The sequence below is a fragment of the Crocodylus siamensis genome, chromosome 1 (genome assembly GCF_052110815.1).
Source record: "Crocodylus siamensis isolate JL-2025a chromosome 1, ASM5211081v1, whole genome shotgun sequence".
NCBI classification, from domain to species: Eukaryota; Metazoa; Chordata; order Crocodylia; family Crocodylidae; genus Crocodylus; species Crocodylus siamensis.
Genome location: NC_143395.1, coordinates 301,782,118 through 301,843,065, shown reverse-complemented (window position 1 = coordinate 301,843,065; position 60,948 = coordinate 301,782,118). Strand labels below are relative to the sequence as shown.

The 60,948-nt window shown below is 43.6% G+C and overlaps 1 protein-coding gene across 3 annotated transcripts; it reads right to left on the bottom strand.

The window, feature by feature from the left end:
- Positions 1-4,537: 4,537 nt before the first annotated feature.
- On the bottom strand, positions 4,538-44,906 carry ECRG4 (ECRG4 augurin precursor). Of its 3 annotated transcripts, none has more exons than XM_090021156.1 (5): positions 44,698-44,906; positions 13,037-13,155; positions 9,968-10,015; positions 6,680-6,837; positions 4,538-4,931 (listed from the first exon to the last, which is right to left on the bottom strand). In XM_090021156.1, the coding sequence occupies exons 2-5, from the start codon at positions 13,125-13,127 to the stop codon at positions 4,770-4,772; spliced, it is 459 nt and encodes a 152-aa protein (XP_089877282.1). In that variant the 5' UTR covers positions 13,128-13,155; positions 44,698-44,906; the 3' UTR covers positions 4,538-4,769. The 3 variants fall into 3 exon arrangements, with proteins under 3 accessions (XP_089877282.1, XP_089877277.1, XP_089877292.1); XM_090021151.1 differs by lacking the exon at positions 44,698-44,906 and adding an exon at positions 13,285-13,411; XM_090021166.1 differs by lacking the exon at positions 44,698-44,906 and adding an exon at positions 13,281-13,305.
- Between the last annotated feature and the right edge of the window lie 16,042 nt (positions 44,907-60,948).

Sequence of the window (60,948 nt, the reverse complement as noted above, 5' to 3'; positions counted from 1 at the left end):
CATGAGCACTGTTTACCTGGAGTTCTGATAAGGACATGCTCCCTGTAGGTCTTTCTTCAGTCCTGAAGCTACACACTCATTGCACTGCACTTTCTGGTAGTCTACCTTATCTACATATGCAAAGAGAAATGTGGCCTCTGCTTAGGTAAGGTTTTGTTTTTGTTTTTTCTTCTTTCTTGATTTTTTCTTTTTCTTTTGGAGTTTGTGGGGGGGAGGGGTTATGGAGAGGGGCAGCCTGGAAATGTCTGTGAAAGCTTAAATATTGTATGAAAATCAGCAATGTTATCTATTTAACTTTATATAGAAACCTAAGAGCTTTTGTTTTTAAAACAGCTAAAAGGGGTAAATGTAAATTTCTATTTTACTTTTCTGTTGGATTGACTGTACAATGAGATGTAGAGAGAGGACATAAGGGTTTTTTAAGTATTAATGGTGACTTCATAGGATGTTGTAAATTGTTTTAGAAATCACTACCATTTGAATGGTGCAAAACCCTGGGTTCCTTATTTTTTCCCCTTTTCATATGGTACACAAGGAAAAAAACCTTCAAAAAACCAATATATTTTGGAGGCAGAAGACAAGGCAAGGCAGCATCTTAGAAACTAACTGATTCAGGGAAGCATAATATATCATAGGCAACAGCCCACTTCATTAGATGCTAAGAAAGGACCCGTGAACTATGCAAGAGAATGTATGATTGAAATAGCATAAACAGTTGTTGCCTACATTAGAAGGTTGCACCAAATGGACTAAATTTAACTTAGTAGGATTTTCTATGAATAGTTTATGTAAAATAGAAGGAAACTGGTTTTATGTAAGATGTCAGTTTTCTTCTGCATAAAAATGGTTGACAGACAGCCAGATAGAAAGGAAAACTGGCCAGCATCTTTTAATCTCCTTTCTTTTGGAAGCTGTTTCTTCATCTCAGTATTTGGATAGGACTGAGGGTATCAACAAATGTGGCAAGAGTCATATGTAAGAATTAGGAGAAATAACAAGCAGGGAGCTATCATCCATCCTTATGTGATGCTTTGTAGGTACTCTAAGCTACAGCAAGCCAGAGGTTCCTGACTCTTATTCCTTTGCAACTGCCACAGACCTTGTTTTAATGCTTTTCATTCTGACCTTTCCCCTCTGTACTCATAATGTCAGTCTCTTGACTTCATCCAGCACTTCCTTCCGTTCCTTGTCCTCCCTCAAACTTTGTATTGTCACTGAATCTTCTGATATCTTAGGCTTCCTTTTAATGCAACCAGACTTAAAGATTTTCTACAGTGTCAAGCTGAATGGAAAAAAAGTATGCAGCCTATTTGCTGTACCGGATTCAAATTATCTTTTTAAACACACACATGTGAATAGAAGGATGCCTTTCCTGTGAAGAAAGTGTCAAGAGCTTTATAAATAGTAAGCTAATTAATGTGAGACTATTATCGATATTAAGTGCATTGAACAATGTATATTTATATTTAATTATATAGCAAGGCTAAGAGCCTTTAAACCTGGATAAGTTGACACTCACATAATTTAAAAATAGTTCCTTCAGTAATTACATGCTAAGTTTTAGGCCAGATCAAATTTTTATAGGTAAATTGCAGAGGGCACCACATAGATTATAAAAGTGTTATCATATTTAACTTATGTCATGCACCAGAGGATTTTGTACCGTATGGAAATGGAAAGGGGACTATACAACTATGTTTAAATCTTCAGGAAACCTTTTACCTGTACCATATGGAGATACATGTACAGTCCCAACACAAAGTTAAATATCTTGGCCCATCTGAAAACCATTGGATTATATGCCCAAATTGGGTGATATCATGCCATTGATGGGAACCTTCAATTTCCAGACATCTACTGGAAAAATAATACAGCCAAATATAAAATATCAGGAAAGCTCCTAACTTGTTTGGAGGGCAGCTTTCTGTTCCAAAAGCTTAAGTATACAACTAGGGGATCATCTATCTTAGATCTCGTCCTGACTAATAGGAAAGAACCGGTGGAGGATGCAAAAGTGATAGAAAACTTGGGAGGAAGAGATCATGATATGACAGAAGTCAAAATCCTGAAAACTGGGAAAGCATGATGTCAGCAGAACTAAGATATTAAATTTCAAAAAGTTTGATTTGGAGTGACTCAAGGAGATGGTAGGCATGGTGCCATGAGAGGACAGACTAAAGGATAAAGGTACCCAGGAAGGCTGGAAGCTTGTAAAGGGCACAGTATCAGAAGCCCAACAAAAATCCATTCTGACACAACGGAAGCACAAGAATAGCAAGACAAATATGGCTATGTGAAGAGCTTCTAGGAATCGAGTGCAAAAGGAGAGCAGTGGAAAAATGAGCAAGGTCACCAAGGAAGCATACCAGAAAATAACAAGAGCTTGCAGGAACAACATCAGGAAAACAACAGGGAAAAAATGAACTTCACCTTACGAATGAAGTTAAAGATAACAAGGTTTTTTAAATATGTTGGCCAGAAAAGAAAAACCAAAGAAGTTGTGGATATGCTGTTAAATAGCCATAAGAATGCAAAGAAGGTGGAGTTGCTCAATAGGTACTTGCCTTAGTCTTCACAAAAAAAAGGCTGCAATTAGGCAGCTAATGAAGATTATTTGGATAAGGAAAGGAACAAGATGAGGGATGAGAAAATAAAAGAAACAATCAGAGAGCTTTTGATGGATCTAAATGAATTCAAGTCAACAGGGCCCAGTGAACTTCTGCGAAGAAACTGGCAGAAGAAATCTCAGAGTGCTTGACAACGTTTACAAATTTGTAAGAGGAAGATGAGGTACCAAAGGACTGGGAAAAGGGACAATATATAGTGTCCCTCTTTAAAAAAGACAAAAAGGAGGACCCAAGGAACCAGATAACCTCACCTTGATACCTGGAAGGTTACTGAAGCATAGTCTAAAGAAGTCTAGTTGCAAGCAGCCAGCATGGATTTACTATCAATAAAGCATGTTAGATAAACTTGATGTCTTTAGAAACAAGACAATTAGCTGGGTGGATGAAAGCAATGCAGTGGATATTGTGCATCTGGACTTCAGCAAGACTTCTGACAAACTTTCACATGACCTTCTGAAACAAACTGCAGAAGTGTAGGCTAGACCAAACTACTGTAAAGTGGACAAACTGGCTCAATAGCTGCAAGCAAGGGGTTATAGGCTCCATGCTGGAATGGCAGGAGGATTTGAATGGAGGACCCAGGATCTGTCCAGCTGTTCAACATGTTTATTAATGATCTGGATGCTTGAACAGAAAGCTCCTTGAGAAAATGCATATAAGATATAGAACTAGAAAAGGTTGTGAACACACCGTACGGCAGGAGCACAATTCAGAAGGATCTTTAGACTGGAAAGCTGGCCTGGAGCTAACAGAATGAAGTTCAGTACAGACAAATGCAAGGTGCTACACTTCAGGAAAAGTATTCAAAAATGGGAGATGCTTAGTTAGGTGGCAGCACTACAGAGAAGGATCTGGGAATCTTAGACACAATATGAGTCTGCAATGTGACAAAGCTGCACAAAAGATGAAAGCAGTTTTGGGCTGTATCAATAGAAGCATTATATACAAGACATAGGAGGTAATAGTGCCTCTTGCCTTTTGGCAGCAGTTATGCCTCATCTACAGGACTGTGTGCAGTTTTGCTTTCCACAGTTTAAAAAAGAAATGGAGAAGTTAGATATTGTCCAGAAGTGGGCAACAAAAATGATAAAAGTTTGGGAGGAAAGCCAAGTGAGGAGAGACTGAAGGAAAAAGCCCATGTTCAGTTTGCAGAAAAGGCACCTAATATGGAATATGATAGCAGTCTTCAAATATCTTAAAGGCTGGCACAAAGAAGGAAAGGACCTTTTCCCTCTTGCTGCGGAGAGGAGGACTGAAGTTGCAGCAAAGTAGGTTCTAGTTGGATATCCAGAAAAAATTCCTCACTGTGAGGCAGGCAATTCACTGCCTAGGGACTCTCCATCACTGGAGGTCATTAAGAAGTTGGACAAGCATTGCTCAGGGATGATCCAGGAATAGCTATACCTATACTATGCATTTTCCATGCTTCTGGGCTTTGCTGATTGTCACATGGGGATGGGAAGGAATTATTTTCCCCTTCTCCATATCAAGTTTTTCTATTTTTTTTTCCCCATCTTCCTCAGTGGTATTGCAGCCTAGGCTAGGAATTTCAACTGGAGTGTGCCAGTGCTCCTGCTGGGACTAAAACCCAGAAGTCTCGAGCTAGAGGGCTGTCCTCCTGCTTTACCTATGGGATGTAGGGTGTTGTTTGTGTCAGGGTTGACTGTGTAGTTTTACTAATTAGTAAGACAAGGATTTGCAGGGTATGGTTTGGATAGAAATAATCCTGTCACAGGCAGGGGGTTGAACTAGATGACCATCAGAGATCACGTCCAGCCCTACTTTTGTATAATTTTATGACTGGGAAATTTATTTTAGGAATGTAAATGAGAAAAAACCTTGTAAAATATCATGTCTAACATAGTGCTTTGAAATGAAGGCTATTATTACAAACACATTTTACCAAAGAAATGGGAAAAATGCTTATTTTAATAAAAGGTTTTAATTCTAACATGACTACATAATGTATTACTAACTGTAAAAAAAAAAAATGCTAAATTACTTTTTCCTGTGCATGACAGTTCTTCTCTTTGTTCATATAAATGACTAGAGAAAAAAAAAAAGGAGAGGGAATGTGAGTGAGGGAACTTATCTCAATCCAATACCCCCTTAGAATGATTAGTTATAGTAGAATAAATGAGGTTAATAGTCATCATAATTAACACTTGCTCCATGCCTGAAGGTATGTGGATTTCGTGGACCAATAGGTGCATCTTCATCATAATGGTGCTGGTAATGTCCACCATAGTATTCATTGCCACCCCGTCCCAGGCTTGTCCAGTAGGAGACATCATCTTCAAATTTCTGCAAACCAAAAAGGAATTTATCTGCTTGTATTCTAGACTTTCCAGCCTTTATATACAAAGGAGAAAGGAACAGTGGTGTTGGTTTTGGGAGTCTCTGATTTGGAAAATGCACATTTTTTAAATATTTTTGGATTTACAGATATGTTATACACACTATTAACCACTCATCAAATAAAGAGAATATTACACCAAAAATATAAAAAAGTACTTTGGAGAAGCTAATTTTTAGCATAGTGCTGATGATCAGAAACACTTGGATGATTTTAAATTAGTAAACAGTAGGTCTGGTTTTCCCTTGCCTTGCACCATGTGTAGACGCATGCACTCTGGAATATAAAGTTTGAGTTAGTGTGACATATTTTTCATTCACATATGTGTGTGTGTGTGGTTACAATGTGTCAAAGAAGAAAAGCTCATGTTCTGCAAAAATATACTGAGCAGGACTGTTTCCTATTCAGAAAGAAAACACATGCAAGTTAGAGGGATGGTATTATGTGCAAGAATATCAAGCATCTCCCAGACCAAATTCTCACCTCTGAAATAAGGATTAAATTGGAGATTTTAACCGCAGTTTGAAAAAAGTTTTTTTGTGAATTTATTTCTGAATATTCTTTTTAAAGCATTGCTAAACTACTTAATTGCTAAAACTGTTTTTATTATACAGATTAAGAGCTTTAAAACTTTTGAAATGTATGTCCTAGTATTTGTTAACCAAGAAATCCTAAAATCCTGATTTATTATAATCCAACCACATGCTTGATTTCAAGCAGTTTTTTTTTTAAATATGCATATGCAATTCCAAAAGGAACACTTAACATTATGGGGAGGATGCTCAATCTTTTGTTACCTCTTTAGTATATGCCTATAGTCTTGAATCTCTGAGGCACTGAATGACTTGACTTATTCCTTTTATATTCTGATTAAGTGCATGTCTCCACACAAAATAATTTAATAGTTTTTATTTACAGGACATATAAAACCATTAAGAATTTTATTCTCCATTATCCCACTGCTGGTACCAGTTTGATCTCATCAAAAGTATTCATGCAGTTAATAGAAGCCAAAAATTGAGTATCTATTACTAATTTAAATTCTCCTTTTTGTATAAACTGTACCAAAACTGGAAGATGCAACTAAAACATGCACTTTCCCCAGTGTTAGTGTTCTATGAGAGATGGCTTTGTGCAATATGCGTATGAACCAGTACTTTGGTTTACCCAACTTTTCAACATATTCACTATTTTTCCAGGAAGTATCATTTATAAGAAGTCTTGCCAAATACCTTCAACTAGTTGCCATGTTTTCTACATGTTTGTGTTGACTTAAAACTTCTATCACTCATGAGAGTGAGAAGCTGAGAACAGGACATGTTCCAAATATGTGGGTTACATGAAGTGAAAACATCTCTCACAATTGTCAATTGTGGGCATGGCTAGAAAAATGCCAAACATGCCAAACTGAGTGAATTTGTGGCGTGGAGAAACACACAAAAGGACTAGGCTGACACTACCAGACTCGCATGTCATGTGAAAAATGTAAAAGATATCTTTGTAGAAATAGCCGTTTTTTATAACCTTCTTATAAACTGAATGGTAGAGAATTCCTACTGGTAAATAAAATTCTCTAACAAACATGGGCTCTGCAGTTGCACGTAACATTTATTACTCAAGCTATAACAATGTCACCTTGTGGAAAAAAGAACTAAAGCATGTTTTGCACTTTGTTGCTTGAAACACTGGTACTCACTGCTTCATCAAATCCCAGGTAGAGGAATTGTTGGTACCATTGCTGCACATCTGGTTGAGTCCTGTCCCACAGCTGGCGCTTCTGGCGTTTCAAACTGCTTAAAAACTCCTTGGCCTTGTTTTCTTTTACTGACACCTCTGTTTTAGCTGGAGCAGGAGCTGAAATTTAGTTCCCCAAAAGACAGGCCAGTAAATTTTGGATCAGCCCAAAATCTACTGTAATGAGATCTTCATGTTTTGTTGTTCTATACTTGCGGGAATAATAAGAGTAATAAAAAGTAACATAAATCACTATGATAAAATTCACAGCCCATTGATTTACTTCATTGTGTTAATTTTTTGCTCTGGCTGTACTTGTCTAAAAGAGATACTGTAAGAAAGGAGTGAAAAGGCCTCTATATTGTGAATTGCGTGCTTTCGTGAGCGATGTTAATATCCCATCTCTATGTTGCTAAGAGGAGGATAGGAAAAGAAAACGGATACAAACTAAGAGTTACTCTGGAAACAAGCCTACAGAAGCTATGACAAATATTAACAACTAAGGATTCTGAGAAAATGCACATAAATTGACCTTAAATCAGTTCTGAGGTCATGTGGAAATAATTTTTACATATTTTACATGTTAAATTTTACATATTAAGTTCTTTTTGCTGATTGAGCCAACGTTGGAAACTTTTAAATTGTTACGTCTGACTACATACTGGGAAAGGAGGAAGGACAAATAATGAAGATGGTATTGTGCATTTCACCCAAAGAACCTTGTCTGCCTGTATCCTTAGACCAACATGGCTACAACCTATACCCCTGTACCATTGGAGGATACAGACAGAAGAATAATGATATCAATGTAAAGAGGTTATCACTCACATTGGATCAGCTTGTAACTGTTTCATGGGTTTGCTCCTACTCCACAGTAAGCAAAGTCAAAGTACAGTGATACACCCCTTAAATGAAACAATGGGCAATTTAACTTCTACTTACCATGGGGTAGAATGGACAGGTTGAAATTGTTACAGCAGATGCAGACGAACTATTGTCAGCACTCCCCCTCTTTTCAGTCCATATAATCTTTGGTCTCTCCATTCCCCCTGCGCTGATTTTATCTGGGTGCCTTTGGACAATGTATGCATATACTGGAACCTGTGAGCATTACTATATTTGCTACCTGAGGCTCAGTAGTATGTAGGATCATTTGCTTTCAGGTTGGTTATTTGTCTGTCACATAGGTTATCCCCAGTCATTTCTGTTGCTGTTTTCTGCATCAGCTGTAACACATGCACAGTATTTCCAAGAACATGCGTAATAAGCCTCTATAATTGCTAATGTATGTGTCAGTGCAGAGGTCGGCAATGTTTTTGCCAAAAAAACCAACAACCAGGACCTAGAAGATGTTGGTATGCCAGGGATGAATGGTGGGGGAGCCACAAGGGACCAGATCCTTGTTGTGGCAGCGCAGCCCTGGCCCCTTCCCTGTCAGGGCTCAGGACCCCAGTGTAGTCACTGGCAGCCTTGTGGCCACCTGCATGCAGCCCAGGCTCTGAGCAGACCCCCGGGGCTAAGTACAGATAGTCAAAAAGCCCACGGCTGAATTGATTCAGTCTTTGCAGGTTAGTCTAAGCTGCATATATTGAACTGATAAGCAAATGCACAGACATTCGCTTCCGATTCAGTAAATGCAGCCACATGCATGCAGTGGCTCAAGCCAGGAGCTGGGGGGTGCTACAGCATGCCTGCCAGATGCTGCCAAAGGGAAAGGAAAAGAGAAGCCCTCCAAGGCTTCCCCCCACTCCCTGCTGGAGTGGAGGGGGGCATAGCCAGGTGCCAGCCCCTGCTCTGCTGGGGCGGGGGGGGGTGGAGTGCTGCCAGGCTGAGGAGGGGTTGGGTGGGGAAAAGGTAGTGGCATTGAATTCATAAAAGCTTGAACAAGAATAGTCCTTTCTCTGAAGTCAGCATTAAACACAACTCGGTTGTGTGTTCCCTTCCTCTTCCTGCTGTCGCCAAGGACTCTCGGATTTGCAGTCCACAATCATAACAGCAGAACTCCGCAGAGTTGCTCCCTGCTTCCAGGTTCCTCTGGGACCTGTAGTCCATGGTCACAGCCAGCACACACACAGTCACAGCCAGGGCAGGCAGCTTGGTACTCAGGGGAAGGGGAGCTTAACTCCCCTCCCTGGCCCCAGACCCCAGCCGGGGTTTGCCTGAGGGGCCCAGTGGGCCAGCCCTGCTCTCTGGAGCAGCCAGCACAGGATAGCCCAAGGCTGCAAAGCATGCTGGGGGGATTCTGATTTAACCTGAACCAGGAAGGGGCCTAGGACAGAAGTTTCATAAACCAGTTTGACCTAAATCAGCTAAGTCTGATGCTACATTCAGCTAGGTTGGTTTCAAAATAGCTGAAACTGGTTTAAAATAAGTTTATGTGCACTGAACTTCTGTACTGTTACAGATTTAAACCAACTTCTGATCACTTAAACCAGTTTATGTGTAACTTCTGCCCCTAGCCTTTCTGCCTTCCACAGAGCCGGGGCTGCTTGCAGTAGGCAGCTGCAAGCCTGCAAGCGGTTGCACCGGGGTCTGAAGCCGCAGCCCAACTTGTTGACAAGAGCAGCTGCACACGAGCCTCAGGGAGCACTGCAGAGAAGGGTCTGGGGCTGCGCTGCTCCCAGCCCCTTGCCTGCTGTGCATCGCCAGGCATGTGTGAAGCCTTCACTGCCACAGAGCCTGGGCTACTTGCAGCAAGCAGTGGGCAGGCTGCAAACAGCTGCACCAGGGTCTGAAGCCCCAACCCAGCTCCACTGCAGTGGTGGCTACAAACACATCCCGAGGCACATGTGCAGCCACAGGGCCAGGGCTCTGCTGGCTCTGTGGTGCACTGGATGCACCATTTGCAGCCTCCCAGCTGCATGCTACAGAGCCCAGGATACTCCCAGCAGGGTTTGCAGTCTCTTTGCGACGTGTCATGAGCAACCCAGGCCCCATGGCTGGTGGCAGCTGCCTAAAACCCAGGCTGGCTGTGGTGTTCCAAGCAAAATAGCCTCACATGCCATGCTCTGGCACATGTGCTGGAGGTTGCCAACCCCCAAGTTAGTGGTATTTTTGGCATGCTATATATTTAGTAGTGGCTGTACCCAGTTGCCTCTGGTAAGTATTTCTTCCCGTACTCCTGAAACTACCTTACCTTTTCATTGGAAAGACATTTAAAAACTATTTCTAATAAAAATACTCACATTAGAGTTTTGGCATCTGGCAATTGTATTTATATTTGCTTATCACTATGAGAGCTATTTTTTACCTTCTCGTTTTTGAAGCATCAGCTTAAGCTTATTTCCGCTTGAGCCATCTAGATGAATAAAAATAAAGACACTCTTTATCTATGTACTTTTTACAGCAGGAAGAAAAAATATGAAAAGCACATGAAAAGAAAAAAACAGAAATGACACCTGAATATTAGGATAGCACTGAAGCAATGCTCATTAGTATCTGTCATCCTTCCAGTTCTGACACTCAAGTTCAATGTATACTATCAAAAAGCTTTTTTCTTTTAACATGCTTTCTTTCAGCAGGCTGCTTGGCACAGAAACGTGATACTGTCCTTGTTAACCTACTGCAATTGTTATATTTGTCAGCAGTTCAAGACTTCTGCTGGTGAAAGTGCTGTGATGTAATGTCCAGATTGGTGTGAAAATCCTCAGAGACTTTCGCTGACTAAAAAAGCATATTAGCAAATAGACCTGCTCTCTCAAGCCTTAAATTTGTCAAAACTGTCATTTTGCTAAAGTAATTTCCTGGTAGGAATTGAATATTAGGTGCCCATTGCATGGCATGTGTGAAATGCTTGAATCGTTCTGAAACCATATTCCCTGGTTTAAAAAGAGCAAGAAATGAAAAAGAAATTCACGGGGACCATAGCACTTGATTTCTTGCCAATTTCTTTATTACTATTGAAAATGCTAATCCACCACAATTGTTGGCTCATTTTAAGCAAGCATTTTGTGCCACATTTATACTAGAAGGGCTTGATCCTGCACTTAGTTCAAATTTCCACTGATTGTAACAAAAGTTATGACAGAGTATAAGCTCTCCTTTAACTTCCCCAAGAGGCTGGGCAGCATATAATTAATTCAAAGTGCAGCTATTAATTCGATCTTCTATGTCATTCTTCCAGTTCTGATACTGAAATGCAACACAGGCTATCCGTAATCCAGCTGCACTTCAGCACAGCCAAGCTCATTTGAACTGCTTATACATAAGGTGGTGGTACAAAGAGAATATAATGGGGTTCTGGGGAATTTTACACCTTTCCTTTTACCCACCTCCTTCTGATGGTCCCTGGCAGGGACATGTGGTTCCCAAACGTGGACTTACTAAGGACAGAATCTCAAGGAACAGAGCTAGCCTTGCTCCTTGAGCCCTTCTATTACCACTGTTAAGCTGCAACTTTGCACAAAGTAACAATGAGCTTGTCCTGTAACCTTTATGAGGGCATCTAGTGAGAGTGATAACAGAATGAGCCAGGTTTGGAGCAAATGTGGGTGCCAATGGAAACTGTGTGGAACCAGATTTTGTTCTTTTCAAAAGTGAAAGGAAAAAACAATCTGTGGTGGGTTCCCCGTGCCCTGATCCTGGTTTTTTAAAGTTTAACAGGGAAAGCAAAAGGCTGCACGACTGCTTGCTTTATATGTATGTGCACATATATATGAGTGAGTGTGTATGCATGTATCTAGAGTGAGTGTGTGTACATACATATATGTGTCTATACAGTATGTGTGTACACAATGTCTGCGTATCTAAATAGCGTGCATGTATATACACAGTGGGTGCATCTACACATGCAATGAATGTGACTGAATAAACTATGGCACAATATAAACTGGAGTTTATATTGAATCCTGACATCACTGTCTATATGTGCAGTTAGACACATTAGTTTAAAGTGCTGTTTTCTAGTACAGGCAACCCCCACTTATAGCACTCTTAATTGGTTCCTGAAAAAATGAGCATTAAGTAAAACGACCGTTGAACAAAACCAAAAGTAGTTGATGACCCAAAATGGTGGCTGCAATTGTTTTTAATGACCCAAGATGGTGCCTGCAAGTGTAACAAAACTCGCTGAGCACTAGGTGAAATCAGGTATCAATTTTTAATGAGAGTTATAGCGAAATAGCACTAAGTGAAACAGCATTAAGCAGGGGGTTGCCTGTACCTGTATCTGTTGGTACTAGCAAACAGCCCTCTAAATTAATCTACTGCACAGTAATTGCTGCGCACATGCAGATAGTGAAGCTTTACTGCATATTAGATGTCTAATGCACAGTAAAGTGCAGTTAGGCACACCCAATGTGTGCATATCTGTATAGTGTGTACACGTGTGTCTATACAGTGTATCTATATAGTTTGAGTGTATATGCCTATATCTACACTGTGTACACAGTGCGTGTGTGTGTATACACACATGCACTGTATACACGCGTAGATATAGGCATATACAGTCGAACTGTATAGATATATATATATACACACACACACACAATGTCTATATGTATCTATAGTGGATGTATGTGTATGTGTGTAGATATATGGAACCCGTGGCAGGTTAGGGGGTTAGGTGTATGTTGCATCAGAGTTGACTGTCATCTTCTATAGAATTTAGAATAAATGATGGACACTTTGTATAGGATGGCTGGGCTAGGGCTGATCCTGCCTCAGGCAGGGGTGGGACTAGATGACCCTTCCAGCCCTACTTCTCAAGGTTTCTATGACACAGAGATACAGAAACATGTATAGGGTGTGTGTGCGTGCATCTATCTATAGATGTACCCATTTTATCTCTCTACATAGAAAATGTGTATATCTATATATAAATGTGTGGGTGTGCATCCATCCTGTATATATACACACGTATTATTTGTAGAGAAAGATAAAAAGGATGCATCCATATAGAATGCATGTGTGCATCTATCTAGTGTGTATGTGTGCATCTATTGTGTGCATCTCCCTGGTGTATGCATCTCTACTGTATCTAGTGTGTGTGTGTGTGTGTGTGCATGTGTGCATCTCCCTAGTGTATGCATCTCTCTACTGTGTGTATCTAGTGTGTGAGTGTGTGCACACCCACATCTATCTAGTGTGTGTGTCCATGTGCATCTATCTAGTTTGTGTGTCTCTCGTGTGTGCGTGTGCATCTGTCGTGTGTGTGTGTCCGCATCTCTCGTGTGTGCATCTACCGCGTGTGCGCGTGTTTCTCTTGTGCTTCCCGCGGCCGCGCTGGTCGGGGCGAAGCGACCTCCTGCAGGCCAGAGGAGGGGGGCAGCCCGGGGCCCTGCGCGCCCCCGCCCCGGCGCCCGCCGCGCCCCGCACTCACCGGGCCCCGGGCACACGAGCAGCAGCAGCAGCAGCAGCAGCAGCGGGGCGGCCAGCGGCAGCGCCCCCCGGCCGGGCGGCGGCGGCGACATCGCGACGGGCCGGGCGCGGCTCCGGCACCTGGCGAGAGACAGCGCGGGCGGCTCAGCGGGGCTCCTCGGCCCCCCTCCCCTCCCCCCGCCCGGCCCGGCCCGGCCCGGCCCGGCCCGGCCGCCGAGACGCGGGGCTGGAGCCCGCTGCATCACCTGCCTCAGGCAGGGTCCGCCTGAAACAGCGCAGCCCACCGCCCTCCCCCGCCACAGCCGCGAGAGATTTGGTTTGGGTTTTTCTTTTGCAAAAATATGTATTTCTAGATAGCTACATTGCATATATAGAGAGATACTCCATGCGTGTGTAAAGGCAGTAACCGCCCCCCCACCCCACTTCCATCCAAGCTCCTCCTGTGAGCCAAGCAAGTTGTGTGTGTGTATTTACCCACACTGTGTGTACCTCTGGTGTGTGGGTGTATGTACACAGTGTGTGTGGTGTGTTTATACACACAATGTGTGTAGTGATATAGTGTGTGTGTGCATGCGCGCACATCTACACATACAAGTAATGCACCTGAATGTACTGCACGGTGACTTAAGGTGCATTAAACTGCTCCCTGGCACATGTCTACACGTACACACCAGTTAGGAACCTAGTGCTGGGCTACTCCTGCCTTGCTCTGCCCCCCTGCAGCAGCCCCAGGTGCCAGCTCCCAGGTGTCAGGGGGCTCTGGGGGCAGCCCTGGGCTGGCAAGAGGTGCAGGGGGTCAGGCTTTGGAGCCAGGGGGCAGGAGGGAAGCTGTCCCCAGTGCCAGGGGCAGCTCCCACCTGCACGGAGTTCAGGGTTCGGGATTAGCCCCGGGAACAGCCAGAGCTTGGAGCCAGTGTTAGCCTGGAGACAGCCAAACTGGAGCTCGGGGTTAGCTCGGGACAGCCAGAGCCAGGGACAGCTCCCTCTTGCTCCCCAGCGCTCAGGACTAAGTCAAGCAGCAGTTGTCCCACTGTTTCCTGGGCTGACTGGAAGCAATTTGCTCCCTGGTCAGCATCTACATATGCATTTAGGTGCATTAAAGTGCTATTTTTTAGTACCTGTATCTGTTGGTACTAACAAGTGATGCTTTAAGTTAATCTAATGCGCAGTAATTGCTGCGCACGTATGGACAGTGACACATTAGTATAATGCCCAGAAAAGCACACCCAATATATGTATATATAGTGTGCATGTATGTGTACACAATGTATGCATCTGTGGAGTGTGTGTATATGTAGACTATATGTGCGTATAGTGTGTGCATGTGTATACATATGTATCTATAGTGTATGTGTTATGTGTGTATATATATATATATATGCGTGTGTGTGTGTGTGTGTCCATATAAATACTCTGTCTTGTTTCAGGGTTGACAGTCATCTTATGTAGAGTTTAAATGATGGTTTGTTTGTTATGGTTTGGATAGGGCTAATCATGCCTCAAGCAGGGGGTTGGACTAGATCAGTGTTTCTCAGTCTGTGGGTTGTGACCCAAAAGCGGGTTGCAAGAATATATGAAAGAGTCGTGAACAGACTTTAAAAATGGATTCTCTTTTAAAGGAGAAGACTGTGGGAAACTGTGGCTTTTCCCTTGCAGGCTGGCAGAGCTCCAGCCTGCAGGGGGCTGCTTGGGGCCCCATGCACCCCCCCACCCACACACAGACTGCCCCACACACCCATCCCCTGCTCCACACACTGAGGGGCTGGGGCCTGGGCACAGGGGGCAGCAGGTCAGGAGTGAGGGTCACTCTGTCAAGACTGGCCATCAATGTTTAAAGGTGAGACCTGGTACAAAAAAGGTTGAGAACCACCGGACTAGACCTCTGCAGGTCCCTTCCAGCCCTACTTCTCTATAACTTCCACAATTCCAGCATTTAAGGTGTAGGAATTTCTAATTCAGAAGCTGTGCCCCTAACTCCTATGCACCATAACTACTGATGCCCCTCTCCTCTAAGAAATTCTCCAACCCCTTTTTGAATTTGGTTAACTGTGAGCTTCCACCACATCTGGTGGCAATGAGGTCCACATTTTAATTACACACTTAAATTTAGTTCCGCACTTTAATTTTATGGAAGGCTTTCAAAAGAAAAAAAAACAGGAAAAAAGCTATTAGACTGGATCTTTCAATAGAGTTACTCCCTGAGTGAAGTCACTCAGTCAGGAGGCCCACTAAAGGCTATTTTCTTCAGTTACAAATAGGGAGGTGGTGATTTTTTCCAATCCACACATCATAAGCACTATAGAACATATTCCAAGGCAAATCAGCTCCAACAGTAGTGGGATAAAAGCAATTCAAAGTATGCAGATCCAAATTTCCACCACAGATATTTCCTTGATCTTATTATATCTAAACCAGACATGTCACTCTGGCAAATAATGCTACAATTGCTACAATTGACTAGATGAAGATGTCTGGATAAAAATTCTGAAATCTGGGAAATAAAGGACAGGAGATAACACAGTAGCCACCTCCAGAATCTGAAATGAGGAGATGCAATATCATTTCCAGAAAACATATAACAAATGCACTGTAATGATATAAAGATCACTTTTAAAATAAAACTGAATTTAGCTTGCTCTCTAAACAAATTTTGGGTTCATCAGTATGCTGAGGATCACTTTTTTAAAAAAGTGAGCTCAATCAGAGTTACTCTGAATGTAAACCATTTTAAAATGTATTGCCTTGCCAAGTTTCGTTTCACAGTTCCAATCAAACTCCATCTAATTATCCAGTAAGGGAATTATTTCAGTATGCAGTGGCCTGTCTACTGCACTTTGCTCAACAGCTGTTATGTATGATTTTGGTCCTTTGTGATTTTTGTATCAACTTTTCCATTTGCACATACATTTAAATATAGTTTCCTAGCACTGGGTTTACAGTTTTGCCATCAGTATTTCATACATTCTGGATTTTGTCTAATAATTTTTTCCCTTCATAAATAGGCCAGGCAAACTCATAAATGTATTTAGATGGCTCATACAAAGTTAGAAACATTATTCTATGAAATATATATTTTAAAAGGCCCTGATATTTTTTTTTTTACATTATTCTACAGGTTAAGGCAGGTCCTGAGCCATTGTAAATACAGTGGAATTAAGGCCTTGTCTACATGCAGATACTCAGACAAGTTAATTTGAATTAGCAAAAGATGTATTTAAAGTGGTTGATATAATATGAGCCCTTGGCAGATGTTATATTTATGGCATGATTAAAGTGTTAATCATGCCATAAATTATAACATGGCTCATGTTCAGCCAATTTATGGTACCATAAAATGGCAAACCAGGCACAAAGATGTAATGTAGAACATCTTTGCAGTTTACTTGTATGGCACCTTCAATTGAAGATGTGATATGAGTTATTTTCCAGGTCTGGGCTGCCTCACCAGTGCCGACAATCAGCTCATTGTCATCATCAGCCCCAGACTGTCCCAGATCCCAGGGATACCCCCAGCCCAATCCCCAGGGATAAGGCTGAGGGCAGCTGCAGGTCCCAAACCTGAGTCTTCTGGATTGGGCATGGGGCAATCATAAGGTGCATGACAGAGCTGTCTCTTTTCTGAATCACAGGATTGTTGGGCAGCCCTGTAGCAGTGCAGTTGGGATCTGAGCAATTTTATGCCCCATCCCAAATATTGTTTGTCTTGCCATGCATGTCCAGCATGGCAGGATGCATAATTTTTGTAGGATCAGATCCCAATTGTGCCATTATTTTAACAGGAGTTATAGTGTCCACATACAGATTTAATGCAGTTTAATTAATATGCTTTAAATGTTACTTCAGATAAATTCTCTGAAGAGTCCCAGTGTAGAAAAAAATCTAAGCTGGTTTACAGCAACTGAGATCTGGTCCTTGAGGGTAGATCGAATTAAGTGTATAGATGCAGAATAACTGAAGGTACAGACAGACATAACAATTGGATTGCTACCAAAGGATACCAATCCAAGCTGTTTCCATGCACGTATTACATCTGCGTGATTCTGTAGTAATATGAGTGCACCCAAACCATTCCAACTTTACCCCTGCTTCATCAAAGGTCAAAATCAGGGGGATTTAGTTCATTCATATCACTGCAGGATCAGACAGACATAACAGATCATAAAGCTGCTGTGCACTTCTGAGCAGCAGCTCCAGCTCCCCCTTTGAAGTAACTACAAATGCACATTTGTCTACACTGTGTTCTAGATGGTCTAAGTTCAAAATTGTGATTTGAAAAACTCCCACTGAGATGCAGCCTAACTCTGGAGGTACTTAACTTCATTAAGCTTTTAACTCTACAGTACCCCAGGTACTTGGAGTTCTGCTTTGGTGCATGTCCACATGTAACTAAGTCTAAGCAGATTAGCTTCTATATCACATTTAAACCCAGCCACGAGTCAGGAACTAGAAAGTCCACTGCCTACATCCTTTGACGGGCCTGATTTGGTATGGAATGCTTAAGATGCACCCACAGGACAGGGCTTCTCAGAAATGCAGTTGTGGCTATTTTCTTTTATTGCCATACTAGTACCTCAGTATATAATAGTCACATGAGCAGAGCGTTTGCAGACCATTTAAGGCCTAGGTTCTATGCCTTCCTTAGACTGAGTGGAGTCAAATCCACTTTTCTTACCAATCACCCCTAGAGAATGTCCTCGGGTGGAGGGCATCTCTTCTATTGAAAACTGTGGTACAGAATATAAGGCTCATTGAGAAGCAGACAAAGGTCCCTGCCACACTTTACACTTAAGGCGTGATTAACCGGTTAACATCTTAAGTTGTAATATTAAAGCAATTAATGGTGTCATAAAACAAGGCATAAACCACAAAGTTTTTCCACAAAAAATGTGGAATAACTTTGTGGCTGGTTCCTATGACACCATTAATTGAATATGTGGCCAGGTGCACCCCTGTGGCTGGAAGCCCAGATCAGCTGATGGGGCTTCCGCTTGTGGAGTCATCATGTACTCCAGTGACTGGGAGTCCTAGCAGTTGAGGGGAGTCTTGCCACTTGCAAGCACAGGGGAAGCCTGGGATCATGATCCTAGGAACCCCCTGCACCAGCAGTAAGGTATGATGGGATCTAATGTATGATCTCACAATCATGCCTCCTGCCATACACATGTGGCATGTATTTACATATTTAATTCAATGACTGGTTAATGTGAAATACAGAATTTGGCCTTAGAATATGGATCCATATCTGAGACAGAGCCCCAGGTGAGTACCTTAATCAGTAGGCCACTGAGTCACACTCATTCTTGCATTTCTTCTCTTTGATCAGTTTTATATGCTTGCCCTAGACAGTGGCCAGTGGCAGTTTCAAGAGGAGCAGTGGACAGTCACCTTCTTCCTCAACTCCCACATGCACAACTGCCTTGGTAGTGAGATAGTTGAAGTTGTGGGTTTAACTCATAGAATGTATTGACTCAGGTTCAAGGTTATCATTGAAAATCATTACTCTGCAGGTGGAAAAAATAATTGACATTAGACAGAAGAGAAAACTGAAATCAGATCTTCCACTTCCTCTGAAAGTGTTTTAACCATTACCCTATTATCTGGGGAAGGTGGCATTAGCTGTACCTCTTCCTCCTCACTGCACCTGCTGTGTTCTTTCACAGGACAGATGTAGGCATCTATCCTCAGAAAAGGACTCTTCAAGCTGTGGAGCCCAAGTGAACAACAGCACGTAACTTAGGCAAAAGGTACATGCCCAAAAGCTGTACCCCATCCTCAGTATTTCCTACTGGTTAACTCTAGATTGCTCCCCACTTAGATCATAGGGTTTTTGGACCTCCAGTCTCATGCACTTAACTTTTACCTTACACATAACACAGATTTCTGAATCCTACATCTGAGCCAGGCACCTAAAAGCTAGATGATGCAGTGACTAACTTGTAGGCATCCAAGTCCTTTATTGGACCTAAGTTTGAAATCATGAAAAACAGAGAAATCAACACAACTTAAAATTGGTACAGTTTAGTATAGCAAATACATAGGTAGATACATAAAACACATGAAATTTCAGATGATGTAATGAGGGAAGTAACTTAAAAACATTAACTGTCCATTGTTATATTCTTAATGGGAAGTCAGGCCAGAACTCAGCAGTAGTAAAACAATTTGTAAACCAGTCTTGCAGATGAGTTGGTCTCTACAGAGTGTGGTATTTGGTATATCTGTGTCATATTTTCCTGCAAGGCCAGGGGAATACTCAGGCTTACCTGAGTATTAAATATATTGCCAAGGTCCAACAAGCTGCCTGGATAAAATGCTGTCTTGTTTAATTCATAGAATATATTGACACAAATTCAAGGTTATAATGGAAAATCGTTGCTCTGCAGATGGGAAAAATGATTGACAGTAGGCTCTAATGCTCAAGGTTAAACTAGGTACAATAGTTTGCCAGTGAGGGGACAGAAGTTTTCAGAATAAGCTAAAGAAGTCATTGAAAACATTAAACTGTTCCCTTTCAAAAATGATTGTGAAAGGAGATGACCCATGCCTTTCTCATACTAATCTTTTACCCTTGACTTTCCACTCCAGGCTCTTTTAAGGAATGAGCTTATTGTCACCCTAAAGTTACAGCAAAAAGTAATTTTAGAATACTGCATGATTTTAAATATCGCTGTTTACTGACCTATTCCAGGGCTATGCCTCCGATTTCTCTTTCCTAGAATTCACTGTATTCGAAAGGAGGCACTGGGTATGCTACCTTGACACTGAGGTTTCTCGGGATTTTTGTTTCTTCCACTGACAGGTAATGTGTTTTCTGCTTTGGGAAAGACACCTTGGATTGCATTTTAGGGCTTGTTTACACTGCAGTGCCTTTGCAGCCCTGGTCATGCCAGCAGAGCCCTCTTCTTGGAGATGTATCATCTGCTGGTAGCTGAAGTTTTTCTGCCAGCATACATAGAATTTTAGAAAATTAGGGTTGGAAGGGACCTCAGGAGGTCATCAGTCCAACCCCCTGCTCAAAACAGGACCTTCCCCAACTAGATCATCCCAGCCAAAGCTTTGTCTACCCAGGTTTTGAAAACCTCCAAGGATGGTGCTTCTACCACCTCTCTAAGTAACTTGTTCCTGTGTTTTACTACCCTCCTAGTGAGAAAATTCTTCCTAATATGTAACTTAAACTTGCCTGGCTGCAACTTGAGACCATTGTTCCTTGTTCTGTCATCTGCCACCACAAGAACAGTTTTGCTCTGTCCTTTTTGTAACCTGCCTTCAGGTAGTTGAAGGCTGCTATTAAATCCCCTCTCAGTCTTCTCCAGAATAAATAAACCCAGCCCCCTAACCATTTTCCTTGCCCTCTGCCTGACTCTCTCCAATTTGTCTACATCTCTTCTGTAGTGGAGGGGAAAGTGGGCACTATGCCACCTCCCCATGAGGGAGGCCAATGAAAACATTTATCTGTCAGCATATTTAGGTGGATGGGAGCAGCAGCCATCCCCACCACCTTTTCCTCCCTTCCTTGTCTTCTGTGTTTTAAAAGGGGAAAAATGCACCTGCTGAGTTCTTTCAAAATGCAAAATCCTTAGCACCTCTACTAGGCTAAACATATTGGCTAAACTGGATATGATTTTTTTTCGCACTCTTAGCCAACGCACCAGCCAAACTTTATAGTGTCAACAAAGTCAGATATCATGGCAGTAACTTCATGTCTACATAAAGTAATATGGCAATTTGTGCTATATTTACTGCTAAGATGGAAAGTAAGAAGTCAGGTTTCTTATAAGTTACAAGCAAGTTTTCCCCTTTCAAAAAAGGTGGATGGCAGGTGAGGGGAGAATGAATTGCTAAAATGAGAGAAAAACATTTTCCCATTTAGGTTTAGTTAATAGTTTGTTAATGCCTGTTGTCACTAATATTATGTCCTAAAAGATAGTATTGCTCTTAAAAGAATAGTAATGCTAAACTGCTGTCATGTTGGAAGAAGTGAATTACTGAACTTAGCAAGTTCTTGAAACAAAGACAGTTACACGCCCAGTAAAAATCAGTTGGTGTGCCAAGCACTTTGGCAGACACAATTAAAGGAACAATGAAACTTCTTAGGGTATGTTTTCTTGGCATCATGCAGTACTGTGCCAATATTGAATTTAGCTCTGGACCACCTAGCTCAAGTATTGGAAGCAGTATAGGCACGTGGGTGCAGCACTCTACACAGATTCATGAGCCCTGCTTATCATCCCTGTGCCAAATAGATATACCCTTAAACTGGCAGGGACAAGTACAAATAATGAAAGGACTGGCAAGGTACAGGGCAGATCAGAACTGGACTGGGGCATTTCCCTGATTGCAACCATAGGGGATAGTATATTGGTTATGATGCTTGCATATTACAGGTGAAAAGGTAAGGAAAGATAGCAGAATTCTGAGTATGACCTTGAGAAGAAACAGACACAGAACTTCTTGGGCACTAAGCTTGGTGGAAATACACACTGGAGTATTTCAGGTCAAGGAAACTATTTTTTGTTATGGCTCTTTGTACCTTATACCAAAGAATATTCTGATTTGTATCATCAATGTCTAATCCTAATAGAAAGAGATTTGCAAATCCCCGTGTACTCTATACCTGCTTGACTCAAAGGGGCAATGCTATTTGAGCTGCATAACACCTTGAGTATACATTTATTGCAGTTATTTTAATCCCACTGGACTGTAAAATACATTATAGCCATCCATGAAACATTCCACCCACTATACAAAATAACTACTATTTAAGGGCTGTTTAGGTAAATTGGATTAAATCATTAAAAGACAAAGAGATTAGGACCAGATATTTAAACATATGTAGGTGTTTCTCTGTCTAGGCACTTCACCTTCGAGTGCCTAAATATCTTGAAAAAATCTGGCTCCTGGTCCAATGCACAAAAGTATAAAGAAATGTGAAATAAGAAATACTGTGAAAAGAAATGGAATGGAAAGAAAGGCATCTACCTTCAGGGTAGAGTACAACAGCTGTTAAACAGAAACTAATATATATTATATTCATTAAGATAGAAGATATAATTTCAATGCTGAAACTCTAAGCATTCAAAAATCATGAGTCAGACGTGTAAAGTCATAATATTGGCATAAAAACTATAAAAATAACAAATGTGGTATTTTATTTCCTTTTTGGTGCCTTTAAGATTCATGATTTTAAAATTTTATCCTGAACCATGACAGTGAGGGACTTCATTTTTTTTATGAAAGCAGGGATTTTGGGATAAGTACAGGTCTCTACCATAAAAAACACCAAATATTGCTTAAGAAAAAAAATAATGAAATTTGGCAGCATGACAGTTTACTAGACACGTTGGAATTTGGCCAAAATTATAAGGAACAGAATTTCTTTTGCAGAAAGGCACCATGGAGATTTAATGACCTCATTCGATCAGGAACTTGGCAGCAAAGCACAATGCTCCCAGTGCCAAGGCAACATTGTTTTCTGTTAATAATGTGTTTTTTTAAATATAATATCACAACCATATTGCCTGACTAGCTTGTCCTAGAGTACATGCAGTTAGCATTCCAAATTGCTTTCTGTTTACAGTTAGTTCCAAGAAAGCTGCAGGAGCCATGTTTTTCCTCCAAAAAGAAGCAAGAACACTTAAGTCGTCGGTCAGTTATTTTCAAAACATCTTGACTTTTATTCCATTTGCCTCTGTTGCTACAGAGTTTTACTAATAGAGATGGGACCAAACCCAAATTCAAACACCTCAAATTTGGGAAAGGTTCGTATCTACATGCAAATTACACATCTCAGTCCTATCTCTAATCTTTGACTATGATATTAGTTGCCTTCAATCCACAGTTCAATTCCTGACTGACAGGGACAACAGTATTTCATCTACTGTTCCAAATGCTACCCTCTATATTCATTAGTCAGTACTGAACTGTAAATTTTCTAAGCCATTATCCTACTGATAACAGTGTTTAGAGGTTTTCTGTGCCTTACGACTGCTGCTCATTTTTATAATTTCTCTTCCCTGAGCTTGCCAGACATGAAACAGTGTTTATTCTTCTATTTATTCACCTGTTCTTGTTTTATTAACTCATGGTAGTGCCCTAAACCGTCTATGAAAGGAAATTTCTTGCTATCAGAATAGGTACAGTGACAATCATGTCAGTTCAGTACTGTTATCTTGCTCCAAATGCTTCTTTTCATTAGAGTGTACACTACGGGTGGGATACAAATAAATTCAGCCTCTAATAGTTCCTCCTCCACTTCCACTGCATCAAATGTAAACCTAGATGAAATATAGCAGATTTAGCAGGAAAGTAGAAGGAAGAATGTAGCAATAGATTCTGTCTTTTCGCTGTAGAATGAGAGTTATCATTACTGTCTCTTTCATGCTGTTTCACAGCATTTTTTAAATTCTCCTTTCCTTGCTTTTTGGAATTCCTGTGTCCTTCCCATCCCTTGCATCTATTATATACACAAAACACTATATTAAAAGAAAATTATTAAGTTTGCAAAGTCAAGCAGTAAATCGTTAATAAATGCTAGAGCCAAGGTTGTCTGTGTTGTCTTAATTTGACATTGCTGTGAATATCATATGCAGTTTGATATAAACTTTAATTAAATGATCTTATACTATTTTTCCCCCACAAGACTGCTGTCTCTAACCATGATCCACATTCTTCTCACCTAGACAGTTCAAGCCTTCACTCCTCAGGCTTCACATCCAACATCCTTGCCTAAGCAGTCTTGTCTTCCCGACACTTTCCCTGTCCTAGCCCTGCTCACTCACAATCCTTCCCCACCCCCAACTCCCATTCCCCTTGTCCAATTTCTGCTTTCCATCTCTACATCAGATTTGGCTCCTTCTATCCTGGTCTTCAGTCACTCCTATGCTCACATCCTCTGTCCTTACTAGTCCCAGGCTCTCTCCTAGATATTCATCCCTCTGCTTCAAAATCTTAGTCTGTCCTACTGCAACTCCTAGTTTCCCTTTCAGCCCCACTAGCCTCCTCCTTCCCAGGAACCTCATACAAGAAGGAAGACAAGCCTGCATACATGCTAAGTGGGGGGACAACTAGTTTGTGGATCCCAGTGGGATTTAGGCTTAGTCCTTTTCTCCTGGTTCCAGTACCCCGATCCCTGCAATTGCAGGGAAAATCCTCCTCAGTCCCACGCTGGAACATGTTCTGTGTGTAGCAACTCCAAATAGATTTTATCTGCAAAGGTTTATCAACTCTCTGCTGCCTCTGAAGCTTTAGCAAAGGCTTTAGGCAAATTGAGTATATTTTCACAGTGGGAAGATGGTCAGTGAGCGAGGGGGAAAAGATGGCTGCAAACAGAAAACAGTGGGAAGCCCTGGCATCCTGGAGCATGGGGGCCCAGGGCAGGGGGTGAAGGGAAGGGAGGAAGAGGGATGGAGCAGGAGTGAATCGGAGGATGAGCCCCTGACATAGGCTTAGTCCAGGAGCCAGTCAAGGCCCAACCTGGGAAACCAGGAGAGTTTCGATGCTGTCTTTTAAAGCACCTGCAGGCAGGCTCCTGTGTTCTTCCTGTTTAAATGGACCACAGAGAGCATCCTGGCAAGGCAAGAGGTAGCATTTTTCCTCATGGAGGTTTTCGTGGCAACCAACATCTCACTGTACAAACTTGATCACCCCAAGTTAAGGGGCTACCTGAAACTACATGTGCTTAATGCTGGCAGTTTTCTGTGTGCCAGCAAGCATTGTCAGGACTATCTCCCTGCAGAGATTGCTTCACATGTAGAGTCTACAACTGCTGCCTTGGCAGAGTATCATTCCTTTTCCATTGTGACTGATGGAGACACCAACCCCCAGGGCACCTACACACTGCACATTTTATTCATACTGGGGAGTTAACCGACTGGAAACTGCCTGTGTTTCAAACTTAGCTGGTCCATCTCACCTTGGTCTGTTTTTTCACTGGATCCCAAGCCATCATGCAGGTAGTTGTCAGCTATGGTGTAGACTTTTACAAGATCTCAGCATTCCTGTCTGACAACACCATGTACATGTGCAAGGCTTTCTCTGATGTTCTCCGAGGAATGCTGTCCAGTGCCGTTCATGTCACCTTCAGTATGCACATTCTGGTATGCACAGTTCCCCAAGATGGATAGCCTGGTGTCTTCCTTCAAGAAAAACCTTTAAGCACTATCCAGGTCATAAGGTCTGGTACAGGGAGTCCGTCGCCAGTCAAAGTGGGGCTTGTATGCCACTGTGCCGCTGCCACCGGAGCCTAGGATCACACAGTGTAATTCCTGGTTCAATGCAATCTGTTACCATGGCAAGCATATGCAGCACTAGTGGCAGTTCATGAGTGAGGAGCTGGAAAACACGCAGCATACAGTGCCTGCTCAAGCTTCATGATCTAGGGTGAGGCAACATGCAAGGTCAAGTGATGTTTGTGGCTGACACTGCCACCTGGTTCATGGAGCTCCTGACCTGATTTGAAGGCCAGCAGGTTGTGCATGCATACAACAAGGTGATGGACTTAATAAGTTGGGTTGAACACAGGGCATCACAAGTCAAGCTGCCCTTGTGAAAACTAGCATAGAAGGGAGCTCTTCCAGACAATAGCTGCAAAGCTGAACCATTGCTACAGGAACTACCCATCACTGCCACCACAGTTCAGACAGCCAGCTGCCTCCTTCCTTAGTGCTATTCACATTTTGGACTCCAACTAGGTGTGTCTGCTGAATGTGACTCTCAACTACTGAAAGCAATCTTGGGATGGGGTAAACTGCATGACAATGAATGTACTGCCCATGTGAACTTAGCCAAAGAGTGCCAGATGCCTGTGTTCTGGGACTCTGTCTGTGACCTATTTCCACTTCTTCATGCCCTGACAAAACCAGGCACCATTTCCAAGAAACTGATAGATGGTGTGTGTCTCTGTGTATGGACAGGTACTCACCCTACAGAGTCAGAGAATGTCTCCAGCCACTGTGGCTGGTTGCATCATGCTTGCAGTTAATACGTAGCCTGAATTGCCCACTTTAAGGTTAGCATTCAGTTTCTGTAAATTCCTTTTTATAATGTCCTTTAATAAAGTCTATATAATTAGTATAAGTTATAATTCATACAGTGCACAGCACAGCTTTATTTTCATAAAATATTTCACTTTAGAGTTAGATGAGGTGCTTAGATGGTATTTTTTTAATAAAGTATATATAGTTGGTATTACTTAATTCATGGTGTCCATTGACTTATTTTAATAGGATATTTCAATTTTTCAGATTGATAAGGTGCTTAGGCTGCTTAATAATACAGTGGCAATTAATGGCTTCCCTGGGCTTGATTAGGGAATCAAGCCCGGGAAAGCCATTAACCGGATCCTAGACTACTTGCTAACGTGATAATCCCCTGATCAAGCCTGGGGAAGGCAGTAATTGCCATGGTAGCAAGCAGGCTAGGACCTGGTTAAAGGCTTCCCTAGGCCTGATCCCTTGAAAAAATGGTGCCCAACGCCGTGCCAGGAGCATGAAATTGGGAAGCAGCCACCCCAAAATTGGGAGGCAGCAGCCCCAAATTAGATAGGTCCTGACTTATAATGGAAAGTTAATAATAATTATAGTCAGGGCCAGCAGTCCTGACAAAGATGCTGAGATTATCATGGTATAAATATGCTACTTGTCTTTCTTTTTATCCCATCTTGCTTTGTACTTCATTTAATTTTGTTGTCATGTTTATTTGTTCTGTTTCATACCTATTCTCTTTTCATCACCTTCCTGCCTCGTTCTCTCTGTGAAGACCTCTGTGGTTGTCTTGCTTTCATGTTAGACTGTGTTTCTAATTCTTACTATATCTTGTTTTCAGAAGAATGTCCTTTTTCTAGTTTTCCCCTACTGCTGCTAGGTAAGAGATCATGACATCTTTAATCTTCCAGCGTGAAATCCCACTGCACCAGGCTATGATTAGATGCCAGTGAATTCAAAAAGCAAGTTTATTAACCTCATAGTGCAATGCTGTATGCATGAACGACTCATGCCTCTTGAGGCTGGGGGGCACAGGGACCACCCGCAGGTGGTGGCGGCGGTGTTGGTGGTGGGGGCATGGGGGCAGCAAGTGAGGACCTCCCGCAGGCAGCCATGATGACACAGTGGCAAGGGTGGGCTGAGCGGAGACTCCCTGCAGGCAGCCGCAGCAACGTCAGAGGCGAGGGGAGGGGGTGGCAAGTGGTGAATGCCTGCAGATGCCAATCTCAGGGGGCAACTACCCTCCTACGCATCACCTATGGCTGTATGGCTGCAGAGTACAGAGGTGTGGTGGAAGAATTTTTTGCCTTTCTTTATAATTTAGGTCCAGTCTTGCAAGCATTTTTGCATATACTTAATTATTAATTAATATTAATGTCAACTTCAAGAAAAATGCAGAGAGCAAAACAAACCATTGTACAATCCACCGCCTTCATGTCTCTAACCAAAGCATCTGACACCCTCAGCAGAGCAGGCCTAGTCACAGTCCTAGAAAAGATAGGATACCCACCAATCCTGTTAAATCTTATATGTTTCTTCCACAACATGAAAGCAACTGTTCAGTTTGATGGGTCCACTTCAGGCAGCTTCTAGCTGAAAAGCAGAGTGAAGCAAGGATCTGTTCTTGCCACTATGTTCTTTGAAATCTTCTTCTCCTGAACTGCACATTTAATGATATAGAAGGTAGAGTGTACCTTCACACAAGATTAGATATGAAACTCTTCAATCTGTCATGACTCAAGGCAAAGACTAAAGTTAGCAAGGTGCTTATCAGCGAGCTTCTATTCACTGATGATGCTGCCCTTACAGCTCACGACGAAGACCTACTTCAAGAGGACTACTCATGGATCACCTTTCAAGTGCATGTCAGATATTTCCTCTCACTATCAGCATAAACAAAACAGTTGTACTGGGACAGGGAGTTCCACAAGATCTATCAATCACCCTTAATGAGAACCAGCTAGAAGTGGTCCAAAAGTTCAGCTACCTAGGCTCTACAGTGACCACCAACCTCTCAGTGGATGAAGAAGTTAATGTTTGCGTCGGAAAGGTTGCCACCACTTTCAGCAGACTAAAAGAACATGGAACAACTCAAAGCTTACCATCAAGACCAAAATGCTAATGTACTCAGCACTCTCATGTATGGTGGGGAAACATGGACAATTTATGCACATCAAGAGAAAAGGTTAAAACAGCTTCCACCTGCGCTGTTTACACCATATACTCAACATCAAATGGCAAGATAAAGTTACCAACTCAGACATTCTTCAGAGGGCAGCTTTACCAAGTGTGACGGCCCTACTCAGACAGAGTTGACTGTGCTGGCTAGGTCATCTAAGTAGCTTGGAAAATGGATGGATACCCAAGGACATGCTATCCAGGCAACTATCTGAGGGAACAAGAACAACAGGATGCCCTAAGCTTTGCTACAAAGACATATGTAAGCAAGATATGAAGACATTTGGAATTGATCCTGGCCAATACAAAACCTTGGCAAGTGATTGAAACAAGTGGTGTCATAGTTTCCACCAGGGCATTAAAGTCCATGACAAGAATTGGCTCCAATAGCTTGAAGAGAAACAAATTCATAGGGAGCAAGTAGCTCTCGAACTACCCAACCACGACACGTGGTGCCACAGATCATGCAAATCTCGAATTGGACTATTCAGTCACATGAGATGCTGCAAACAATCGATGTTGTAGGCTGCAATATCTCTTGCAGACAAAAGGATGTCAATAATAATATTAGAGTAGCAGAGTGGAATCCTATTTATTCCTAAAAAAAACTACTTTGCAATCTCCTAATTTTATACTATTTGGAAAGCCTGCAAGATACTCTTGGGGTCATTAATATTAATATTCTGGGGTCATCATTGACCACAAGATGAACATGAGCTTTCAGTGCGATGCTGCGGCTACTAAAGCGACCAAAATGCTGACTTGCATCCATAGATGCTTCTCAAGCAAATCCTGGGAAATCATTCTCTCCTTGTACTTGGCCTTGGTGAGGCCACAGCTGGAGTACTGTGTCCAGTTTTGGGCTCCACAATTCAAAAAGGATGTGGAGAAGCTTGAGAGAGTCCAGAGAAGAGCCACGCGCATGATCAGAGGTCAGGAAAACAGACCTTACGACGACAGGCTGAGAGCCATGGGGCTCTTTAGCCTGGAAAAGCGTAGGCTCAGGGGTGATCTGATGGCCACCTATAAGTTTATCGGGGTGACCACCAGGATCTGGGGGAACATTTGTTCACCAGAGCACCCCAAGGGATGACAAGGTCGATCAGTCATAAACTACTACAAGACCGTTTCAGGCTGGACATAAGGAAAAGTTTTTTTACTGTCCAAGCCCCCAAGGTCTGGAACAGTCTGCCAGCGGAGGTGGTTCAAGCACCTACATTGAACACCTTCAAGAGCAAATTGGATGCTTATCTTGCTGGGATCTTATGACCCCAGCTGACTTCCTGCCCTTTGGGCGGGGGGCTGGACTCGATGATCTTCCGAGGTTCCCTTCCAGCCCTAATGTCTATGAAATCTATGAAATCTCTACTTCAGAAATATAACTCAGCTACAGTATGTCAAGTCCAACTTTCAGCTTTTTACTCATATTCAGCTGGAGAGAACATAACTAGGCCCTTATTGGCAAGGGAACCAATACAGTTTAGAGCTCCTGCTGGGCTGCTCTATGCTGTGATACTGGTTTGAGGGTTTCTGTAACAGTAGAGCTCTGATATGTTTTCTTTTTGCCTCCCAACATAGAGCAAATTCCTTTGCCCCACCCAAGGTATGCATTACACTGGAAGACAAGAAACACCAACTCTAGGCTTCCACCTGCAACAACTGCACCCACAGACAGTTCCCCTCTAAAAAGGGAATTACCCAGAAGACAAATGCCATATTACCCAGAAGGCACAGGCCATATTTGAACTGCCTATAGAACCGCACCCATTATCTTCTTTTTCACTTGTGTATTGCAATAACCAAAAACCATCAGTAAAATATTTGTAGATTGTGAGTTATGCTTAACTTTAGCAGTAACGCTTTCTTAAATGTAAAATATGTATCTATATACATAACCAGTACAAATCAAGAGCGATGCAGTCAAGAGATGCTACAAACATTGTTCACCCTTTTAATTTTTAAGTAAATATTTTTAGATGCATTTCCTCAGTAAAGTTTTAGTTTGGAAGGGTGGAAGGCTAATCTTTCCCCTCCACAGGACAGATTGAAGTGTTGTACAGCAGTAGCTCAAACTTCTACATATCACTTTATCAATGTAATGCTGACATCTCTATTACATAGGGCAAATCTAGTGCAGCCTCCATAGTTACTCCTTCCTTGGGCACTCTGGGTATTGAACTGAGATTTACCAATTCAATTTATACAAGCTACCGAGATACAGAGCAGATGAGGATAATGATCAGATGCAACTTATTTGTCCTAAAATTGAACTACTAACTTGGAAGGATCCAAAGCCTCTCTCAGAAACTCCTTATCATTTCATTTTCTAAGTGTGATGAGCTTCATTTGTATAACACATAGTCATCTTGCTATAACTTTTCTTCTTACTGTACACTGACACGACATCTCATATCCATGGCATTCTTCTTAGTCAAGGTCTTAGTATATTCCAACACCCTGTCTCTCTTCTCCCATACTGTGTCCTCAATAAAAATACTATATTTTCATTATCAACTAATAGTCATCATGAAAAGACAATGCCAGCTAAAGTTATTGTTAAATGCATTATGGCTTTAAGTCTAATATACAGCAGCTAAGTATTCTTGACCATGGGAATTCAGGTAATTGTTGGGCAAATCATTAGCAAAAAGAAGGATGAGTGAGTGAGTGGGGCATGAGCACCAGGTGCTGCCTGAAAGTGCAGGGGACACCAGAACTGAGTGGGGAGTACCTCACCCTGCTGTCTCCTGCCCCCTTCCTCCTGAACTCCAGCAGCAGAGAGGTGGGGTAGGTAAGAGGGAGGGAGTGAGTGAGCAAGCGAGCAAATTTACTCACTCGGGTGCACATTGGTAGCAAAAAAATGAGGTGACATCTCTTAGTGGGGAACCTCTAGCTGGTGCTGCTTTGCTGCCAGAACTTCTGGAGCCAGAGCCCTGTAAGGAAGGTTCAAGCAATGGGGAGGAGGAGTAGGAGGAGATGGAGAGACTTCCAGGGAGCATCATTACCAGTTATGCCTCTAGGAAAAATGTTGCTATAGTTATACTGGTCTGTTCTCTCTCATTTGTGCCTCAACTATCGTTTAGACATACTGTACAGTATCAAGTCAACTTAAACATTATGAATGCAATAATGATGGGATAATGGAGTAAAACTGTCCCCAAAGTGGCATAAATCTGTTCTCGTGCAAGTAATAACAGGGTTAAGAACCCACTCCCAGGACTGACCACTTAGTGAGAAAAGATGTTTTAACACAGATTTTCATGTCAAGGGTGCAACAATCTGCTTGGCATGCAAAATAACATGCTGCTAGTAATCACTTGTATATCACAAGCAATAAGACAGACTGCTTTAAGCCTTTCTTTTTGAGAAAATAAACTTAGGGCAGCACAAAGCATGCACTTCCTACAGTGCAAAGCACACTGAAATGGAGCAGGAATGTAATTCCAAGGGGCTACCAGGAGCTCCTTTAGGCAGGTTTTACTGACTCAGTTGAAATCCTGGCCCCATCAAATGACAGTCAGGATTTTACCCCTGATCATTCTGTACTAAGATCAGGATCCATCTTTTTAAAAGAAACAGCTCTGTTAAAAACAATCCATTGAATTAAATTGCCTGACAAGTCTAAAATCCTTATAGGATAACTTTACCATAGTAACACTCTTCCCTGAATTTTAATCTATTTTGTGACTAAAATAAAATACTGAAGAGCTTGAAGAATCCCACAGAGAATAAGAAAATGATACTGTACATAGACGGATATCTTAACTAGAGAAAGAAAAAGAGAGAGAGGATTTATTTTGATAAAGCAGCCAAAAAGTTCAACTCTAGAGCATCCCCACAAGCCTGTGTTCTTAATTGGTCTCCCCATGCTACTTAATTTTTCACAAAATCCAGATGTTGATTAATGTACCTGCAGGGTCATAGACAATGTAACTAATCAACTCAACTTGGCTCACAGGTAGATAAACCAGAAGAAAAGCAAAACTATAACTGAAGGATATAGTTCTGACGTGCGAACAGGACCTATACCTTGTGCAGGAGGTACTCGTCCCCACTAGGGGAAACGCCATGCTGGATCTGGTGTTAGCCTCTGGGGATGACCTGGTGGGGGAGGTGCTAGTACAAGGGAGGCTAGGGGACAGTGATCATGAAATGATACAGTTTGCTATTCAGAGAATGGTGGGGAGGGTAACTAGCACAGTGCAAATGCTTGACTTTAGGAAAGCCAACTTCAATGTGCTCAGGGCAGTAGTCAGGGAGGCACTTGGAGCCCAGGGGGTAGCTAGTATGGGGGTCCAGGTGATCCTTCCTCAAGGAGGCCATCCTTGGAGTGCAGCAGGACGCAATTCCTCTGTGTAGGAAGGCAGGAAAAGGGTCCAAGAAACCTTCATGGCTGAGCATGGATATCCAGGCTGACCTGAGGGCAAGGAAAAAAGCATACTGGTGGTGGAAGCGAGGAGCGGGGACAAAGGAGGAGTACACCTCCCTGACCCGAGCTTGTAGGGATTTGGTGAGGAAGGCTAAAGCAGCACTGGAGCTTAGATTACCTTCTGGGTTTAAGGGTAACAAAAAGTCCTTCTTCAAGTATATAGGTAGCAAGAAGAAGTCTCGTGGTAACACTGGACCCCCACGAGGCAGGGCAGGGCAGTTGGTGATGGACATGCGAGAGAAGGCAGAACTCTTCGACAAGTTCTTTGCCTCCGTGTTCCTGTCCGCTGACAATGGGGTGCTCTCAGGTGATAGCGTAGGGAGGCCCGGGAAGGATGCAAGTCCCTCGACTGTTAGTTCAGACCTAGTTAAGGATTACCTGGAGGGCTTAGATGTGTCCAAGTCAGTGGGCCCGGATGACCTTCATCCGCGGGTGCTGAGGGAATCGGCTGGTGTCACTGTGGAGCCATTGGCTGTTCGACGACTCCTGGTGCTTGGGCCAAGTCCCTGAGGACTGGAAAAGGGCCAACGTGGTCCCTATTTTCAAGAAGGGGAGGAAGAAAGAGCCTGGAAACTACAGGCCAGTCAGCCTCACTTCTATACTGGGGAAGGTCTTTGAAAAAATTATCAAGGGCCACATTTGTGAGAGCCCTGCAGGGGAAGTGATGTTGAGGGGTAACCAGCATGGGTTTGTGCCAGGCCGATCCTGCCTGACTAACCTGGTCTCTTTCTATGACCAGGTAACAAAGAGCTTAGATGTGAAGGTGGAAGTCAATGCCATGTTCTTGGACTTCCAGAAGGCCTTTGACACAGTGTCCCACCCAATTCTGGTGGACAAGCTGGGGGACTGTGGCATTGACGAATGCGCGGTCACGTGGGTGGCAAACTGGCTCTCCAGGGGCGCACCCAGAGGGTAGTGGTGGACGGGTCGATGTCAACCTGGGAAAGTGTGGGCAGCGGAGTCCCCCAGGGCTCAGTCCTTGGGCCGATGCTGTTCAACATCTTCATTAGCAACCTGGATGAGGGTGTAGAGAGCACCCTGTTCAAGTTCACTGATGACACCAAGCTGTGGGGTAAAGCGAATACACCGGCAGGCAGGGACTGCATCCAGGCAGACCTAGATAGGTTAGAGAAGTGGGCGGATCTGAACAGGATGCGGTTCAACAAGGACAAGTGCAGGGTGCTGCACCTGGGGAGAGGGAACCAGCATTATGGTTATAGGTTAGGGGCTGACCCTCTCAGCAGCACAGAGGCAGAGAGGGATCTTGGAGTCAGGATTGACTCCAGGATGAATATGAGTCGCCAATGCGACGAAGCAATAGGCAGAGCCAACTGCACCCTGTCATGTATCAACAGGGGCATCACTAACAGGTCCAGACAGGTCTTGCTCCCCCTCTATGCAGCTGGAGTACTGTGTCCAGTTCTGGGCGCCGCACTTCAAGAGGGACGTGGAGAACCTGGAGAGGGTCCAGAGGAGGGCCACTCATATGGTTGAGGGCCTCTGTGGCCAGCCCTATGAGGAGAGGCTGAGGGACCTGAATATCTTCAGTCTCTGCAAGAGGAGACTGAGGGGGGATCTTGTGGCTGCCTATGACTTTATCAGGGGCCACCAGCAGGGACTCGGGGAAAGTCTCTTCACCAGGGCCCCCCTTGGGTCACCAGGAACAACGGCCACAAGCTGAGGGAGGATAGGTTTAGGTTAGATATTAGGAAGAACTACTTCACGGTAAGGGTGGCCAGAGCCTGGAATAGGCTTCCCAGAGAGGTGGTGCTCTCACCTTCCCTGGAGATCTTCAAGAGGAGACTGGATAGGCACCTGGCTGGGGTCTTATGACCCCTGCCACCCTCAGTGCTCATTGCTGCCCATGGCGGGGGGGTCAGACTTGATGATCTGTCTAGGTATCTTCCGACCCATTGATTCTATGATTCTAAGGCTACTCGCATGGGAATTTCATTAACTACTGACAGGGGCAGATCCAGAGAAGATGCAGTTGTACAGTTGCATCCTCTCTCAGACCATGCCATGAGAGCAGCAATCATGGCCTTTCTTTTAAGTGCCCAAAACCAGTAAGACTCCTACCCCTTACTTCACCTTTGTGTCCAGCGGTACCTCCCCTCTACTCTTTCATCCCCCTGCTTTCCTACTCACTGCTGTCCCCAGCAGACTCAGGGCTGGGAGAGTTCCAGAGCCACTCCTGCCCCACTCCAGCTGGGCTGCATGGGCAGCCAGTCTCAGCAAGGGACAAGGCAGTGACAGGCAGTCCCCACTCACTAAGCCTGCTTCTGGCCTGGCAGGGAACACCTGATAGGATCAGGGAGAGTGGAGGAACCTGCCCACTGCCACCACTGCTGCTCCTGTCCCCAGCTGACCCAAGATCCCCATGCAGTTCAGCTGGAGCGGGACATGCATGGCTGTGGAGCTCCCCCTGGGCCTGGGTCAGCCAGAGGCAGATGGGTGGGGAAGGCAGGGAAAGGATGGGGAGAAGCAGGGCAGCTCAGCACAGAGGAGAAGAGAGGAGGTGCTAACAGGAGAGTAGGTCAGGGTTCTTACCTGATTTGGGGACTTCTGATAAGTAGGAGTTGTGGTAGTGCCAGCCCTGCAGCTCCAGTCACTGCTTCCACACCTCCCCTTTTACAAAATCTTGGATATGCCCCTACTGACAAGTGCTTTTTTAAGTCCTCTTCTTATTTCAGCCAACCCTTAAACAAGAAATCCTTTCAAATTCATATTCTAATTTTTAAAAAATATATATTTGAAAATACATAGCCAACCCTGTCCAACTTTGTAAATGATACCAAATTATGGCAAAGTTAACACACCAGAGGGTAGGGAATGGATCCAGGTGGCTCTGGACAGGCTGGAAAAATGGGCAGAACAAAATAGGATGCAGTTCAACAAAGACAAGTGCAAAGTGCTGCACCTGGGCAAAAAGAACCACCAACACACTCACGGGCTGGGGGATGACCTTCTCAGCAGCACAGAAGTGGAAAGGGATTTGGAGTCATAGTTGACTCCAAGATGAACATGAGTTGTCAGTGTGACAAAGTGATCAACAAGGCTAACCGTACTTTATCATGTGTTAGCAGATGTATGATGAATAGGTCTAGGGAGGTGATGCTTCCCTTCTATGTGACACTGGTCAGGCCGTAGTTGGAGTACTGCGTCCAGTTTTGGGCACCACACTTCAAGAGGGATGCAGAGAATCTTGAGTGGGTTCAGAGGAGAGATACTTGTATAGTCAGAGGCCTGCAGGCAAGGCCCTACAAGGAGAGACTGAGGGACCTAAATTGCTTTAGCCTTCGCAAGAGAAGGCTGACAGGTGATCTTGTGGCTCCCTATAAATTCATCAGGGGAGGGCAGCGGGGATGAGGACATTCTCTATTTTCTAGGGCACCCCCTGGAGCAACGTGGAACAATGGCCACAAATTAACAGAGAGCAGATTTAGGTTGGACATAAAAAGAACTTCTCCATAGTAAGGGTTGCCAGAATCTGGAATGGGCTTCCAAGGGAGGTGGTGCTCTCTCCTAACCCGGGGGTCTTCCAGAGGAGACTGGACAAGCACCTAGCTGGGGTCATCTGACCCCAGCACTCTTTCCTGCCTGGGGCAGGGGGCCAGACCCAGTGACCTACTGAGGTCCCTTCCGACCCTAACATCTATGAATCTATGAACCCCAAATCCATTTTGTATAGACATATAATACTGACATCATAGTCACACAGTGAAGCAATTTATTTACAAACAATTGTATTAACATAAGTTTATCTCCTTTTTCTTTTCTCTACTTACCTGTGAATAGTCTGATATAAATGAATTGATTATTTGAAGGCTACTTTATGAAAACATAGTCCACAGCTACATGAAACATACCTGTGCTGTGTCACCTGTCCACTTACATCACAGGATGTTATTTCTACTGGATGACCTTCAATCCCCAGTTTTTTTTTCAAGATGGCTACTGAATACCTTTTGACAGGAATACTCAGGTGAATACAGATATGCATGAATATTTACAGTGCTTCATTTTTTCTGCATAGCCTAATGTATAAAAAAATTATCCTTATGAAAGTTGGAGTTTGGAGAAAGCAAGTAAACAGGAAAGTAAATAGCTTCAGCATTTTTATTTAAATGAACGTCCAAAATGGCCATAAACTCAACTCAACTTGTAAATAAAATATTCATTAATGAGCCATTATGATTAACATGTGTACTAGTAGTTATTATTTATACTACAGCAGTGCCCAAGAACCTTAATAAAACTTGGGACCCTCTTTGTCAGTCAATATACATACTCATAGGAAGACAGAGTCTCTGTTTTGAAGTGCTTACAATCTGAGGGTATATACAGCTGTTACGGGTAGATCAACCTAAGCAGGGTTAAATTTCTAAATTGATTTAAAGCTAAATCAGGCATAAAATGACATGCCCAATATAAGTTAGTTCACCCAAGTAAGTGTACTAACTTAGATCAAGATCAAGATAACCCAGTTTTGTGAACACTGAATGCATTTGTAGTATAGCCCCAGGGCTCGGAAAGCCCAGTCACATACCTCAGCTTCAGAGCTGAGCTCCCCGCACTCCTCCCAACACTGCCTGGGCTATTTTAAGCCCCCTAACTGGGCACCCCTCCCCCATGGATCCACCCACCCCACGGAACCCCCCCAGGGACCCACCAGCCCCACCCCAGTCCTACCAACCCCTCCTTCCACCCTGAGTTACTTACACCAGTTTCTCTGCGTGGCTCCCAGAAGTGGCAAATGGCTGTACACACCACTCCATGGGCAGCAAACTGCTGCATGGACCCACTTCTGGTCCAGGTGTCAGCTTAAAGTAAAGTAAGCCTCCTACACCAAGACCAGATGCAGTAAACATTTTTTTTGCACCCTATGGTCTTAGTCTTTTATGTAGTACTTACATTTTCATGTAACTGCAATTTTTGGCATTTATACATAGTTTGGATTTTATTTACCCTTTTGTAGCTACCCTTGCCCTGAGCTTCTCTAGTGGGCATACTCAATTATTTTCACTCTGATCCCATAGGCATCTGGGTGAAAAAAGAAACATCCAGCCACACACAACACTGACATCTTAGTTGCAAATATTTGGAGGAGGAGGAGGTGGTCATTCTGCCTCTTAGCCTCATGGTTAGGGCACTTGCTCTTGGAGGGGAAACCCATATACTATGTGTTGCTGGTAGGTGCTGTAAGGCTTCATCCCCTTTCTGGTTGGTGCCTTCCTCCTTTCATAGTTTCATAGTTTCATAGTAGCTAGAGTCGGAAGGGACCTAGGTAGATCATCTAGTCCGACCCCCTGCCTTGGCAGGAAAGAGCACCGGGGTCAGACGACCCCGGCAAGGTGCTCATCTAACTTCCTTTTAAAAATCCCCAGGCTAGGAGCCTGCACCACTTCCCCTGGAAGCTGGTTCCAGGCCCTAGCCGCCCTGACTGTGAAGTAGCGCCTCCTAATATCTAATCTAAACTTACCCTCCGCCAGCTTGTGACCGTTATTCCTGGTCACTCCTGGCAGCGCACGGGGGAACAGGGACTCCCCCAATACCTGCTGATCCCCCCTGACCAGTTTGTAGCAGGCCACAAGGTCCCCCCTTAACCTTCTCTTGTGGAGGCTAAACAGGTTCAGGTCCCGTAGCCTCTCCTCATAAGGCTTGCCCTGCTGACCCCTGATCATACGAGTGGCCCTCCTCTGAACTCTTTCCATATCGTCCACGTCCCTCTTGAAGTGTGGCGCCCAGAACTGGACGCAGTACTCCAGCTGCGGCCTGACCAGTGCCGCATAGAGGGGGAGGATCACCTCCCTGGACCTGCTCGAGATGCATCTGTGGATGCATGACAGGGTACGGTTGGCCTTCTTGACTGCCTCCCCACACTGCCGGCCCATGTTCATCGTGGAGTCAATGACGACTCCAAGATCCTTTTCCGTCTCCGTGCTGGCAAGAGGGGAGTTCCCCAACCTGTAAGTGTGGTGCCGGTTCTTCCTCCCCATGTGCAACACCTTGCACTTATCAGTGTTAAACCCCATCCTATTCTCATCCGCCCACCGTTGCAACCTGTCAAGGTCAGCTTGTAGCCTATTGCACCCTTCTAGTGCACCCACATCCCCCCACATCTTAGTGTCATCAGCAAACTTGAACAGGGTGCTTTCTACCCCCTCATCCAAGTCACTGATGAAGATGTTGAACAGTGCGGGCCCGAGGACCGAGCCCTGCGGAACCCCACTGCCCACGTCCTTCCAGGTCGAGAAGAACCCATCCACTACCACCCTCTGGGTGCGGCCCTCCAACCAGTTGGCGACCCATTTGACCGTGTGGGCATCGACACCACAGTCTCCCAGCTTTTTGATGAGGACAGGGTGAGAGACAGTGTCGAAAGCCTTCCGGAAGTCCAGAAAGACTACATCCACAGCAACCCCTGCGTCTAATGATTTGGTGACCTGATCGTAAAAGGCCACCAGGTTGGTCTGACAAGACCTGCCACTGATGAACCCATGTTGGTTGCCCCTGAGCATGCATTCCCCCGCAAGGCCCTCCTGGATGTGTGCCAGGATAATTTTTTCAAAGAGCTTACCCAGGATTGAGGTAAGACTAACTGGCCTGTAATTTCCCGGGTCCTCTTTTTTTCCCTTTTTGAAGATAGGACCACATTGGCCCTCTTCCAGTCCTCCGGCACCTCGCCAGAGCACCACGAGTGCTCATAGAGCCGCGCCGGGGTCCCGCAATGACCTCGGCCAGTTCCTGTAGAACCCTAGGGTGAAGATCGTCCGGACCAGCGGACTTGAACACGTCCAGCCTCTCCAGAAGTACCCTAACTAACTCCTCGCTAACCCCAGGCCCAGGCGTGTTTCTCCCGGGGCCCGAGGGGGGCCCAGCAGGGAGGTGGCTGAACTGGTCCCTACTTAGGAAGACAGAGGCAAAGAAATCGTTAAATATGTTAGCTTTATCGTCTGGCGTGATGACTAAGTTGCCCATCGTGTCCTGCAGGGGCCCCACATTACCCGGGACCCTCTTTTTACCCCCTATGTATTTGAAGAAGGACTTCTTATTGTCCTTAATCTGGGAAGCTAGTCCTATCTCCATCTCTGCCTTGGCCCTCCTGACTGCCCCCCTACATCCTCGGGCGACTGTAACATAGTCCTTCTTGGTGATGACCCCATCTCTCCATTGGGTATATGCCTCCCTTTTAGCAAGGAGACATTCCCGGATGCTCTTAGTGAGCCATGGGGGTTTATGTGCCCTCCTGCTCCCTTTGACCCTTGTTGGGATTACCTTCCTTTGGGCATGGAGGATCGTCTCCTTAAGGAGCAACCACTCACCTTCGACATCTGATTCCCTTCCCCTCTGGGTCCTCAGCGCTTCCCCAACGATCCTCCTTAGCTTGTTGAAGTCAGCCCTCCTAAAGTCTAGGGCTGTTGCCTTGCTGCAGCCCTTTGCCACCTTACGCTGGATGGTGAATTCCAGCAAGCGATGATCACTGTCTCCCAGGTGGCCCATCACCCGCAGCCCCCTCACCAGGTCATCACCCGTGGCCAGCACCAGGTCCAACAAGGCGTCTCCCCTGGTGGGACTGTGCACCTCCTGGGTTAGATGGAGGTCCTGCACTCTGGCTAAGAACCGACGTGAGCGATCAGACTTGGCTGACTGCTCCTCCCAGCAGATGTCTGGGAAGTTCAGGTCCCCCATGATGACCACATCCTTAGCCCTCACTGCCTCTGTGAGCTGACCTAAGAATTCCTGGTCGAGCTCTTCTCCCTGGTTGGGAGGTCTATAGTAGACTCCCACCGTTAAGTCTCTCTCCCCTGGACTGCCTTTTACTCTAACCCAGAGCACCTCAGAGTGCCCCCCCTCTATCCCCTTGCTAATTAACGAGGAAGTATATTCCTCCTTGATGTAGAGTGCTACTCCTCCACCTTTCCTTCCTATCCTGTCCCTCCTGTACAGCCTATAGCCCTTGACACTCACCGCCCAGTCATGCGATGAGTCCCACCACGTTTCTGTGATCCCTACTATGTCAGGGCTGGTGACAGCTAGGAGGAGGGCGAGTTCCTCCTGCTTCTTCCCCATACTTCGAGCATTCGTGTAGAGGCATTTGAGGCCTCCAACGGTTGTGCCCACTGACCCCCTAGTCTTAGCAATGCCCCGTCCCCCAATGTCAGGTGAGACTGCACTTTGGGGGCCACCTAGATATTTCCGAGTGCTGCCCCTACTCGCCTGCCACAACTTTGATGTTTATAGATGGGGAGACAGTTCCCTGTCGGTGGTGCCAGAGGGGTTGTAACCCTGGTCTTCCTTCGTGGGGCTCCGAACCTCCCCTTTACCCCACCCTTACCATATCCACAGCCTGGGATGTCCCAGTTCCCCATAATCTTCCCCAGCATGATATCTTCTCACCCAAGAGGACCACCATGATTGGGGTCAGGTCTGCTCAGCCATCAATCTCTCCCAAATCGATTCCTGGTTTTCAGCCCAACCTTTGGACAACTAAACATACCCCAGTCCGGGGTTAACAATAACTTAGAAAAAAGGCTTAACTCAAAGAGATGTTCAGCATCCATTGATGGAGTGCCTGGGACTCTGGCCTCAGGACCCTTCTGCCTCCCTGAGATGAGAGAAGGAGTTTTGCCCATCTCTCTGAGTATTCTTCCTGGGTACCAGCAGGCTAGGAGTTAATCACTCCTAATCCCACCACCTGGCAGGACTTGCCCCTCCTCTGCTGGGCTCTGGGCCAGTTGCTCCCTGTTCTTCGCCAGGCTGCCCACATGGTTCTGCCATCACTCACCACCCTTCCCCATCATGATACCTGGTCCCTCCAGAGCAGCCTGAACTTCGCCCTTGATGGTGAGGATGCTGTCCTCCTCCCCGATGTGACCCTCTGGCAGGTTTCAGCTCCTGGGGTTTTCTCCACCGGGTCTCCTCGGCTGCCACTGGGGCTTCTCACTGTGTACCCCACTCCACCGGTTGTAACAGGATCTGTCACCTGTGTCTCCCTGCCAGCAGCTGGTCTTCCTCTGCCGGCATTCTCCTCTCCACCGATGTTCTACTCTCCTCTGCCTGGCCCTGCCATCCGCCTCTCCCCTCCGGCAGGTGGTCTTCCCCTGCCGGTGTTCTCCCTCTCCTCCTCCTGGCAGCTGGGTCTCTCCCCAGCTGCCTTTTGATCGTCCCATGCTGTCCCTTGGCCCTGCTCCCAGGACTCGCTGATCCACAGGCTCAGGCAGCTGCAGAACTGCCGAGCCTGTGCTGGGTTTTCCCCGCAGCTGCTGCTTGTTCTGGACCCTGCCGTGAGTATCGGTGTTTGTCGGGCAGGGTCTCAGGATATGCTGGGAGGGGGGCTTCTGCCTCCCCTCTTACACTGTGCCTCATAGAATCATAGAAAATTAGGGTTGGACGGGAACTCAGGAGGTCATTTCATCCAACCCCCAGTGTTCACAAAGCAGGACCATCCTCAACTAGGTCATCACAGCCAAGGTAGAGTGAAACAATAAGGTGGATGTTGCCTTGGAAAGGACAGTGCTCTCAGTTCTGCTCTGCTCCCCCAATGACTTATGCATCTTGTATTTCATATACATTGGATACAATGGATAAATAGCAATGGGATACTTTTGGCCTCTTTTCAATCTAAAATCAACCAAAGGATTTGTATGACTTTAGTGACACCAAATACGGCTGAAATCTATGTAAACTGTTTTCAAGAATCTGCAAAGACTCCAAATAATATTGAAATTACTTTGCTACAACACTGCCAGTACAGGTCATAGTCCAGATGAACGTTGACCTCTTTGGACAGGACAATGGATAGCAGAACTATAGAAGTACAGCTTTGTTCAGGTAACTATTCTCTTTGCCGTTAGCTATATTGTCTGTAGCAAGTCATGTCTACCACAGTATGACAGTGTCCCTTGTGTTCAGCCTTGGTATAAGAAATGCTTTCCTTAAAGTTTCTTCTTGAAGAAATATTTGTCCTTGAACCACAGGTCACTAGATTAGTCCATCCCTTGCTGTCAAAAAGAAACAAAACTATATATATTTACTTTGGGTTTGATCTCTTTGCACACATTTTATTTTATACATAATATGTAATGTTTGCTAACAGCTACTTTGTCCAGGCATTAGAAGTGGCTGGGGAGAATCCTAATCAAAAGCATAGTTGATGTGAAATAGTTGAATGAAAAGAGCACTCAGATTAAACAGCCTCTTGAGTGGAGACTTTTGAGTGATAATTGACTTATATGCAAAGCTTTCCTGCCAGCATTGTCTGGTTCTGTTTCTCTGGTTTTTACTTTTGCTTTTGAGTTTAACCTGAGTTTCAGAAGAAAAGTTTCATGTGGCTAAATCATGAGACATGAAAGGGCGTTCCACCCAATCTCATAATTGCACATCCAAAAAGATCTTTCATTTCTCCAGATAGGATCAAAGAGCCAAAAACTTAATCCTCTCTTACTAAAGCTGGCAAGACTGTGCAAAATGGAAACAAAAACTCCTTCCTTCTGTAGAAATATAAACATCTGAAATCCCTTAATTGGCTTAAAATATTTCTTGTCAAAGGTTCTCTAAGACATCTATAGCTGACCTACTTCCTTCCCCATTGCTGTTGGGAAGGAATACTTATTAATACTTACTCCTCTTGCAGTCACTAGATAGGTATACTACTGCTGTGCTACTGTGTCAAAGGACAAACAATGCTTTTCAAACCCATATTCCCAGTGTTGGAAAAAAGCAAAAGAGAGAAGTGAGAGTTATCAAAGCAGAGTTAACATTTCCCTAACACTAACGGACACATTTCTCAAAGGAGCTCAGGGCCAAATTTTTCGTGTGCTTAGCACCCACAATTGGAGACAGATTTTCAAAAGGAGTCACCTCTCAGTTAGAGACCGAAATAAAGGCCATGATGAAATATCAGTCCTGTGGAAAGTAACTGAAGGTTTGCCATTGAACATATCTTTACAAGAGATCAGTATGCAGTGCATTCAGTTCCATGCTTCCAAGTTTCAAGCACAAACTGGAAGCCATCAACATAAATCTCTAACCTCATATCTACATTACAGATTTTTTCAAGTATACCTTTGTCGGTGAGAAATGCAAGGAAGTGCAGTTTCTGACTGACTTAACTATGTCATCAAAAGCCCTTAGTATAGACATAGTTATAGCAGCAAACCTATGCTTTTACCAATGCAGAATGCATCCACACTGAGAACACTTTACCAGTACAGCATATCAAAAATGCTGTTCTGGCAAAGTGCTTCCACTATAGACCTGGCTTAAATCTGCAGAATTGTTTGTACTAGGATCCATATGAGCCTTTACAAACACATTAACTCCCTCAAGCTAACTGGCAATTAATTTGACTTGATGTAAAACAAGTATCATGCAGATATAGCCTTCAGCTTGCCTTTTGAATCATACTAGAAGCTGATTCAAATTGTTGATTTAATAGTACCAAATAAGCTGATTTAATAGCAGTGTAACTATTACACCTCCTTTTAAAACAAAACAAACATATTCTTTTAACTTGGTATTCCTGTTTAAACCTTTAAATTACAGTTGCACTCATTCAGTGCAATAGCACAAAAGACTGCCTTTAAATGTAACATGATGAATCTATTAAAGTATATTACTTATATAGTGTCCATACAACAAACAACAGGAGAAAAAAATCCAATTTGATGTATGTAAACTGATTTTTTTTATTCTTTCCCTGTTGGTTATCTACAAATGAAAAAAAAAAGATTTAGAAATGAACAATTTTGTTACAGTAGATGCTTTGATATTCTTTAGTGGCTACTCAGTTTTTCAGCTTTAATAGTTTTAGACGTTGTATTAGTTCCTGTGCATGTACACACACACACACACACACACACACACACACACACACACACAATGAAACATTAGATTTCTTTGAGCAAGGAAGATAACTGAAGGCTCAGCTGTTTTGCTACAACACCCTGCAGTGGTTGCCTGGGAAGTACTAAGGCATTGTAGTAATTTTTCTCCTGGTAGTATCTAAAGAAGCTCAATATGTTTTTGACATTCTTCCCATTCCTTCAGAAAACAAATATTTTATCAGTTTACCTTTAAAATAATATGCTTCCTGTCTCCTTTCCAAATGCCTGGCCAGAAGAAGTGACCTTTTCTGCCACAGAACAAGTTTCTCTTTATTTAAGCACTTCTTGACTTCTGAAAGTTGGGCAAGAAGTGATCAGGATTCCAGAGGCTGGAGCCACCAGACTGGTGGTGAAGTAATGTATGAAAGGCACATTTATTCTATTCCTCATGAATCCCAGCCCCTTAGCTGCAAACTTCCACTAAACAGCCTGTGGATAAAGTGTGGAGAATCACATTTCTGCTTAATCAGGATGACTGCCTAGAAAAGGATGATTGCTAGCAGATGTACTCATGTTCTCATGTAAAAAGAATTTGGTCTTGCCTACATGATGAGCAACAGATTTTGGACAATACTTTCACGTTTCTTAATTTCCTGCAGGTTTTGGAAGCAGAAAAAAAACCTGATTCTGAATACACAGCATTTCTCAGGTGCCTACTGACCTCAGTAGGAAGGGGCTCGACTTGTGTCAATGCAGAGCATTGTTATCTTTACTGTATGCAGCAGAGACATAACAGGACAGTTCGGCATCCTGGGCCGAGGCTCTGCTTGGGGTAACACTGGCTGCTGCAGTGCTGATTGTGGCAGTATGGCCAGCCACCAGCCTCAGCAGCAGCCATTTTTGTGCCTCTCCCATTACACTACTGCTTTATGACAGGGGTTCAATCTTGCTAGTATTGTCACCTCTCCCCAGGGCACTAAGAATTTGCAAGACCACAGTGGTAAAGTTACATATAATTACAGACTTTACCCGCCATTATTCAAATGAGGAAATGATAAAATAATTGAATTTATTAGAAACACAGTCATTTCTCTGAAAGTTTATAACCATTTGGAGAGAGACAACAGTTGCACACAGACCTATTATACATGATAAAGCTCTAGTTTGCATACAGGTATCCTGGTAAATTCATAAACAATGCAAGGCCATCACAAACTGTTTAAAGAATCTTTTGATGGAGTTACAGCCTTTAATTTAGAAGCTCAAATCCCCAAACGTGAGGCCGGGCAGGCGGGACGTTTGTTGGGATCAGGCAACAGATCCCACTGCACCATTCAAGGACCAACTGTCAGGAAGGAGACTTAGCTTGTTCCCTCCTTTCCTCGGGGATCTGAGTTTCTGGGTAGGGTAAGGGACAAAGGGGGAAGAAGCAGCTGATTCCATTCTCATAGAAAGGGAGTGGAGATCAGGCAGCAGAAAGAGTTCAACAGCTCCAAGTAGCTCTTCTCCCTGCTGTCCATATCTATGACACCAGGCCTGAGAGGAAGGACCAGTCATGGAAGATTTATAGCTACCCTATGTGCTGGGAAGGGAGAGAAAGAGGAGCTTCCTCTAGCTGCCCTGCTCATGAAGCCTGGAAGAGCAGGGTGAAGAACACTGGAAGCAGGAGTGATGATCCACTGAAGAGCATAAATCATCTGTACAGTTAGGAGGAAATAAGTAATGGTGGACGTGACTTGAAACTGAGAGCTCCCATGTATAAAGGAGAGTTTAAATCATAATACAAAATGGAATAACTCATCTCATTTGGCTCTTCTGGCATCATCTCAAGCCACAAGGCCCCAAATCATCTTCCTACATGAAAGCTCAAGAGTTGACAGAACTGTACGGCCCCTGGCACATGTTATGTTTCTGGTACGATTAAGGTGTTAATTGCGCCAAAAATAGCAACTGGCCACATGTTCATAGAATTTATAGCGCTGTAAAATCACAAACCAACCTCAAAGGTGTTATTTAAAAAATGAGTAATATCTTCATGGCTGGTTTGTATGGAGCCATAATTTAACTGTCCAGGATTCCATGTATGGACTGTCCAAGGGCATGAGCCCCAATCAGCCCAGAAAGGCCCCAGTCAGCTGATCATCAGCTGGCAGGGGCGGCCTTAGGACTTGATTGTCACCTGAAGGCAGACTGGGGCATCCCTGGATCTCAAACCTCAGCACTGTCATGACCAGCTTATTAGATTATTAGTTGGCAGGGACTGCCCAGATCCAGCCCTGGGAGGTCCCTTTCAGCCACCTGCAGATTAGGACTGTCCCAAGACCGAAGCCCTGAGGCTGATGATCAGCTGATTGTTGGCTAGCTCTGGGTACCACAGAGGGACTCAAATGGTGCCATAATCAACAATTAGGCACCCATTTGATTGTTGGGCACCCAAGTTGGCTGTGCAGGAGAGGCCCAGGATCATGGGACCCCTAATAGTTATACACACGTGACAGCTGAACGGGAGAGTTCAGCAACCAATAGAAGAACTCAAACCCACAATATTTAAAATGTCATGATTTTAGAGCCAAACTCAAGGGGTCAAACTCTTGATTTTGTTTAACTTCCAGAGTTCACAACAGTGAATTTTTCTGTAGCTCATGAGGGCTTTCTGATAATGCAGTGAGCACTCAGGCCACAATTTAATGCTAGAGGGATCCTGAAAAACATTTGTGTTCATAAAGAAGCACATAATTTTTGGTCTTTGTTCACTGCAGCCACTAAATGGTAACATGATCACACTAGGCATGTCTACACGAGACATTTACTATGTAGTTAACTAATTAACTGTGCAGTAAACATCCCAGTGTCTACATGAGCACCCCTACTATGGTGCACAATACTAATAAACTCCACAGCAGAGTACAATTTATATTCATTCTTGTGTTTATTTGTATTTACAAGTCCTACCCTGCTGCAGAGTTGTTTTGTGTGCAGCAGCATATGTGTAGATGCTGCCCTGGCTGGCTGGGACACCAGGGTGCTTCAGTGCAGGGGTTGCTTGCCACCTAGCCCTGCACTGAAGAACACTGATGCCCCAGCCAGCCCCTCTCCAGCACATTGAGCCCAGTCGGAGCAGCTTTGGGCAAGCAGGCTGACTCTTGGGGTCCCTTGCCAACTGGAGCTGCTGTGACCTGGCTCAGTGTGTTGCAATCTAGGTGCACATGTAAACCACATACCCAGGAACTTCTTGGGAGCAATAAACTGCAAAGCAGTAAGCTCCAAAGTTTATTGCTGCCCCCTAATGGGGGATGTAGATGCACCCACTGACCCCTAAAAGACTCAAGAAATTTGAAATCATCCACCAACCTATGGATAACATGGCCAGGGAAGCTCTTGGCATATATGCTGCAGGGGGTGATGCACCTTCAGAGTTAAGGTGGAGGAAGTGCATTGTGAGATCCTAGCCGCAATCATGGGAGCAGAGAAAACTAACCTCTACCGCTTACAGTAGACCTTCCATTCTAGCAAAATAATAATGGGTAACATGTTCAAAACCCCCTGTGTGACTTTGAGCTATTTTGCTGAAGTTCCTAAATAACTTTCAGTAAATAGATATTTTTGAAAATGAAATGCACGTGCCTTTGAAATGTTTTTGAACTGCACAAGATTAGGCACACTTCCTTGTGAAGACTCATCCACCGGTTGCATGAACACAAACCATATGTTCAGACAAACACTCCACTAACCAATTTAAGGCATAATACGAAGTTGCTGAACAGAAGATATTTCAGTCATGTACTGCCAGGGGCAGTGATGGGGTTGGGACTTGAAGGGGCTCTAGCCACCCCAAAATTTGCCTTAGCCCCATGTAGCCACCCCTCCCAGCACTACTTTTGTTCAAGTCCCCTGTCTCCCCACAGGCCACCGCCACCTGCCCTGAGCAGCTGAGCCCTTCCTGCTCCCACCCATAGAAGTGTGGTGCTCCTGGCCCATGTCCCGCCTTTGTGTAGCGCAGCCCCGCCAATCTTCTGTCTAGCCCACCTCAGCGCCCCACCAGGTAGAGTCTGGCGCCGCCCCATGTACTTCCATTATATTTCCAGATTGGAAGACCTAATTTTATGAACAGGAGAAGTTACTGTTACATTGTGACACTGAAGTGAATGTAGAAAGTGTAGAACAAAAACAAAAGACACACCGATGGGAAGAGACTAAGCTTTAGGTTGTGTTTAACTGACCACCTTGTAAGCAGCTTTTGTCTAATTACTGCTTCTGTGGCCTTTGTTACTGCACCCTGTGCTCCACCTAATTGTCTTTGCCAACGGTGGCATGGCAGATGGCTCTCCTCTCAGTCAATAGCCATTTAACAACCTGCTGACAGGCTTCTGTGTGGCCATAGGACATTACACATGTCCTTGAGTCCTGATTCCCACCAACTTCAATATCTGTCTGAACTACTGACACTTTACTCCACATTTATGGCTGTACATGTGCAAAGCAATTCCACTAAAGGGACAAGCACATCGGTTGAGTACTGCTCTCTATGACCCCTGTCTCCTTCTAACTGCTCTTTGCATGGAGCCATTCATTTATTCTTTTTTCCTCGTCCTTCATGCTTACAGATGGACTTGTAACATACAAATCCTAATTATTCAAGTGTCACAGAGAGGAAGTCATCTTGAGTAATTCAGTAACTTCCTCAGAATTCCTTTTTTTTAAATAAGAATTTCTGACTCTGGAGACATGTTCAAATTTTAGAAAATTTGAGACTGATATAATTGATGTGGGACTTTCCAGGGTGAATAGGATGGATGGGCAGGAGAGTACTTCTTATGTACATACCTTCATTGACATGCATACAAATTCCTTAGGATAACAGCCAATCACCTATTTAAAAAAACAACAACAACAGAAAGAACTATGAAAATGTTCATTTTATTTTGGCTCAAATCATATAAGGACATACCCTAGCTTCAACCATCATTGGTTTAGGGATGGTGGAGGACACATCCCTGACTGTTCTGTTTACCACCTATTGATGGGTCTGTCCTCCATGAATTTGTCTAATCTCCGATCCTGTTCAAACAAGGGTTGATGAGACTTTTGTCTGAATAAGATTTGGTCCTTGGCCATTAAAGCAGGAAATGCAGTAGAAAACTAATGCTGTTAGAAACAGGAATACGAAGAGTTGAAAAGTTGTTAGCCTGAATTACCAGAAAATGGATATCTGCTGACTGCTGGTTTCCAGAGGAGTTCCATGTAAAGTTTTGGCAGGCACCCTAGTGATCATAGCTTTTTGGAAGAATTCATTCATAATTACTTAAAGGGGAGCTCGGTATTAGCCACGGGGAAATCTGTTGTTTAATATCAACTACTCTGAAGATGTGACTGTAACAGAAAAATCAGAGCACAACATGTCTGTGGTCAGCACAGTATGAGAGAAGCAGGAACTGAAAGGAAAGGAAATAAATCCCGTGTGTTCAATAGTTCTGGTTTGAAAAAAAAACAAAACTTATTCCAATAACACATAAGCCTAGATCAGAAAGACAGGCTGTTTATTTTGTACATCTATGATTTACCCATGGTATGTCTAGTATGGTAGCTGTAAACAAATCGTACATTGATTAGGACATACAGACCAATACTTTGTGGAAACTTTTTCGTGTTTTTTCCTGCGGTCTCTGCCTCTCCGGCTGTTCCCCCGGCCTCCCTGCATTCCAATCACTGATCTGTTTACACAACCATATTTCACAGTCTGTTCAGCAATAACTCAAACTGGAGCACATCTATTCAGCTCTCTCTAGCCCACTGAATACCCCACCACATGCCCGTTTTGTGTAACACATGAGGATACAACAGAGCTCTCAAACTCATCAGCATTTTGTTGACTCTTCACATATTTCATAACAGCACTTTGCAAAAAAATTTTTGAAAGACAGGTACTGAACTCCACCCGCAGTTTCTCCCCTTCAGATTGCAATCTCATTTCTGTAATGTTGGTCCATAAATAATAGCTACTTTTAAACTTGATTGGCCATTTACAGGAAACACCTGAGCCCTCATCTACCACAACATCACTGATACATTAATCCAGGGTGGGAGGGGAGATGATCCTTTTCATGTGCAAACTAATTGTAGGATCCTAAAAGTGTGACTTGAGTGACAGACTGTCTACACTACATAGCATGAAGCTGCTGTGTTCTGTCTTTTTCTGTGCAGGACCCTAGCTTTCTAACACCCTTTTCCTATGTGCACAAGCAGTAGAGCTTTTGTTCTAAGGGTTGTTGCAGCCAATTAAAGGTCACACATGCATCAATATGTAAAATACTCTCTTAGGAAGATTTCTGAATGTGGATCGCACTGACCCTCACCCAGACAGGTTCATGGACTCTAAGGCATGAAGGAGGCCTGGGTGGCCAGAAACAGATCTGTCTGTACATGGAACATGGTCCAAAGACAGAATTTTGATAAATGAGTCCTTGGGAGAAAGGTCATTGAACAGCAAATGACGCTAACAAGCTCACCAAAGTATGCTCAGAGGACATAACGGCTTTCACAGGGTGTAAGCTCTTGCATTTTCTCTCTAAATTGAAAGTGCCATATTTAATTTAGGAAACCTATTTTAATTGCATTTCATTTTTTTAGTATACTTGGATTTTGGTAAGAATGCTGCAGCATGTGCTCTTCACACAGATGTTCCCATGAAGAAAGGATCCCTATAACATCTGGGCTAGGTTCAGACATTACACATAAACCAATTTAAGTGATCAAAAACTGGTTAAAATCTGTAACAGAACAGATGTTCAATGCACATAAACCAGTTTGAAAATGGCTGACACTAGTTTGAGATAAACCTAGTTAAATGTAGTATCAGACCCAACTGATTTGGGTCAAACTGGTTTATGCAATGTCTGTCCCAGACCACTTGCTGGTTTAAGATAAACCAGACACCCCCAGCATCCTGGCATGCTCTCTGCTCCACAGCAGGGCTGCCCCCTCCCCTCTGCTCCCTGGCTTCAGCTCAGGCAGAGACTGTGGGCTGCTCCCCACCTCCACTCACCACTCCCTGCTAAACAGGAATTCCCCCCTCCCCTCTACCTTGTGAAGAGATGTTTGTGTATTAGCTAGCAGATCACACACTGGCTACAGTCCTTGCTGAATCAACAGGTAGAATCAACAGGTAGCTGGTAATGTCCCTCTGTTGTTTTCTTAATGGGGTGTTAAACACTGAGTTAGTGGTGATAAACACTGTTATTAATTCTCTGCTGGGCTAATCAAAAGCATCCTGCTGGGGCTGGGCCACACCCCACTCAGCTCAATACTGCAGGAGGGAAGGGAGGGCTGCTGTAGCACCCCCTGGCTTCTAGTCTGAGCCACTGCAGGCATGTGCTAGCATTCCTGGGATGTCTGTATAGTTACTAAAGTGATTTAGCCTAGTCAGATCAGATTAACCTGCAAAGATTGAATCAATTCAGGCTCAGGCTTTTTGAACATCTCTTCCTAGCCCTAAGGAGAGATGATGAGGGGTGAAGAGTTTCTGGAATCTGTGCTTTCTTATCCTTGAGGAAGAATGCCTTGCATTTGAAAGCTGGTCTAACACTATCTCAACTGCACAATACGTCCAATAAAAGATATCACTTTAAGAAATCCTAGCCTTTCCTTTACTCAGTCTCAATCAATGAATGCATTCAGGCTTGACCATTGTCAGTGAGTTGCGTTGCTATCAGGCCACAGTAGACAAATATACAGATCAAGTTCCACCAAGATGTCTTCCTGCTCCAGTATTTCTTTGAAAACAGGCCTGAAAAAAGACTTTTAGGGCACACCTATAACTATCTTCAAGGTTAAGTGTTTAAAATTAGATCTGGATTAAAAGTATGAGTTTTAAATCATAAAAAACCCTGTATTTTTCCTTTCTGTAATACTTATCATCATGTGTTCTATCTACAAACATGAACAAAGCGTGCCCTGCAAACACCTTTAACTATTGTGCTGTCAAGGGGACCTCTTGTCTTAATTTAATATATGGAAAGTGATTTGCCACAGTTCAGACAGGAAATCTGTGGCTGAAGTAGGAAGATAGCTGAAGGTGCAAAAAGAAGTAACAATTTTCACCTGATCTGGCCCCTGAAAGCACTCTACAGCTGTGACCAAACACACGTGCACAGCTGCAGAGCACTTTAAAAAGGCCTGCTCCCATGACAATCTGAACCCTAATTACATGAGGGTTCAGATGAAGATACTCCAAAATGGAGCACCCTCATTAACTTTTGTCTGCATGTGCCAGAAGCAGGGCTGGGCTCCCAGCTTGGTCTTTAGAATTAGAGGGTGGAGGAAGAGATCAGAGAGAGTTTGGTCTAGGGTTTTTTCAGCCAGCACTGGAGGGTGGGGTGGGTGGATTGGAGCCCCCTCTCTCCCCTCCCCCGCCCCGCAAGGTTCCAATCTACCTGCTCCACCCTCCAACACTAGCTGAAAAAACCCCAGACTGAACTCCCTCTGCTCTCTTCCCCAGCGCTCTCGTTCTGAAAACGGAGCTGGGGCTGGAGTGGGTGAGGGCCAGGGCTAGAGGAGAGTGGCTTTAGACTTACAGATTGCAGCTGAATCCCTCAACCCCTGGAACCCAGCAGCAAACATCTGTTGGGTCTGGGGTACCACTGTAACTCATGGTGCTTCCTGTAAAACGCTATGAGTTATAGAGGAGAGCTTCACTTCTGTCTGCACCTCTTGACTACCATTTCTATGCTTAATTTGGAAGACTGTCTTTCCTATTGTACCAAACTGCTTTCTTTGTAAGGAGACCCAATCTAAAGTTCTGCTCTGGCCAGCAAATATGCATTTAGGGAGACAAATTTGTGCAGTTCAAAATAATGAAAATTACTTTTAAATTGATCTTCACCGTGTCATTAATATCTATCAAATATCTGTTCAATGATGAAACTTTTGCCTCCATTTATTTTGCACAGAAACTGTTATTGAGAGACACATTTACTCTGTGGTGCATCAAAATTTTTATCATCATCACACCATTAATTTCCACACACATCTGCTCAAATATTTGTTTCTGCCTCTGCCTCACATTTATCTTCATTCTATCTACTCTTTACTGCCTTTGTTTTAATGCCAGCAACTGTAATAAAATGTGGTAAATACTTGGTAACTGTTTGAGATTGCCAGTTTGTCAAGCCCCATATTACACTAGTTGTCCAGGTGAACGTTTGCAGAATTAATATTCATGATTCAATTACTAATCAATTTATAATTAACCTTCTTCAAGTACCTAGCAGGTATGTCTACATGAGACACTTTATAGCACAGTAGACTAATCTATTCAGTAAAGCATCACCATTTAACCATACGCAGCAGCTACTGCACAGTTAATTAGGTTAATGTAAGGTTTTCTACTATCTGTAAATGCAGGTAGTAAATTAACTCCACATTAGCTATTGTACAATAGCACATGTGTAGATACTGACTGGGAGCAATTTGCTTCTGGTTAGCCTAGGCAACAGGGGGCCTGCTGCTGTCTGGCTGAAGCCCTGCAATGTGGGGATCAGGACTATCCTGATTCCCCACATGGCTGAGAGAGCTGCCACACCAGCCAGGACTGCTGTATCCCAGACATATGGGGATTGGGTCAGGGCAATTCCCATATGACCGGGAGAGCTGGCTGCTGTGGGGAGTGGGCAGGGGCTGAGTTCCCAGCTCCCGCTCCTCCTCCAGTACCATGCAGAGCTGCTCCAGGGGCAGCTTCCAGCGAACCTCCAGGACAGCTCCCAGTGAATCCCCTGCCAGACAGAAGGCTCTGTGGCAGCTGTGTGTCCCAATAGGCACAGGGCCAGGATAGCTCTGCCCGCTGCAGGGGCTGCTGTCTCCTGGCCTGGTGCACATCAGGTCCTCTCCCAATGTGCACATGGCCAAGAAATAATGTAGCAAAACCCTGTTTTTCTTTTTTTTCTTTTAAAATGCATCCCCTCCACTTCCCCAACCATGTCTGACTTTTTATTTCCCTCTCTATTGCCTATAGATAAGTATAAGTAAGCTAAGACATAAGATAAGCTTCAGCATTTTATTTTGGTAGCAAATTGTATTTGTTTGGTTTTTTTCTCCTTTATATTGTATAGTTATTATGTTTATATTGATTTTTACTGTTCTGTATTACTGTTTTACTGGTACTATATCGTTTAGGCCTACATATATAAATTAGCATAAGTCATGTCAAGTTTCCATTTTGTTTGTCAAGTCTCTATCCTGTCCCCAGGCCCAGTTGTGTAACCCATGACTCACACCTACCCCACCTATGTAACTTGGTTCCTGAATGAATGGGGATGAATGAGAGTGCTTGAGGGACAATGGCAGTAGGTCTAAAAATAGCTCCCTCTGAATGACCAAACCATCACCACCAATACCTGGACCAACAACCCAGCCCTTGGAACCGCCCTCAGCATTCAAGAAACAGAAGATGAGGCAACCCACCATTGTGCCAAACTGCACATGCTCAGTAAGAACACCTGGAGCCCTCTGGGACAGGACTGACATTGCCGTGACAGGTCCTCCCCATAGGAGATCAGAGGTAGTCTGCCCCATAAAAGAGGTAGTGAAGACTGACTCTTTGGGATGCCCTTTCCATCTGGACCAGCACCACGCCACACCACCTATCCAGCCAGAGGCTCGGCCAGTGATCCCCAACACCTACTGGACAAGGACACCTTTCCAGCCTAGATAGGTAGCTATCACCCCCCACCCTCTCTTCAGCCAAGGACTTGGACTCTGCTTCTCTTCCCCACCTGGACTCCAACCCTTCCACTGAGTCTCTTTCTCCTACTGCCATTGTGAGTGTGTGTGTGTGTGTGTGTGTACCAAAAACTTCATGGGGCTGTGTAGTGTGTTGTCTGTTTAATAAACCTGTTATTTTGAAACCCCAAGTTGGGTTTTTGTCTGTTTCCTCCTTGCCACCACTTATCTGCCCCGCTTCCCAGTCTCTAAGTTGTCAGCCTGTTCCCAGCCAAAAGCTCCCAGGTTTCTGCCTCTTTTTCGCTTTCCTGGCTGTCTCCTCCTTGCCACCACTTATCCCCCGCCACAGTATCTCAGCTGTCTGCCTCAGTTTCCAGCCCCAATCTACCTTAAGTAACCCCAAGCCTCAGTTCCTCAGCCAGCTTCTCTCTAGTTCACCAGTTCTAATCTCAGTTCTGGCAACTTTCATTCCCTACACTTTAACTCTGTCTCTCACCTTAACCTTCCCCCAAGTATCCCAAGCACACACATATATACCATGCCATCCAAGTTAGGAATTTACCTATGTGTAGGTGGGTTGTATGTGTATGAACTGGTGAGTGTGTGTGTGTGTATATATATATATGTCATTGTGTATGATATATGAATTAGTGATCTGTATATGTGTACTGAGTGTGGAGGTATGGACAACTGATTTTTGCCTAACTTCTGGGGTGTACAGTGTATGTGCTTGAATTCGTGATAGGTGAAATTGTGCCTAGGCTAGTTTGGATGTGTATGTGCCTGAGCTGGTAGTGTGTGTGTGTGTGTGTGTGTGTGTGTGTATTTGCATCCAATTGATTTGTGTGTTGTATATGTTCAATTGTGTCACACCCCCCTGTCTAACAGTGCAACATTGAGATCTTGAGAGTTGGCCTGACCCCACAGGGCAACAATAGCTGCCTCTGCAGCTGGCAGAGCTCTCCTGGCCCAGTGCACATTGGGACCAACCTTGTGTCCTTTGCCAGACCCTGGACTAGCTCTCAGGGGAGCCAGGAGCTCCCTCTGGCCGCTGCAGGGGGAAGAGCAGGATGGAAGCCGCCTGTACCAGGTTGTTCCCTAAGGGAGATAAGCACCCAGTTCTCACTGAATGTCAAAGGAATTTCTGTGCCTCATTCCTTTAATCAAGCTCCTTAGAAAACCTCCTTTTAAATCCTTTGTTTGATAGACAAACGATTAAGACTGCTGATTCCAATTCTATCTGTTCCAGATGTTTTAGACCCCAGATTAATCAAACCCTTCATTTCATTTCTTTCAGCAGTCTTCTAATGGAATCCATTTGAGACAAACAGGAAATATTCCTTAAAAGGAAACACAGCCTTTCCTCTGATGAGTGAACCTGCTACCCACTCCCTTCCCTTGAAGATGTTTTCAGGTTAAAATGTTTTTGCCAAGTTGAACATATTTTCCTCAATACTACCTGACAGCCTTTTTTTGCTAATCCTGCTATGACTCCAGCAGGTAATCTATGCTTCATGCTGGAAAGTAAACCAGAGATGCCCACAAGTTCCTGACAATCTGCCTTATGGAAGAATTCCTCCCAACCCCAAATATGCCAATCAGCAAGATAACTGCCAAGGTACACCAACCAAACCTCTCAGAGAATTCGTTATGCCATTACAGTGCACTGGCCCAGTTCCTTGTTCCCAGCTATGCCCAAACCTTGTTGCTTCAGAAGAAGAAAGATAAGGGGACGGCGGGGGAACCCCCCCTACACGTGACCAATTGTGCATCCAAGGAAAAAAAATCTTTCCTGACGTTTGGCAAACAAGGTTCTTTGGGTAGATGTGATATCTTTTATTAGACCCACTAAATAGTTGGAAAAACTGTTCTTTGCAAGCTTTCAGGCACCAACGCCTTTCTTCAGGCATTATTCATATTAAATCAACCAACTTTTCTGACCTTTGGCAGGCAACCAGCTGAAGTATGAAAACAGTATATAATCATTTTCTTAATGCAGAAATGCAAGAATTATAAATACGTTGAGCCCAAGAATGGAGGAATGAACAGGGGGATGAATAAATTCACAGAATCTGATTTCCCACACACAGGTCATAGAATTTTACCCAGCAACTGGATGAAATATTTTATAGAGAAATCTAATCTCCTAAAATCTCCACATGATGGTGAATTCGCTGCCTCCCTTGCTAAATTGTTCTAATGTTTAATTGCCCTTATTACATGGAAACTGCATTTTGTTTCAAGGTTGAATGTGTCTGACTTCAGCTTCCAGCCACTGATCTTGTTATGCTTCTGTCTGCAAGACTGAAAAGTGCTGCTCCTTCCACATCAGCTATCATTTTCATTTGCAGCTGCCTATATGCAGAGATTAAGTCATCTCTCAGCCCTGTCCTTGCTGAGATGAATGAGCTGAGCTTCTCAGGCCTCACACTGTAAGGCCTGTTTTCCAGCCCCCTGATCATTTTTATGAGTCTCCTTTGAGCTCTCTTCAGTATTTCCACTTCCTTTGCGTTGTTTGGGCACCAGAATGAGTCACAGTATTCTACCTCAGATTTCACTAGTGCTGTTTACAGAAACCAGACCACTTCCCTATTTGGTATTCCCCTTTTTGTATATCTAAGGATCATGCAGAATTATAGGGTTGCAAGGGACCCCATGGGTCTTCTAGACTAATCCCCTGCCCAGATGTACATGTGCTATTCCTATACCATTCTGGGCAGATGCATATACAGTCTTTTCTGGAAAACCTCCAGTAAAAGAAATTCAACAACTTCCCTAGGCAGTTTGCTCCATTGTCCTTGTCCTGCTGCTCTAACAGTTAGGAAGTCTGTCCTGATATTTAATCTAAATATAAATGTAAATCTGTGGTGTCATGTATAAGCCCATGGCCTTGTGTCCTGTTGCTTGTGGCAAGGAAGAACAATGTTTCTTCCTCTTCTTTCTGGCAGCCTTTCAAACACTTGAAAAGTGTGATCATGTCCCACCTTCATCTCCCTTTCTTGTTCTGTTAACCTTTCCTTGCAGGGGTTGCATAATGGCACACACTTTTATCATCCTTCTCACTTCCATCTATATCCTCTCCATTTTCTCCATAACTTTCTTAAAATGTGTGGCTCAGAACTGGACACGCTATTCACTCCAGCTGAGGACTAAACAGCTCCCTACGGCCCCACACTTGAGACCTGCATGTATTTGGACATCAATCCATTTCTAGAATCCCCTTGGTTGTGGTTATTCATCCAATTATATTGCCATCTACTAGTAATTTTATGTAGATAACATTTCTCCAGTTTACTTATAAGAACATCATTTGGGACTTTGCCAAAAACTTTAATAAAGTCCAGGTATGCGAGGTGCTCAAGCCTTACTAACATCCACCTCAGTCTCTTTTGCCAAGGGCTTGTACTGAAAGTTCAGGTTGGGCTGGTTATCCACATTGACACTTTTAGTCCTTTTTTGAAAGACTGCATTTTAGGGCAGAAACTCCCCTCCTATAAAACGTGCTGCAATCTTGAAAGTAAACCAAAGGCATTTGCCTTCAATTTGGTTACATTAAAATGTGTTTTTTTGGATTGTGATCTTGCAACCAGGTGATTCAGAGCATACTAACTATCAAATGTCCTTATTATGTAAGCGCTTACCAATTTGTGTGCCAGACACAAATTTTCTCAGCAACTACATTATTGTTTTTATCTAGATTGTTTATGTCATAAACCAACTGTATGTACCAAACAAAACTTTTACTGGTAAAAATTATTTGTCCAGCTTTTCCAAACCTTCAGACTTTTTTGTGCTTCATTTGTGCTTTTCTGAATTCGAATAGATTGTGGCCTTGACTGTAACGGTGGTGTTCTTTGCTGTTGCTAAAGTGTCTAGGCACTACAATAATAAAATAAATACATAATAATAATAGCAATTTCCATGTCAAATGTAGATCTTGTATGCTTAGTTGCAGACATTCTTGCTAGCTTGTTAAAGATTTGCACTGACACCCATGGCTGAGGTGGCAAAGTATTTACCAAATTTATTAGATTGGCTAAGATCCCTCACAGACTACATGGTTTCTCCATTTTTATTTAAAAAATTATTCTATTTGATAGAAAAAGAATAGACTTTGCTGTTAATGCCTAACCAGTGTGTTCAAACTAGTAATGGAGCCTACAGGAATTTCTTTCTAACTTACTTTTAAATTATTTATTGTTTATTTGGTAGTAGAAGTGTGATTTGTTCTCAGCACACGGTCTTCACTTGAAGCCCATCAGAATCAATAGATTTCCTTCCATTAACCTCAGTGGGCACCAGCTTGACTTCATTATCTGTATTTTGTCATTCTTATATGTATTTGGTAAATATAGAAGAGAATGTAATCACATTCCATCACAATGATTTTCTTTTCTGTATATTTTTCCTTCCATTTTTATGTGGGATAGAAGTCCATAACAGGGACAATTACATAGAAACATAATCTTTATTCTTTCAGACTTTGTAGCAGTTCTTGCTGCTTATTTCTCACCTGAAGTGATAATCCTCAGTTGGTGACATCATAATTTGGTTTAGTGCAAGTGATTTACCAGGTTGCCAACAGAGGATTAAAACTACAGGACTGCAATAAGCAGCAGGAGGACAGGAACTCCTCAGAAACAAGAGCCTTGGCTTTAGGCAAACATTCTAGTTAAAAAAAGACCAAGGGGAAAATAATGATAACAATTTTACCTATAGAGTAAATATATTATCTCAAGAAAATGATTTTAAAGTTTTCCATGAAATGTCAGATAGGTTTGCATTAGGTCTATCATAATAACTTGTCTGGTAATTGTGTTCTTTACTCATTGTTGTCAACAGATTATGCAGTAATAGAAGGGCAGAATGGAAGAAGAAGGAAATCTGAGAAATCCCTTAGTCCAAAATAAAATACAACACATTCTTGAAAGTTTTTTCTTGCTTATAGAACAATTTAAACTCTTGAGGAGCCAGATCCAACACTGAAATCAGAATCACCCCTCCTCTGCCCTCCCCCCACATTTATTTCAGATATCAGGTTCTTGGTTAGATTATGTTTCTTCTCTGTGTTTATTATTAATTAATATTTTCATTTCCCTCCCACCCCCACCCTGAAGTCAAAACTGTAATTCTGTGATAGGCATTGCATACACATAGTGAAGAGAGAGAGACTCTGACCCAAAGAATTAGTTAAAAAACTAAATGAGGGCTCTGTGATTTAAAATAAAGCACCTGCTGAAGTATTTTGCTGAACCTAAATCTGTTTGCTCTGGTTATTTCTTTTGGGAGGGAACAGATCTTGCAAGGTTCTTTAGCTCTTCCATGTAGTAGTGGTATAGCTCAACAACTGATGTGCACTAATGGATGCCTTATCTGAACACTGATAAGTTGCACTATATGTGCCTTTTGCTCTACTTCTAGGACAACTAATTCTAGGGCTAAAACAGGCTTATAATTACAGAGTTTCATACAATTCATGTATTAAACCATTCCTCCCTGTAAAATGCTCTCATATGTACCCTATCACCATTTTAGTCTCCTCTCAAAACTCTGGGACTTTGTTGTATGTTGCTTCTATTAAGATTTACTAATTTTGATAAATTAGGCCTCTCAGTAGAATAATCAATAATAGTAAAGTCTGTGCAACTCATACGTGCATTTCAAAAGCATATAATATTTATAAAATATTCCCACTGGGTAATGATTTAGCAAGCCTTGTTAAAATAATATGTTGGAAGAACAATCCAAGACTCCTATAATTACAAAGAGAGGAAATATGCACAAG

What these genes read in the sequence shown, in the direction of transcription:
- ECRG4 (XM_090021151.1), bottom strand. Translation starts at nt 13,403, where the DNA reads ATGCAATGTAGCTATCTAGAAATACATATTTTTGCAAAAGAAAAACCC. An exon ending in TCAGGCGGACCCTGCCTGAG is followed by an intron (nt 13,156 to 13,284) that starts GCAGGTGATGCA and finishes GTCTCTCGCCAG; the next exon opens with GTGCCGGAGCCGCGCCCGGC. An exon ending in ACCTGGGATTTGATGAAGCA is followed by an intron (nt 4,932 to 6,679) that starts GTGAGTACCAGT and finishes TTTGGTTTGCAG; the next exon opens with AAATTTGAAGATGATGTCTC.